Consider the following 72,089-nt stretch of genomic DNA (forward strand, 5'->3'; position numbering starts at 1 on the left):
CTAATTTGCGCCGATTTTCAATAACGTCATGTGGAAGCTGTTCGAAAACACAGTGCACAGTACCATCCAGCTCTTTCCAGCGCTTTCAAACACTCTCTGTCCTTTAAAACTCTTATTGTTAGCGATAAAAATATTTAAACAACAACAAAAAAACAACAGCAGAACACAATACATAAGCGAATTCGAAGGACATTGTTCGCGTTTGAACGATATTGAATTTTGACCATATATTGACTGAACGTATTTGTTCCGTTATGATACATTGAATTTTCATAAACAGGCTGCAGGACCACGTGACTTTGTTGGGTTCCCAATTAAACGTTAATGGAAGTAAACACCGGTAATTGATGCTTTTTTCCAAATAACTTTTTAAAACAATTTTTATTAAGAACTTTTACAAGTGCATATCAGACAGATTTTTAAGCTGCTTATGGTAATGTGAAATACATCAGAATTACTTTATTTAATAAGCACGTGATCTTGTTAAAAAATTCCATGATTAAAATTGATGATGATCAGAGAGATCACTAATAAGAATTTAACGATCTCTCATATTAGATAAGAAGTCAGGCGAAACCAAGAACAAATCAAGCCTCTCCTGTTGTAAAGGATTTTCTTTACGCCTGGAGAAATCATTTCAAACCCCATGTTTTTTTCTCAATCGATCATGTTCTTTATATCATCAATAACGTTTGTTAAAGTGTTTTTTGCTTTTACGTTATTATTATTGATTTGCAATAACAGGAATAGACACTTGCATTAAACACTTAATTTAAATCAACACACCAAATAAACAATTTGTTGCAAATATGTTCAATAAGATTGCATAGCTGGTGATAAAAAGCAAGAATATCATTATTTGATCCATTAATAGTTTAATACGAGTTAACTGTTTGCCACGTTAAGTAAGATGAAAGATCATATCGTTACTTTTCTCATTTGTCAAAGCTTGTTTGACCTTCACATCTAATCCTTGTGAAATTAACACTTTCGTCCCTAAGGCGTTTTATTTTGCAAAACCAAAAATGGCCTCTGCATTCCAAAATGAATTGTTTGTCCATGTATGGTGCCAAGTGCAAATCTGACAAATATATGAAAAGCAAAGCGATCGGAGAGAATATCTTGAGCTTTATTTTTCATTTTAAACTAACTGTCCAATATATCCCTTGAAATCGTATCTCCTATTAGATATTCGTACTGATCAAAGCTACAATACATTTACTACGCAAAGAAATCACGCAGTATGGCTAGTTACACCTTAAAGCTTTTTATGAATTATTTTATTTTAGTATTGTGTTCAAATTTCGAGTCATTTGTCTTCAGTGTAACTGCACCCGTCATTTATTTTCTTTACTTACGTATCCTCTAGTGAAAGTACATTGATCTATCAGTCTGAAACGTCGCCATTAATTAACATGAATACATTTTATATTTCAGAAACATAACCAGAAGCTAGACAAATGCCATTACTTAAGTGGTTGCAACATCTTACCTTATTATGAAGATTAATAATTGTGAGACAAACCATTAGCATTTCAAAATAAACTAATAATTTGAAATAATTTTAAGCAATCATCTGTCTTATAGTGCTCTGAATTAAAACCGACTCGGTTGCAAAACTTTGCACTTTATAATCAAAGTACTTTAGAGTTATACATTTTCCGTTGTGATTATTCTATTTATAAATTGTTAATGGGTGTAACAGGAAAACACATTTGAAGAGAACACCTTTGAAGAGAACATTTTTTTCATCTGTCTGTTTAGTTTTTGTTCTTATGAAAACTATGAATATATGAATATTGGTATAATTGAGCAAGTCCTTATGTAAAATCATCCAAACAAAACAAAACAAGACCAACTCGTTATAAACATGACATCATTTTATCATTACGGTTGATTCTGTTTTGCTGATGGTTCAGCTGTGTATGATGTTTTATTTGTTAGACAATGATGATGATTATCATGATGACCGCGAATTCGGATATGAACTCTCTGGTAAACATATCTCTGCCGAAGGCACGTTTTTAAAACAAACAGATCAATGAGACTCTACACAAGTACATGTGTTACAATTCTCGTATTGTACACATGCATTAATTGATTATAATGGAAAAACAATGCATATTTTATTTATAAGGCTATTAAAGCCGTATAAAAATCATTTAAGTTCAATGTTAACTTTTTATCATACAAGCTCATTGTAGTATTGCTGTGTATACTTTCGCAAATAAGCTATTTGATTAAAGTATTAATACATGCAACACTACTGTTTTATTGTTCAATGATAATACTATTCAAATTTAAGGGACATATCGTTTTTGTATAATTTGACATTTTATTATTGGTGTAAAATGATATATGTCCTGCTCTGTACTGAACAGGATAAAAAAATGTTACCCTGTATGTGATTTAACAGAATCTAAAACACTATGAATTAGTTTATACAATACTATACAGTTTATCATTTTTCAAGTTACTAGCTTCTTCATATGCAAATGAATTTTTTTCTAAAATAGCATTATGTAATGTTTATTTGTTTCTTTTTATGATTAAATATGTTCATATGACCTGAACCTCTGTGAATTCAATGGCTACACTTAGGCAGGGTATTTTTGGTCACTTTGACATGCAACAATGTCATTAAAATTTAAACCATAACATGTAATTAAACCTTTTTTCAATAAATGATTTTAGAATTTGTATACAATTTAAGAGTGATAAAAAATTGTTGTGTTATACAGTTTAAAAAATGTTGTTTGAAAATCATTTACACATTCACAAAGACTATCCACGCGAGAACCTTAAAGTACACAAACAACTGTGCCCAGATTACCAACGTCAACTGAAAGAACATCCAGACAGCAATTTGAGCATAGCAAACCCAGCTTTAATGATCATACATGGACTCGTGGAATCATGCAAGGCAGCCATGTTACGAGTAGAATACTTGCGTCTACCGACGCAAAGTCTGCACCAGCTAGATATATACTCCAGCCATATAAACAGCCAGAAATGAGTTTGTCTTACACAAATAGATATATCAAACAGAGCACTGAATTACCTTATCTTGAGTGCAAGAAACCGCGCGTGAATCATCGCTCTCCTGCACACAGCAGTTAACTTTCCGATCGTCGGCCAGAATAGACCCAACAGCTAGCATCGTCGCAGCCGCTGCCGATACAGCGTTCCTGTGACATGTAACCTGGGTAACGATTAATATGCCTCCGAGGGAAGACCTTGTGTCTGAAACCTAAAATAGTAACTGCAATTTAAGTTGGTTTAATTTAAGTTGCACGAAAAAGGTTGTTTATGCATGATTTTTAATATTATTTTCCTTTAATTATATGTCTCGCTTAGGGAACGGACATTCTTGACACCCTATATAACACATTTAATATAAAACCTATCTTTTGAATAAAAGAGAAAATCAGGGGACGTTGGCGGTTATAAGCGAGAAATTTTTTCCCCGTATGTTAATGCTTCCAAAAAGTTTACTTTAGTCCACATACAAAGTTTTAGAGCTAAATTTGATAACCAAATAAATGGTCTTGATAAAGGCCTTATAATTTGATCGAATTAGTGTACCTCATTTACACGCACGCGTGAACTCAGTCCTTAGACTTAGCATTCTTAACAACGAAATGTCCTATATGGTTACAACAATACATATGCTTACATAGCCGAAGATGCGAATACTAAGTAGAGAAACTAAAATGCTTCATTCTTCCTGAAGCCGACATTACCGATTCTCTTGAAATAGTAAAATGGTTTATTCAATATTTATTAGAAATAATGCCCATGCGTATACATGATAACAACAGTTATTTAATTTATAGACGATAGTTATTTGTACAATACACTCTTTCAAGAAAATAACTGTCATGTACAGTACATGCTTACAATTATAATACCAGTTCTATTATAATAAGTAAAATTGAATGCTTGTCAAATTATTATGCAAACGTTAATGATAACTGAATTATTATCTGTAAGTATTCATTTTCCTTTAAATAAAACTAGTGATATTTGTTTACATTTGATATTATTAAAAAAAGTAAAGCAAAATCTAATGAGAGAAAAACAAGAAATATAAGCCAAAGTAATAGTTATACATAATCTGTATGAACACACACAACTACCGTAATAACTCTATGTTTTCGGATACGAAAAATATTCTCAAAATACAGGTGTCCGAAAACTTATAGTCGAAAATTGAAGTGTCCGAAAATAGCGTCCATTGTTTCAACGACTACCGGTCATAGCACGCGCTTGTAAAATACCATATAGAATAAATTACAGTTATGTTTGCGTTGCTTTTTAAATAATTTTAAATGCTTAATTTATTTGACAGAAAGTTACTTCAAGGTTGTACTTTGGCCAACGAGTTCAAAGAGGAGCATTTGATGTACCGATACTCGCTAGCATGAACCTGTAATTAACGCAATAAAAAAGCAAACTATGAATTCTTTGTTTGTTAGTTTCCGATTGTTGTTGTCTTACACCTTCTATTGGTCGTAAAACTTGCAATAGAGTGCATCACACTTTGAAGCGTGCATTATTTGTCACAGCTATTTTACTGAGAATCGGCAATACCATTGCGGTAGATAATTGAACTTGTTAATTGGCACTACCCCTGATAATTGTCATAACGCTTATGCTATCGGGCGAAACTAATGTTTAATACCGGTTTACAAGGTTATTTACCCAATAATGCAAATGTAATGGTCCGTTGCCCTCAGGCATGCACCTGCCACGTTTTATGATGTTAATCCGGTTGTAAAACCCCATGATCGAAGTGTGTTTAGATATCAAAAACAGGACCGAAATTTGGTAAAATAGCGCTGTAAAATATACTGTCCGAAAACTTAGAGATATTAATTATGGACGAAAACTCGTGTGTCCGAAAATTAAGAGTCACGAAAAATAATTATTTTTGCTCAAAAAAGGGGTGTCCGAAAACTTAGAGTGTCCGAAAACATAGAGTAATTACGGTATGTTTCTGTTAACAATTGCTTGGTCAGATTGCTTTAATTCTGTTAGATTTTTTATTTTGGCACAGTAATTATTTTCAAATAACACTGTTTTATATACAATGTTTTAATATCAATATATTGTGAACTATGAATGTATAACACGTGTAGGTTCCAACTAGTGAATATGTGTAAGATACATTTTTGTCATTAATGTCAAATTATTTAATAATGAAATAACAGGCATATTTAAATTTGGGGGAATAGTTGAAGATTATTTAAAAATTGAAGAGATGTCGAAATAAACTGTGTTGACAAACGTCTACCATAAAGGAGTCTGCTGACATGTTTTGACAGTTTTAAAATCAGTTTCAACATTTCATTTGGATTCACTTGAGTATTTGTTTCAATGCGGATACATAGACTCATAAGGTCATTTTAATTTTGATTAATATGTTCTAGTTTTGAATATTCTTATTTAATGTACTACCATTATTTATGTGGATTACTAACTCTGTTACTTCTTACAATATAACTGCAACCAATTAATCTTATATTGCATGCGCATTAAAATTTTCCAATGTTTTACAACTGCTCTGAAACACTTACTTTGCCTTCAATCAGTGATATTTCATTCAAATATCAAAACAGATGATTCAGAAAAATATCCATTCAGTGTTGTAATTTGTTAGCTTGTAATGTTAGTACAACACATTGAATTTAAATAGATATTTTGCCATAACTGTAAAACAAACAAGTTCAACTTAAATGAAATGTTATATTTTCAATAATGCAAGTCCGCTCTTTGTGATATATTATATATAATTTTCATTTACTAAAATACGTCTTAACTCTTGAAATATATTCACAGTTATTGGAACTTGTTATGAACTAACATTTTATTGTAAAAGAGGTTTGGTATAGATTACCTTATATGCGTATTGCGATCCTCAAGTAACCTTTTGGGCATTCTTAAAGATTTGTTAAAAAAGTATAAAACTACAAAACGCATCATCAATCATAAACTTTAAGTTTATGAAACAATAGCATGAAATAATTATCGTTAACTCTCAACGGATTCTTAACTAATTTTTGAAATTGATATTTGTCTCAACTTATCATATTCATATTTAATGTATTTCTTTGCTCCTGTTATGTTTGGAATGCATTTATTCATTTTACACTTGTATTAGAAGAGCTTTATAAACAAAATAACATTACTTAAGGCTCTAGCAGACGTAATGGAATATCCAAGTAGAAGGGTTGTCATGTTAATTAAAGAAAAAGTTTGTTGTGGTAACATTTCGACAATTATTGTTTCAGACATCTGACATTCTCAGAATGAATGTTTTATGTTTTCCTCACTTTGTTTGCAAAAAGAACATAATGGATCATCAATTATTTTCATTTTATTAAAAATACTATTTGTTCCAAGAATCATGTTATTTAATCTATTTTTGAACCACTGAACCTTTACATCCTTTGTCAGTTCAGTTCTTTGTCATTAATTATGGTTTTTAGTTTCTGTGTTCACCTTTTGCTTTACCTGATGGTTGTTCTTTAGGTTTAATTATCATGGTTTAGAGTCTTTTATGCATCTGATTCTTTTTTAAGTAAAATGTGTACATGTGGGAAGAAAATGGTTTGGTGATTTGTTTAGTAAATCAAGATATACAATATTTACACACAAACTATCTATTGCTCTTGTCACCCCTGTATAATGAATACAATTTAATTCGTCAAGAGATTTAAGCGACTTTATACCATATTTCTTTAAATAAATATAAACATATACAAAATCGATGAATTACAAACTCGTGGTTAAGTTCAGAAGAAATGGTATTAATTGTTTTTTACGACGTTAGTGCTTTAGATATTCAGAATAATGTATTTCACAGTCGGATTCTAATTATGGATTAAAAGCATGTCCACAGCTAGAAAATACTTACTTTTCCGTGCAGAGTTGTTGATAGACACGTAGACAAAATTTGAATCTCAACAAATATCTGTATCTGCCTAGCGCGCAAAGTAACCTAGTCGTGTTTGCTTTTAATTCCATGAAATGGGAAACCTTTTTTACGGTACCATAAATATTACCTTTATTTGACTTGTAGGAAAATATGTACGAAATATCTTCGTCACAATCGGCTCAGGGCGCTTATTTGTCCTTGCTGCATTTTATCACATTCGTCTTCTATGTATAAGTTTTTCTTGTCTATTTTGTGTTATTGTAACATATTCTTATCAATATATTACAATTTAACACATATCAAAATCGTGCATACCCACTTTAAAGAACACGTTTACATGTTGATCCTATACCCACTTTAAATACAAAAAACAACATCAATTAGGTTAAAAAAATTGTTGCGCTCATTAAAAGCACTTAATGTAATATTCATTTGCGATTAAATGAATTATACCGAAGGTATTCAAAAATTTTTTATACCGAAGGTATTCATAAAGCAACTATTGACAAGACGCCAATCACAAACAAGGTATCTTTGGCTTTGTATTCATAAGATTCGAAGATACGGCGCTGTAATCAAGTTGTCGTTATCATATCCGCGACACATTTGTAGGAATGGTCATATCTCCAAATATAGAAATAAAAATGTTATGCAGAGCTCAACAGATGAACAGTTTATGAAAGGATACGAGACTTTTCGTAATTAGCTCGCATGGGAATACATTTAAATGCGCGCATCAAGACAAAGTAATGGTGTACGACTACTTTGCAATCCAAATGAGGCAAGACTTTTTTCTTCTGTGCTCAGGTTTAGAACTTCGTTTCGTGTTTTAATGAAGTTTTATGCAACGTTAATATTGTGCTTGTTAACTGGCATGTGCATCATGTCCGAATATTAAATTAATGAGATATTGGCGTCGTGTTAAAAATTGTTGGGCAGTCGCAATCATATAGAACTGTCTGCCGTTTCTCTGCTAATGGAGCATCTAGCAATCCCGTCCCTCTCGACATATATGTTAAATTAATAGTTATTGTTTTACGTATTGCATACCAGCGTCTCGCATAACAGATCGTGTTGTTTAATCGACACTGAACCATACCACGTTGACACATAATATTCAATCTTTGTCAGTACGCTGTCAACTACCAACGGCTTATAATCCTATTGATCAAATGCCTCACACTCATGAAGAAAATACATTAAATTAACTGTATGCAGTTTATTACAAAATGTGCATATAGATTGCACATACGACTTTAGACTTTTCCAAAGTATGTAAGGTTCAATATATTTTTATTACATATTTAACCATTATTATATTCCAAAATGTTTAATATCTAAACATGACTATTCAGTAACATCAACTGTTTTGTTAATATGAAAATAAACATGTTTTTAACGAAAACATTTTAGTACCACTTAAAATTAAATAAAAATAACGCGAAAAAGGCATTACTACGTAAATAAACACATTATAACGCAAACAAACGCATTATAACGCTAATAAAGGCGTAATAACGCTAAAAAAGCGTAATAACGCCAAACTTAAAGGCGTATACACGCTAAAAAGGCGTACTAACGCTAAAAATGGCATTTTTACGCTAAAAAAGCGAAAATATTTCAAACTAAAAGACGTAAAAACGCTAAAAAAAGGTGTTATAGCGCCAAACTAAATGGCGTACACACGGCATTTAAGGCGTTCTAACGCAGACACAAAGGAGTACACACGCCATTAAAGGCGTTATAACACAGACTTAAAGACGTACAAACGCTAAAAAAGGCGTAATTACGCCTTTTGTACTACATAAAGTGATGCCTTCTTTGAAGACATAAATTAAAACCCAAATATTATGAATACGGTTTAGTTTATTGGAGTTGAAAAGGCAATTTCAGTCTTTCTTGAAATTGTCCTTGAAAACCAGAATAGGCCACCGGCATGTGTATGGAATCCGGTTAGTGCAATACCCTATGAATGTGTTGATTTTAATCGTATTACTCGACAGTAAGACGATTAAGTGTAACCATCCACATTGGAAGGCGACAGTACGTCAAATGAAGTCAAATGATCACGTGTACACGTTTGAATCATTTTTTTTATCAATGACTGAGATATTCAAGATTGAAAAGTGCTGCGTTAGAAAAGTCTCCAAGTGTATGTGTACGACTACTAATTTGTTTAGGATTAATGATATGTGAAACTAAATATTGTGATGTGAAAAAACACACTTTATTTTCTATGACGAATCTTTCTTTTTTGCCCACTGTTAATTAATTAAATGTTTGTAATAATATGATACCTTTGCAATGTATTAATATGTTATAGTATAGCTATGTTCCTGGATAAGTGATTTAGAAATACAAATAGTGTTTCTTTAACTGGGCGTAGCTGTTTCACGTCGCGTTAATGACTTGCGCTAATTAATGCAGCAGAAGCATTGGACACTTATCGAATTTGGAAAATGTTTGCACAAAATACAGGGTGATTTATATTAATTTAAGACTCGTATAATCGAGCTAGAAGTTAAACATTTAGTATTTTATAAGCGACAAAAGTCCTTAATGCTATTGTTTTTTTCCCCAAAAGTGTCCATAATAATAATTTTGTTAACTGCATCAAAATACTAAAGAGCATACATTTACATGTTGAAAATGTGTTTGTTAAGTATCATCCCTCTAGCAAAACTACTTTTCGAGGTACGTGTTACACAGTTTTACATTCCTTTTTTTGCTAAATATTTGCCATAAATGTGCATACTTACAAATGAACCAAAATTTCCAGACGAGCAAGTGTACATGCTGGTTAATATATGTTAATGCAGTTTCATTGCTCTAGCAGCATTACGTATCGTATTTCGAACGACATAAGTTCAAAATGTATTTTAACTGAAAATGGGTCATCTCTGGTTATGTTGAACAAGAAATGCCTTTGAAAAAATATAGTTTGCGTACATGATTTCAAAAATTTGAGTTTAGACTGTACGTTGCTAAATAATTAAATTAATTACAAAGATTTAATTGTTGTTAAACTGCAAATGAACAAATGTACGCAATCCTGATATGGATATTGCCTATTAATGGGTTGATCTTTAACGCAATACTCGAAATTACTACGATGCAAACGCGCAATCACAATAATGGTAGCTCGATTGACAAAACGAAAATGAGAAACTACCACGGGACGATAACGATAATGCGATATAACTTCGTGTTGCCACCATCGTACTGTCCCATTTTGACCATCATAATGTCGTATCGCGTTTTCATTATCGTACTGTCGTGTGATCATCATCGTATTGCCGTGATATTGCGTTTTCATTATCGTACTTTCGCGTTATCATCATCATTCGGACGTGTAATCAACATCTTACTGTCGCCTTCCGGTGTGGATGGTTACGATAACAACATCGCCACACTATCGAGTATGTCGTATAAAACTCATCCATTCATAAGGGATGACAATAAGAGGATTCCGTACGAATGTCGGTTTCCTATTCTTGCTTTCAGAGACAATTTCCAGAAAGATAGAAAGATTGAAATTGTCTTTTCAAATTCAATAAACTCCAATGAACTAATAACGCTTTAGTTAGAATGTCTTCAAAGTAGCTTCATATAGTACACACGGCGTTATTACGCCTTTTTTTTAGCGTTTGTACGCCTTTTTTCAGCGTAATTTAGCCTTTTTAGCGTGTTTACGCCTTTAAGATTGGCGTTATTACGTTTTTTTAGCGTTTGTACTAATCTTAGTCTACGTTATAACTCCTTTAATGGCGTTTGTACGCTTTTAATTGTGCGTTATAACTCCTTTTTAAGGGTTTGCACGCCTTTTAGTTTGGCGTTATTAGGCCTTTTTTAAGCGTAAGAAAGCCATTTTTGACATTATTACGCCATTTTTTAGCGTTTGTACGCCTTTAAATTTTGCGTTATTACGCCTTTTTTAGCGTTATTACGCCTTTATTGACATTATAATGCGTCTGTTTGCGTAATTACGTGTTTATTTGCGTAGTAATGCTTTTTTTCGCGTTATTACGAAGTATTTGTATTTTATTTTAAGTGGTATTAATCGACTTTCGTAGTTTTCTCAATGTTACAAACCAGCAATATTTTAACATGTCAACACGTTTGGTCAAGTCCTTGAACGTTGTTTAGCATACATATCCTACTTATGTCTATGTGTTGTTATTGCTTTTTAGCTGTTTCGATTTATAGTAAATATACGATAATAGCGTACATTAACTGATTTGCTGAAAACCTATCGTCGGTCTCTATCAAAATGAACGTATAAGGGATTGTCACATGGTGAAGATGCGTCATTTTTATTGAGACCGACGACATTAGGTTATCGACTCTCAACTGTCATCTTATATTATATGGATTTTGGATTTTAATTCTTTCATTTGGCCTTGTCGTGAATTTAATTATATGATAATAATGTGCATTACCATGTCGACTGTGCGCTTCGGATCATGTTGTGCCGTTGATACTACCTCTTCCTCAAAGGAAACATCCAGCCACTCCGTGACTCTGTATGAACAAAAAAAACTTTTCTTTATTTCGCCTTCGAGAGATAACCAATACGCCTTCTGTGAGAAACGCATACACGCTAAAGCGTTGTCGTAGCGAGGCTTATACGTATACTGTCAGAGACATGATCATGCCTAATAATAATATTTAGCCTTTATTTCTGATAACTGAGCCACCCTACACATTTTTAAACACACCAGTGGCTTAACAATACATAGATTAATATGGAAATTGTAAAATTGTGTCAATTAAACACAGTTGTAAACCTTAATTGCATTTTTAAAAGTGAAACTTGACTTCGCTTTGATAAATCAGCGGTATATTTCATGTTTAACCGCATAAACCAGACACATCTTGGATTATAATTTGATGTAACAAACCTATGAAATGTCATTATGCTTAAATTTAGAGTTTTGTTAATAGAAAAGCATGATCTTACATGTTTTAAACACAATTTTCGACTAATCCGTTCTCGATGTCATATGTATTTAACAAATGTTTTCGAAGTAAAACATATACCCGACGTCGTAGCGAAACGGACTATGCTTTGACCTCGTCAGCCCCAGTGATATCATTGATAACAATGCATTATGTCGCTATAAGGTATATCTGTTATCTTGTTCAATATACTTTTGCCATGTCTGAATTTTCAGAAAGCATATTCTATAGCCTCGACATGCCATTAGCAGTAGTCACAAAGTCACAAAGTTTCGTATTGTTTACTTTGCACTTGTAAATGTATTTGTTAGTTGCCGTGTTTCTATGTATGCAATTTAATTTATAAAGGACGCATCTTATACAAATTGCTTTCCAATTACGCTTTGTATTGCTGACTTGTCTGCCCTGTTTTATTTGCTCCATATTGTTCGTGTGCTTTTGGACACATATTTATTCAGATTTGATATTGGTTTGATACCTGGTATCAACGGCTAATTATAAATGAAGTTTATGATCGAAAAGTCATATAGATTATAGGTATTCAAGTACTTTGTTCTGTCGTAGTGTAATTAATTCACATATTGGATACCTCCACCAAACATTTGTAGGAGAAGGTTATGCTACTTGTTTGAATATCTTTATCGTTGTTATCGTTTCATGATACTTTACATGTTGTTGATATTCATTAGTTTGTTTGTCGTGTTCATACACGCTTCTCCTATATCAAGATTTATATGTTTTGTAGCATATATGTGTAGCATGTTTTCACAGCTGGAATCGATTCACTTAATATTTCAAGACAATTGATATAAGCTGTTTAATTTAGGTGTTTTATTGGTCAGTATCTGTTAACGTCATATAACTGACGCAACACGAATTCTAATGATATTGCAGTTATGCCATTATATCTACTTTTTAAATTGTTTATGAATGCGTCGTGCGAAAATGGGTCTTATGCCATATGCGACCAGCATAGCTCCAGATCAACTTGCGCATCCGCGCATAATAGTAAGTAGCTTCCATGTCCGCTAATGTAACCGCGAGACCTTGTGTGACAGCGCAGTTCATGACCATGTTTCGTGGTAGCACAAGGGTTGAAAGCACATGACATAATACCGATTTTTGCATGACACGGGTCATATGTTCTTACATGTATTTTAATGAGTATGGTTATATAGATAGAAGCTTATTTGATTATAAAATTCACTAATTGATTGTTTTATTCATTAATTACTAAAATTACCAAACCTTCTGAGTTCATTAGAGCTAGAGATCGGTATGTGAGTAATTGGTAGTTTCAGCTATTCACACCATAGCATGAAAAACCTGTGTCCCTATGACAACTATCAATTTAAAATATTTTGTATTGACCATTCAATATACAACGATTAATTTTAATATAAGTGTTTACACCATGTTTTTTTACACAAAGTATGCCTATATATTTTTATATGTTTTTTTCATTTATATTAGAATGTTATAAGGTCAAATGAATTATATGATGAATACATATTTATACATAAGATTGATTTATACAAAGAGTATTTTTGTCCGTTCATATAATCGTATTTTTAATGTAAAGAAACGGCTGCATAACAATGTCAAACAATTGATTGAATGGATTGTCAATAAATAAACACCGATGATACGAACATTCCTCAATTTTTATTGAATAATAGTTTCGTACATCACACAAAATGATATATTGATCCTTTAACTATGCACACACAGACGAATTGTTACTATCATAACATAAATGTTTTAGTTCTGCGTGTTTTAAATGTCACCAAGCGATGAAGTGCAGTCGTTATTCGCCCACACGTCAGTCTACATCGTTTAAAACATACGTGACCTTTTAACGCCTTCACAAAAAAGCACTATAACTTGCGATCTTGCGAAAAGGGGATTTAAAGCAAATGCGAATACCAAATTTGAAATAAGTTACCCCCATCTTTACGTCAAACAAAAAATTCAATGACATTTAAGAAAAAAAAAATAAAAGCTTATCTTTCTACCACCTTTTATGAAATAAACTTAAAATGAATCATGTTGTGTTTTTTTAGTAAATAACCGTAGTTTAAATGTTTAAATACTGTTCTTGCAAAGATGTTAATTGCAGTTTTATGTCTGTCATTTTGTACTTGCGTGCGTGCGTATTTGTTTAAGAGTGTTTTTTTAATTATGATATATTTCATTATTAGTGTGCATGCATATATGATTATTTATGTTTTGTTCTTATTGCTCAAGATGAAATATGATGTATTTGTTGTAAATTGTATTACATGTATGTTAGAAGACCTTGTTGAAAATAAGAGAAATGTATTATATAAATTGCATATGATGTAATTTCATCTGATGTTTTTTTCATTACCAAGTCTATTTTCTTTATATAAATAGAATTATTATTATTCCTGAGCCGTCATCAGAACTTATAATTGATGACTCTACCGCAATATTCGCACCACCGTTTTGGTTACAATGTATTGATCAAATGAAATTCAACTACTAGGAGTTTGAAAATAATTATAAACTTTAAGCTACAATACACTTAGATTATGTGTTATAGTAGTTTATATAAAAACATAGTGTCATTGTTTTCCGCCTATTATAGATTTAACAACGTTGTTAATGAAGGAAAAAAGTAAACAATCAGAACATAGATCTACATTTTTATAATAGTTTGTAAAATAAATATTTTACGCCGTTTCTGCGCAGTCTATGTCTTGCAACTAATGCAATATAAAACATTTTTTTTGTGTAATCAAAGTTAACCTCCAGAACTGTTTAGTGGATAAGGAAATCGTTCCATCCACCAATTGATGCAACAATCAAAAGATACAGTTCACACACAAAACCGAGAACGAAATAAATACTAATTCTACATGACATTACTTATTGTTTGTTAATAGCAGACCAAATATCATTATTTTAGCCATAAACTCTAACGAAGTTGACATTCATCGTCTTTACAAAATTACGTCAGCGTGCATTGCGTAAATGTTTGCTATATATGAAATAGAGGATATTTGTTCATGTCAGTGTAAGATCGTTTGTTATTTCACGAGTGATCATAGAGAATATATTTTCACGAGTGGCGTAGCCACGAGTGAAAATATTATATTTTCACGAGTGGCGTAGCCACGAGTGAAAATATTATATTTCTATGATAACGAGCGAAATAACAAACGATCTTACACTGAGATGAACAAATTTTCAGTTTCTTTTATGCCCCTTTTTCAAGAAAATAATTCACAGCTGTTTCCCTATTGCTGAAAAGTTACCCTTTCTCGGAGTTTCTCCCGTGGCGTGCCTCAATACATTGATATGACGTCATTTTGTTAACAAAATGACGTTGTTGACCTAATTACGTCATTATTCCAAGGACATTCTTCAATTAAACTCTTTTACAATGTAAATAAACGGTAAAAAAGCATTAAACTAAAAGAAAACGCATTGGATTCAGTGGAATATCGATTTTGTTTCACTCGTGATCATAGAAAAAATATAAACAAGGATATAAACAAGGGAAGTACATCTTGATATGATAATCTATAAATAGAAAAAGGAATTTCGAAAATTTGTTTTTTTCATCGGTGAAAAGAACTTTTGTGTTATTTTCACTGCTGTTATTTCACTGCAGAAATGTCTTATTTTATCATTAGGTATAAAAGAAAACAATATTCTCGGCTAATAACGTCATATTTAATGTGTGAAGGCCGTTGGAAATTACAACGTACTTCCTCTGGAGACTTCGGATATTAATGAACAGCTGAATAAATAACAGTTTTATAATCATTATGAAATTATGCTATAAATTGAATATAAAATCCTATTTTCCATCATGCTGATAAGTACGTTAGGGAAGAACTAAATTGCTTTTAAACTCATCTATTAATTGCCTTGTTTAATGTAGGAATTATGAAGCATCTTTGCGTGTTCACCATGCTATTGGTCTGAACAAAATTTTTCGAATAACAAACCTTTGCTAAACTTGTTCTTAGTTTGCAGATGTCCTTTATAACTTTGGTGAGCGTGGAATCAAACCTTGAAGACTATTATGTACGAAAGCGTTTTTTATATAACAAAATTAACATTTACCATGGAAGTTCTGATTAAAAGTACTTGTCAAGATAGTTTTAATTATTTGATATTTAAAAACATTTCAAATCTGTAGTATATTTATTAACAATATGTGCATTTTTACGACAAGTGCTTAATAGATCATTCAAAGCTCAATTCTCTTGAGGGAATTTACGGTTTAAATATTATAAATTTATCAGGAGTGATGTTCATAATCACAATTTGTCTTCCAACCTATATGATTAGAATTTTGGGCACAACGAATACTCCTTTGGAAACGACACTTCTTTTAATATCTTCTTTTGTGTAACCCTGTCGGTTAGTAAACACTGTATTATAAAACTAAAATGAAATTCGAATACTTAAAAGCACATGTGTATACTATTACTTTTCACATCTCTATCATAATACAGCGTTACAGATGTGCGTTAGCATTCTTTTTATAAACATATACGCATGTCTTGAATGTAACAGACGATGATAAGTATCACAGCAATTTTGTTGATTGCATTTAAATATAGCTGTTAACAAAAGAGGTCACTTGACACAATTTCTTTTTTGAGTGTTTCCGTATCATTGATCATCACAGCTTCGTATGCTGGACTTGGTTTGTCATTACGTTAGTAGTTGAAGTGGTGTACATTGAATCCGCACGGGATATTGCGGCATACATCTGTCTTTCATGGTATCCAAATAACGTCCGGAACCCTGAAAATAGGATGCTATAAGCAAGCTATAACTTAACAAAAGTGTTTTAGTTAAAATGAAATGACGTGTTTTTACTTCGCTTACAAATAATCGATCGATCATAATTTTTCAGAATGATTTTGATAAGAGTAAAATGCGTTTGATTAGCCACGTAAAAAATGCGTATTTTTATTTCAAGTACCTCTTCTAAAGTTCTCGTTAAAACCCGCATAGATAAGCGGATTTAGAGCGCTGTTGGCAAATGCAAGCGTGTAGGATATGAACTCAAGAAAGCTGTACCATTGCGGCAACTGAAACATAAAAAAGAGTATATCGCAAGAACATTCAATACATAACGTTACCCTTTTGTACGAGTTTAATGTTTTATGTAAATGGAGTGCCATTAGAATTTTCAACAAAACGTAACATAATTTTGCAGCTTGACTTTATTATAAACATCAAAAGGAATTCCGAGTTAGTTTTTTTCAATTAACTAAACATTTTACAACTATTGACTTGTAAATGAATACTTTATGTAGAACCGTACCTGTTCCGTCGTGTTTGGTCGATATTCAGAGTATAGTATTACGATTTCCAGAGGTAACCAGCAAAGTCCGAATGTGGCCAAGATTATAACCAGCATAACAACAACCTTGAACACAAACAAAACACATCAGCACAGCAATAACATATTTCTTAAAAACAGAGTGTTATAAATTCTGGTAGCTTGTTTGACCGAAACGAAATGAATGATTTGTTTGTTATTAATGTCAGTTTACTGTTATAAACAAATCAACTAGTTGAATTAAATCATTATTTTTCACTTTTAACTACACTGTATTTAGAAACGGGGTACACATTTCCTTTTTTGTAATTTAATTTCCAGTCCTAAAGTGTTTGCAAAATATAAACGACATCTCTGGCTATGCTGGAAACTGTTTTATAAGACTAATGCTAAATCGATAACATAGCCAGATAGGGCATGCACATGCATCCATGCCAGTATAGTATACGGAAATGATTGAATACAATCGGTAGCAAAGGACCAGCTGCATGAAGCGTACCTTTCGTTTCACCTTTCTTTGAGCCTTTATTTCTTTGACTGAAATCCTTTCTCCGGGCGCCTGAGTAAACCATACAGTGAGTATAATTAGGAAGTAAATTACTGTCATTACCACCATGGGTACAAAATACAAAACCACTGTAACAAAAGTGTAATAAACTTTTCTTCCTGGAAATGAGAACGTGATAAAACCAGTCGCCGGGTCCACATCGGAAGTCATTGGCCAAGTGTCATCACACCAAATCTCAACGTGATTTTTCCAGACTCTCGACTCCTCTTTGCGAACGAACAGGAGAGGTGATGCCACGGCTATGGCGCATACCCATGTAATGACTATAGCGTAGCTGGCTCTCCTCTCGATGATGTGGGCTTTCATGGCAAACACGATGCCGAAGAATCGGTCACAGGCAATCAGGACGAGAGAAAATATCCCGGCTACCATTGATGTTACTGTAAGAGAGATAAGTTCCGATAAATATTCATTCTCTTTAATTAAAACATGTCTGTTCTAGCCCATACATTCAAGAATCCTTCTCCTTAATTTAGGTCAATACCACCTCTTTGATTTTAAGGACTGAATTGCCTGTGAAATTGTCAACTTTAAAGTTTTATTGTAATGAAAGTCTTAAAGCAATAAATTATGCAAAATTTCCATTAAAAACAAAAAATATATGGTACAAATTATTAAGTACTAGGTTGGACCATGTCTGGTTTGATATGTTAAACAAACTTATAAAACTAAATGTTTCCTAGCACTCATATTGGCCATTGATATCTTAAGCAAGTTTCTAGTTGGCTTTTATTACTCACAAAACTTAAGCAGACATATATTCCACGTACATATATTATAAACACGGAAAAGTAACCTTTCGAAACAACAGTTCAGTCTCCAGCTATTTATAATTGATCATACAACGAAAGGATATATCATTATATATATGAAATGTACTGATGGTGAATGCTGCTTTATTTTAAAGATATGCTATTTATTCATTAAAATTTGTATATACACATAACATAAACATATAAAACTGTGGCGTTGAGTAACATTCGTTTTATAAGCTAGTGCTCATTATTTGCAATTAGCACATGGAATCTTATTAATTGCCGTAATAAAACTGCATGAACCATAATATATTTTGATTTAATCAACTTGCTTGGGATAAGTGCTGTTCAGTTTAAGTTATGATACTTCATCTCGCAAGAGCGATGTATTTTATGTAAATACATAATTAAAGACACTTCATCGCAAACTCAAATGAAATGGCAATTACTAAACAAAGGCAACAAAACCTCGATACATTTTGTTTGAAAACGCAAGCGTTTTAAAGAACAATTATTTCTACAATTGTAAATATGAATACTATATACCTGAACAATATTTTATCATGCATACTAAATATGAACATATAAACAAAATCATTTTTCTATATTAAAAAATGTTCAAGAGGTGTTTAACATTCGAACATACAAATTTAACTTTGAGCGTTTTTTACACTTTAAACAATTTAAACAGATATTAAACGATGTAACGTAAATTCGAATGGCGGGCCCGTTATCTTAGATGCGAAAAAGTTACGGCGCATTTTCCATTCGTCTAAAGTATAGTTTTGCGTGTAACCCGCTATGTGGTTAATAATGCAACACTTATCGTCTTCGTGGGTGCCGCTTGGGCAGTTTCACTGTTGGAAAAAAAATCACATTTACATGTGTACGCATGATTTTACGTCTTCTTTTCATGAGAATTTAAACATTATCGCGTAAAGTATTACATCCAGAGAAAAATCAGAACGTGTGCATGTAATTTGATTGCGTGTTCAAGAAAACTATTATGTAAACAAGAAACATAAAATCGTTCAAATTTTCAAACCTAAGCCACTATATCTTTTGTTAATGGCTCCTTTCAAAAGTATGTTGTTCATGATACAGAGTGACCTTTTGAATTAATACCAGAACCATGAGAGAAGATTCCAGCGGTTGGAGGGTTATAGACACACCAACACTTGGAATAATTAACTCAATAAGGAATAGGTGATATATATTATTCGCTGATAATATTTAATGTAACCCACTCAATGGCCTATTCATTGGCATTCGATTATTTGTAAAGAGCTGTTAACATCAGTTCCAATAAATACTACTTTGACTTCGAATTGACATTGACTAAACAAACTAATTAATATTCGGGGAAAATATAATTCTTATTATTCCATGATACGAATCTTCTTCCTCTATACGTATAACACAAGTTGATCACATATACAGTTTAGATAAAAAACTGCAGTTCAACGATTATCTCACAAATAGTATTAATGTTAAAATATTTTTTAATGCGTTATCTTTATTTTTCGGTCGATAAACAACGTGTCGCAGTTATGTTGAAAAAACAAATCATGATTACCTACCGTGTTTTAAATAATCACAACTCCATACAGTTTGTTACTGACTAATAGACAACGATGCAAGAAAACATATTTATTTACTACATTCTTATTTCAATGAACGGTCAAATTCGAGTATAAAGATATTCAAATTACGCCAAGTTCGAAATATATATTTTTAATCTTATCTGTTGAGTAGTTTTGGAAGATACAACAAATTCTAATTTTTGTGCAAAATATACAACATTTAACATTTGGCGCGTTCAATCATTGTTAAATATGTTTTTGTAATTTAATCCGTTTATCTGAAAACTGCGGAATCACCGTTAGTTATAAATCTGTTAAAATGATTTGGTCTTGTTTTCACAAAAGGCTAGACCTACACAATTGAGTTATGACAATGTTTTTTAAATCTCGTAAGATTTAATTGCTTTATACATAGATATATCGGTCAAAATGTCACGTGAATAGTATTCGTGAGTATGTATCTTACCCACTTCAAATCTCGCGAACACAACCAAAATGCAACGTCGGCAGTATTTATGGTTCCGATACATAATAAATTAATAATGTTTCAATGTCAACCTTTAATTTTGTTAACTGACTAAAATTTTTGTTGAAACAATTATGTCTTAAGCATCTAATTTACAATTTCAGACCAATTATAAGGATATTTGATTTTTTTTAACTAAACGTTTGAATGTTCTTCTTTGTTATGACAATTTCAACAAAAAGCAATATCTTGTACACGTGTTCTACAGTTTTTATATTATTCAAATATTGCGAACATTGTTATTACAATCATACTTTTACCTTGAGCAAATGAGTTGAGTTTACAAAATACTTTTCCCAGTACCCATCCCTCGGTAAGATCGTCCACAAGTCGAACCCAAGAACAACACGCGGTCACTAGAAGGTCCGATACCGCTAGGTTCACCAGGAAATAGTTTGTAGTGGTCTGCATGCGCTTGTTCCGAGCGACCACAACCATTATTAAGATATTTCCGATGATGGCGATAAGTAAAAGTAGCGAGTAAATTGTTATTTTTAAAATCATCTCCCAGAGCGGTACTTGTTTGAAAGGTACTGGGTAGTTATAATTTATTTCATTATCGTAATCCAGCCTGCTTGTATTTTCAGTAACATTAAAAATTTCACCCATGGCATATTCCATCTTTTACATTTAATTGTAAAAACAAAACACACAATTAGTTGCAATCAAAACATGATTGAATATATATAAAGATTTATTAAGTCCATCAAATTCAATGCACGTTTATTCATTAACAATTTCCTACATATAAGTTCCAGTAAACAGACAATTCAAGAGTCGGTACAGTCTATGTCAGAACGACAAACTGCGTAAAGTCAGATATATCCTTGCTGCGCGCCGTTTTTCAATAGTTTATCAGCGCTGTCGTAGCGCCTGCTAATTTACTGACCAATCGCTGTGTGAGTTGTATCGGTTTAGATCAGACATCGGTTGACATGATGAAATACGATGCCATCATCATTAATTTACCGCGAGATTATTCAACTACAGCGGAAACGGCATGTCCAAATGAAGCGATAAGCTAACGTTATTTTTCATGACAATTAATAGCAACCCGTTATGTGTGATCGAAAATATTAAGTATTTAATGGTTTGATCAGCATAGGTGATCGTGAAGCCAATACCATTACATGAACACGTAAATTTGTATCGATGTATTTTTCGAGACTCTATTGTTAACAAATAATACCTACAGACAATAACAATTCAACGACAGTTAACGCGACAAAACGACAATTTCATATTGTTAATACATATATTGTATTTATTTCCATTCCAAAATCATCAAACATCGACGTCTTTACCTATTTTCCATTACTACAAATAAAACAGGGAGTTAAACATAAATCGGTCCGCTTGATATAAAGTGGACTCTTATTAATTCACGCACGCAAGTACGCGCACGCACGCACGCACGCACGCACGCACGCACACACCCACACTGTTCATGAGAGCTTTAATTGTCTTAAGTGTTCTAAAGCATTAGTTAAGACGCACAGTAACAGAGCAGACATTACCAGGCACATCAAAATTTGACATTAACATTGCGAATTTTGTTTTTGGCTGATTCATTTGCAATTAATAGAGATTGATAGTTCAAACCAAAGTTAGTTACACAGTGAAAATTATATAAGGTCGTATACTCTAAAAGTAAAGGTGCAATGCATTTTTTTGTTATAACTTCTTATGTTTATCACTTAACATGCCGCACGGGCATGCTAATATGCCAAATATAAACGACATACATTTGACATTTTCATATTTCGATGTAACCATTTTTGTCCATAGCAGCTAACGGATCATCGGTTTCCCAATATATATATAACTATAGTCTATTATAGCCAAAATATATTATACTATACGTCTATTATAACCAAAACATATTATACTATATGTCTAATATAGCGAAAAGATATTAAACTATATGTCTATTATAGCCAGCTACAACACTGTTTTGTTTGTTATCGCATATTTTCGACATAAATCTTGTAATAAAACATGTCTTAAAAATTAAATACAGCTCGCCATAATTCAGCCTGCACTAATTAACTCCATAAGGATCAATTGTAAGAATAGGTTGTTATCTGTATTTGCATTCGTGTTTGTTCGCATACACACAATTGTAATTTTAGAATTTCATGACACCGTCTTGCATACTCTGAAATTCACTCACATCAAATCCTTGTCCGAGAAATTGTTAAATCGGTCGATACAAACACTATAAGATTGACAATGTTGATCATTCAATGTTGAACTGGTGTTAACATATGTTTGCCTACAAAACGAGTAACAGAAATAATAAAACGGGCCCTGAAAGTCGAATGAAAATTAGGAGCATGGTTTTGGGTTGCTTAATAGGCAAACATCAGCTCAAAAAAGGCTACATTCAAGAAATAACGATAGCGTAAACACTATTTTGATTTTAAGATGGTTTGATACATATATGCGTAATTTACATTTTGTACTTTTGCCTATAATTTGTTCAGTTGTGGAAGTCATCCAGCATTGTTAACGAGCTGTTATAAGTCAATAAGTAATGTAGCTTATGGTAACATAGTTCGCCTATTTTTGGGGCGATTGCCTTCTTCAATTCGCCTAATATGTAACATAATATACGTATACCGAAAAATGTAGTCCGTTACTGCATTTAACCACTTTGCATCCAGATTCTGCATTCGCAAACAAAATAGCTCCGATGAGCGCGTTCGCTTCATGACAACGTATTTTCACTGTGGCATTAGCACCCGAGTAACACGCAGTCCTCATGGGAGGTCACACAGCGACGAAATATTGGTTAAATACTGTACTATCTACACGTAACCGATACAGCGCATTTATGTGCTTTCGTTTTAAATAATCAACTGCGTTCGCGATATGGGCGACATAATTTAATTACCACGCGCTACATTGTTTACTGTCAAAGTTAACATCTCAATGTTCTCTTCTCTACAAAGTTGTTATATGACAATTCGCCCCTGCTTTTCATGCCAGTTTTAAACTTTTTCCTTACACACGAAGAATATGTTGTGGTTGTCACTTTCACAGCAGCTAATTAATTTTCGTTAATGTTTTCCAAGTAATCAAAACAATCTCGTATACTAGTATGTCCGTCCTAACAGTAGAACATTATCAACATTTATTGTTTGTTCCCATAAAGTCGCTATATGACCTACACTGTGTCGGTGTGTTTTAAAATCCAGCAAATAAATTAACTGAATATATAAATAGTAATTTAATTTATATAAATATATGAGTAGTAATTGAATCTACTTGATGTATAGAAACCTTATGACAACGTTTGTCTTAACGAAATCTCAGATACATATAACAATAAGTCAGAGTAAAAACCTAGGCTCACCGGTTCAAATGATAATAATCAAAATTGTATTCACAAACGTTTCTCAGTTATGAATTGGCACGTACGACAATGAATTGTTTTAAAATTTAGCATTTACTTGTAACTCGAATTGCTAAATCATATATTATGTTGACAGCCTGTCACCCTTCCTTAATTCCATATGTTTTATTCAACAAAGGTGATTGGTTGACATCACGGTGTATGGTGTTTTTACGACCACAAAATGTGAGCAAAATCGACCCAACAGTACTTTCAGTACTTTGATTTTAAGAAAGCTGCGTGAAAATACAACCCTAAAGTTGACATGCATACACGCTCACCTTTTACGTGTTACATACCATGTTTAACTTACACAATTTACTCTAAAAATACACTATATGCGAGATTTGTGTTTATAACATGACCTACGCTACAGGAGTGAAATAACATAATGCCCAATTTTGTTTATTACATGGGTGTTATAACACAAGTTATATAACTGTGAAATGACGTCATTTTTTGACGAAATGACGTCATTATTCCAGCGAATTTCTTCAGTTAAACTCTTTTACAATGGGAATAAACTGTGAAAAGATGTGTTACAGTCAAAACTAAGAACAGCGGCCAATCAAGGAAAATGGCCAAAGTGACCGTTGTCGATGAGTGACCGCTATTCTCGGGTCACCACTTTTTATATGGTAGGTCAGTTGGTGGTATTGCCACGTCGTTATTCCACCTTGTTGTTCGCACACAGTGTAAAATAAAGGTTTATTGCGATAATTAGTTAACTTGGCCTACTTACTCATGCATCTCGTTCATGCAGTAAATCCAAGAGTTGGTATTGCATGTTTTGGGGTGCATTTTTAAGTAAAGATTGCAACGTGTCATCGACGTCTGGTCCGAACAAATATAAAAGCAGATTCGCGGTCATAAACCGAAAGTACGGTTTAACTGTATCGTTCTATTTCAAAGGAAAAGACGCCAAAATCTTGTTAAAATATTTAGTTTGTTATACAAGTTGAGAAAAGCAATGCAATATATATATTTTTCCTGAACAAACGAACACTTATCCTTTTATAGCCTTCTTTTAAAAACAGTCGCCAGCTTTTTTCACACCTTATCAGCGATAAAGATCTATTGTCTTTGTCACGCTCTCATGCTAAGTCGTTATAAATGCAGCCGATAATTGCTTCTAATACATATTCTTATTGTTACGCGCACCTGTCTCGTTTGTGTTCTTAGTTTTCGCCATCGAAACGACAGACGCGTGTTTGTGGAAATTTATTATGGCACTCAACATACTTCCGAGATATTTATAGGTGGATTTCAATGTAGTTATATTATTATTATGCTATGTGAAGCAGATCTAAATCATAAATGTTAAATTGACCGTATTGTGCAATAGAATTTCAAATAAAGTATTAAAAAACGCATCCGCAGTTTAACATTTGCAATTATCGGGAACGTTAAACGTGTCATGTTTGAAGTCGGAATGAAAATCTCACGCAGAAGCAGTTGTTGTACTATTTATAATGCATGATATACATAGGCCTTAATTTTCGTGAATAATGTTTTATAGGAACTGGCTATGGAAGTCTTAAATTAACTTATGTCGTGAGTTTGAGTGAATGTTGGTTAAATTTCTAAACAGTTTGAACTCCAGGAACTCGTTCAAACAACTGATGAACGGCCATCATTTCAGATTATAAATGTCCTACTGTGTTTTGTCCGTAAGGGACAAGTGGTGCATTTTTTTCTTCTGATTAATATCCATTTTCCAAATAAGCAGATACATTTCTGTTGTCATGCACGTGATACTCAATATGCTTTCTCCACTAGTTTTCGTAATATGGGACGCAACAAAATTTTCCTCTTAGGCATATTACGATATGTTATCATGTTAAGTATACTAGTTTGCGGATAAATAGTAGTAACATATCACTTAACTTTACGATCTCGAATGTGTGCCATTTAATTTATAAAAGTTCTGACTTGACGTATGCAACTCTTTCCCGGCGACGAGAAATCGTATTGAAAGATAATGGATGGTATTTAAATAAACTTACAATACAAACAATGATACAAGTTTAAATTTACAAAATGGCTTGTTCCAATTTATAAGATGAACATAAACGCTAAGTATTGCTGACATAAAAGCATAAATTTTCGGATTCCTGTTTACAATACGTTTTATGATTGTGTCAAAGTGATTGATTGATGGGGCTTTCCATGTTTTTTGCTCATCGTTAATAGAATTGTTTGTTTCACGCACTCATCACGAACGGTGTGGTAATTGTTAAACTGCGTGTAGGGGTCATATCCCGTAAATAGTCTTTTAATTAGTTATCAACAATTGCTTTTTTGTTATTTATTTATCAGATAAATATCTGACCTGCAAAGGTCATTCTGATGATAAAGTGTGTTTACATTTAAAACGGTGTATGGGAATATAACAACTGCATTCACATCGATGTTAAACGTGTAACTTATATTCTTATTATTATTATGATTATTTCCAAACCCTTAGGGCTCCGCAGATACCCTCACTTCGTGTGCCTCTCTGTCGTTAGAAAACCATCGGCATTTCGTGTTAGAGTCTGATGTTGAACCCGCTTAAACGAACAAAACCGAGTTATTTTGTAAGTTTTATATAAAATAACTTAAGAAATTTAAATATGAACCAAACGCAATTATCAGATATAAGTTTCTAGCAAGCATTTGGATGAATGTAACATGGCATTTAAATTGACTACATTCACACATTGGCTGCATAATTGTCCGCACTAAGATGTGTGTTAAAAAAAGTCATTTTCAATAATCGAAATGTCATTAACAAAATGTTGACTTCAACGTAAGCGTTGTAACATAAAGATTGCCCTTGACAGTTGTACAAAACACTTGTCGGTAGTTCAAATACAGGTAGAAATATGTCTGTAATAGATGTGTAATCATCATGAACGGATTTGTAATTGGAAACGATATACCATGTATACGCAAGGGTAAAACATTGATTCATAAGAAACAGACTTTAACAATTATCTAACATTTACTTGCAACACCTTACACATAGCTACACTTTGTAGAGTGTGCAATGTTAAACATATAAAATGGTCATGTTAAAATGTAGTCATGCATTAATGCACAGTAAAATAAAAAAAACACAATAATTTCTAATACGCATTCTAAAACATTCACCTTACATCTCTGTGTACACGATACATTAAAATGAAATACAATTACCACTCGTGCTAAACATACATTTAACAGCGTCATAATAAGGACAATTCATAAACACAAAGACAGGGATGAAAAGGGAAAAGGCACAAGAAAAATACAAACTTTGATCCCAACTATCAATGCTTGATAGTTATACACCAGACGGTGTTGTTTAATCAATATAGCTTATGAACTAATTGTTAATTATCTTCAGACGATATGTTTATTGCAATCCTTTATTCTGGTTCAACAGTGTTTTCAGCGGCTCTCTCAACTGTTGTTGTCGTCGATCACGGAATGTGTTAGATGATTGAGCACTCTTAATAACTATCATTAATGCATTTAGGCTTGCTGGACTCTTCACCGCACGTTTAATTTGTTCGTTATATTAATTAATCATCTAACGTTTATCAACACATATCAGGCAATTTGTATTTTGTCATCTTGTACTGTTATATGTAAATCATAGACATTGCAGGTACCTATAAATAATGTATTAATTATCTATAAATGCATGATTATTTTGAGAATGACTTCAACTAATATTATAAAAAATGGCTTAACTAGTTGTGGAACCTAAATTCTGAAATGATGAGCAATCATTGTTGAAAACATTGCGCGCGCGCATGACATATGCTTTAACCGCGTTACTAGCGTTCTTACAAAAACAAAGACACAATTCTTAAAAGCTACATTCGAAACTCGTAAAAATATCATGTTGGTGGTGTGAAAACAATATATGGTACACGGCACAATATTTGTGCGCACTTTTAATATCAGACAGACAGACAGACAGACAGACAGAATGTTTTATAGACGTAAACTTTACAGTTTTTTGTCATTTACAAATATTTAAGTCATATATCAATATATACTTATGTCAACGTTAACATAATTGCATTAAACTAAATATAATCTCGATCGCGTAAGGTTTATCACATACATAATAATACATTTTGAGTGATTTTACACAAATAACAGAATATGCAACTGTTATAAAGAGTTTTGTTCGACTAATAAATGAATAGTCAATTTCTGAATATATATAATAAATTTAACAAACACGTCTTTGCAAATAACAAAATATGCAACTGCAATATTAAGATTTTGCGCGACAAATAAACACATGTATAAATGCTGGAAGTAATGAATTTAATTATTAAATTGTACATAAAATTTAGAGGACGAAACCATAAACATAGTACAAGATTAAAAATGAGTTATACAGCGTTTTGTCAGACAAACAAGTACAGTAAAGAATAAATTGAATTTAAATATTAGGTAGCACAAAAAATTGCGTTGATTTTTATGCGAATATACTATTCGATTAGTTTCACAAAAATGTCGGAGGATGAAAACCATAAACAAATACAGTTATAAGAACGTTAGACAAGAGGAGTTGGTAAGAAAAAACACCAACAACAACACAACACTTACAGATGAAAAGGAATAGATAGATAAATATTTGGACAACAATGTCCAGGATGAGTTATGTTGGATCACGTGTTAGGGCTCTACAGATATACTTGCTCGTTTTTTTTTTGCTTTTTGTTTGACGAACCCATTAATTCAACAGATTTAAACATACTTGGTTTTCTATAGTAGTATGCTTTGATACACTCTTTTCGCAGTGAATTGAAGGCTAGGCATATCATAATGAAATGGTACTCGTCTTCAATATCTCTGACATGACATTTTGTACATAAGCGCTGAGATCTTTCTATATTGTTATGTCTACCTGTTTCAATGGCTAATTTATGGGACGAAAGTCGTAATTTTGAGAGGCAAATTCGCAATTTCCTCGGCAAATAATCAAGAAAAGGCTCGAATTCCAACGTGCATTTAAATAATTTGTAGGTCATTAATGAGCTGCTATTATTAATTGATTTGTACCAAGATTGTTTAAAAACATCTACAACAGTGGACTCAAAAACGATATGGAAGGTATCGAGATTGACAGAAGAGGGATTGAGCCAAACGTATGAAAACCCATATGAGTCCAGAAGTTTCTTCACATTTAAGGCCCAATTACTTTAAAAAGTTTTCATACTTTTGAATCGTTCATACAATTAAGATATAATTATGTTATTTGATTTGATGAGTTTACACCAGAACTTTATTATGCGAACGTTTCTGTTTATGTAGAGTGGATACCTTCCTAGTTCCCCATATACTCCCATATTGCTGCTAGAAGATTTGATACCTAGGAGCATTTTCCAAAATTTTAGTTGTATTCGTTCTAAATCAATAAACTTATCGAAACCCCAATTTCGCACCCATAATTCAAAGTTGCACCAACGAATGCGTCAATAAGTTGGCAAGCAATTCTTGGTCTAATATCTAGATTTTTTAGATTATGCATTAAAACATTTAGGGCTTTGAGACCTTTTCCAGCGAGAGACTCAGCGTTAAGAGAAAACGGACCCGTGTAATTAAATACTGTTCCTAAATAGTTGAAGTCATCTACTATTTCTATATTTTTATCTTTAAATGACCACTTTTTATTATGAAAAGACGGTCCTCTAAAAACCATTACCTTAGTCTTACTCATATTTACTTCAAGATCACAGAGATCACAATATTCACTTAAGTGATTAATACTTTGTTGTAGGTCAGTTACAGACTTGCTGAATATTACCATATCATCCGCAAAAAGCATAAGCATGAATATCAAGTCGTCATATGACAGTCCAGAATTGATGTCTTTTTCTAAAAATAGTTCAAGGTCATCTAAAAATAAAGAAAATAGTATGGGCGATAATACTTCTCCCTGCTTCAGTCCTATCGCACAATTAAAGATGTCTGAGTAGGAATTACACTGTTTTACGCAGCATTTAACTTGGGAGTAATGTCTTTCATGATTGTTAATCATTTACCGTTAATACCTGCGTTGTAAAGCTTATACCAAAGTCCATTTAAATAGACGGAATCGAATGCACGTTTCATATCGACAAAACAACAATGCAATCGTCCGTAAGTATTCACGATATTTTGAACAATAGCATTAAGTACAAATATTGCGTCACTAGTTGAGCGGCCTTTTCGGAAGCAGAATTGTGCGTCACTTAAAATGCCATTATTTTCAATCCAAGTATTTAATCGACTATTAGGAATGCTCGTAAAAAGTTTATACAGACAGCTGACCAGAGTTATGCCCCTATAATTACGCACGTCGTCCGGGTCATTCTTCTTAAAAACAGGCACAATGAAACCTTTGGACCAATCTGTAGGGAAATGACCTGAATTCAATATAGCATTAAATATCTTTAACAGATGTTGTGATAGTATATCAAAACTTTCGATAAAATATTCGTTTATCAAATAATCAGCGCCACACGATTTATTGCGTTTGAGCCGATGAACTGCCTTCTCTACTTCTTCTATAGTAATTGGACAATCTAGTTCTTCGAATCTGCCGTTATCAGTGTTAAAATTATGCAAATTGCAAACTTGTTCCGCTTGGGTATTATTTACGCTTTTTAAATCGTTCTGGAGGGAGGAAAAATACTCATGAAAATCATCAACGGACAATGAATCACTAATGCCGTTTTTATTTTTGCTAAAAAGCTTCCAAACATCTCTAGGCTTCGAGTGTCTAAGACTTACGATTTCTTTTAATCTTTTGTTTTTATATTTTTGACGCTTCAATTTAACAGTACGTTTGTAAATTGTTTTCTTATTTATCATAATCAGTCTATCGCTATCTGATCTGCTTTTATTGTATTCTGCTAGAGCTTTGAAATAGGCGGAATTTGCTAGGCGACACTCGTTGTCAAACCCGTCTACTCTTTTAAAGGACGTATTTTTAGAAAAAGATTGCCCACTGTTAACAGTCTTAGCAAATAAAGCCTCACCAGATTCGCTGAGTACTTTTGAGAATCTCGCCACGCAATAATCACGGTTATCCCGCTTTCTACATGACAACGCTAGCACAAATATAATGAGATTTATAATATGGTTGTAACGTCTTTGAATCATGTGTTTGAGTAGATGTGTAATAGTCTGATAAACATATTGTTGTGTTGTGTTGTGTTCAAAGTTTGTTCGTTTCTGCTTCCATCACTTTAGTCCAGTGATGCACATGACTTGATGTTTAACAAAATCCACATTTTAAGTTTGAACTATAACTTTAATAATTAAATATGTAATCAGTGCGAAATCCGACTATTCAAAGACATATATTCCTGAAGTCTACTCTAACTAATATGGAACAATGCAATGCTTGTATAGTATCTTCATTACTAGTAATTTAAGGAAAACGTCGTGTTAAAATATGAGCCTTGTTTTGAGAAAACTGGGCTCAATGCATGCGAGTAAAGTGTCATCCCAGATCAGCCTGTGCAGTCCTTACAGGCTAATCAGTGACGACACTTTCCGCCTTAACTTGATTTTCGGTAAGGAGGGACTAACTTGGAACTTAAAATTACAATAAAAGCGGAAAGTGTCGTCCCTGATTAGCCTGTGCGGACTGCACAAGCTAACCTGGGACGACACATTATGCACATGCATTAAGCCCAGTTTTCTCAGAACGCGGCTCATATGCATATCGTACGATCTCTCCAAACCTATCTTGAGTGTGCGTCTTCCTTACCAGTGTGTTAACCTTTCCTGCTAATATTGATCAAATGTGTTATATTGCACCAATACATATTCTACCATCTAGCACTACTAATGATAAAACCATCTCAGAATAAATTTGTATACATGTTTAATTATAAATAGTCAGCTTCAGCTTTACAAATATTAAGTTCAACTAAAGCCTCGAATGAGCATGTTTCAACAATTCATACGCAAACAACATAGGTACGTGATAATGCATATTCTAAATTTCTCAGTCAATGGATGGTAAATACTGGATTTTAAGAAGATGTAAAACATAACGTTTATTTGAATGCATTTCCCAAACCGTGTACAGATAGCTTGTCACGCATATAATTACAACTTCTGTCACATTCATATGAATGCTGCATTCTGATTGGATTTATTGTTCACGTGACCGGTTTTTCATTTTCCGATGAACCCACTTCGTATGCAAATTTAAACACGAATATTCATATAGATACTATCTGGTCATAATAAAGATGCAAAAATGACGTAATGTTTTACGCGAAACTCAATGGCGTTATTTTGTTATTGGTAAATAACGGATGACTTTATATTTTTTGCGCGAACTTCAACGATATACCCGTTTGACGGAGATGAAACCGAAACTGAAAATAGATTCATACGCTAGATTAAAAAGGACTTTTATGTCCCTTACCACGATAGAATTTCAGTTTTAAGATCATTTTGTGTTGTAATTATAAGAATCGAATAGCATTTTTCTGCATTTCATCGGTGTATGAACTGTCGGGAAAAATACACCTAATTTATAAAAACCTAATTATAATTAAATTAGGTGTAATTTTCCCGACAGTTCATACACCGATGAAATGCAGAAAAATGCTATTCAATTCTTAAATGAGGAAATAAATGTAAAAAATACATAACGTATTAAATGTCTTTGAAACATGTTTGTCAACTTGATGATGGAATTGTTTGCCAGCTTTCAAACTATTGGAAGTGATAATGTTTTTAATTTACTTGACATATCGCAAACCGCAACCAAAAATCTGACAAATAAAAAATAAAATTGTTATTGTTTTAAATAACAAAATTATAGTGTTCTGCCTCAGGAATTGGCAGCTCGGACTATTTTATAAATCTGGTCGTACAGACTTGTATAGTATCACTTATTTATTGAAAATAACTGAGCCAAAAACTCTCGAACAAATTTAGGATTTAATATGCAAATGAATAAACCAAGTTAGAGTTATACATAAACTGTAAGATAATGAATTTTTGAAAGTGTATCGATTTGAAGAAACTGTTACACAATTCTGCTGAATACACTCTCCTTTAAATATATATATATATATATATATATATATATATATATATATATATATATATATATATATATATATATATATATAAACTTGGAAAATTAAAACAATGATGTATAATCGAACCGTTATTTGGTATGTTTCAATAATGATATTACACAAACCAAAAACGTTAATGATGTGCAAAAGGTGCACGTTTGACTTTCCGGCTTATTGTGCTCGTCGTTAAACAAAGAAAAGAGCATGCATAGAACTTCATTATGTAAGAAATACTTACGTTGAATAACGATAACTCACGTCAGGCCATAAACAAAAACATTTGGAAAATAATATTCATACAGTTGGCTTTATTGTACTATTGTGTCTCAGCTGCATGGAATTTCACTTGTGATAAACTATATGATGTTTTCAAAAATGAAAATGCAAAGTTATGGTAGCTAATTCAATCAAGTATGTGTATATACTTTCCTACTGTCAATCTTTCGTTAACAAACTTCATGTTATTAGTATCATTTTAATTATTCATGATTGGAAACCTTGCAGCACTCATATCGTATTAACGAGTTTCCCTTGGTAATATTTGCATTTTTTTTACCTGCTACAGTTTACCAATACTTGACCTAACTGCCCTTAAATCCGTTTATTACCATGCCCCGGTAAATTGGACGCATAGTTTATTATTTATATTGTTATTCATATTGTTCAGTTGTGCTTAACTCGGATTATGTGATACGTTCCGATGACGCTATACGTTAAACATATTAAACGTTACATTTGTCGAGCAAATGTGCCTATATGTATATGGTTCTGAACAAGAAGCAACTCTAGATAGTCTTTCGTCACACTAATATAGTGTGTGCGGGTAATATAGTGGCCATACGTTTTTCTAAGATTTGACACGGTTACCTAGTTTTTTAACACAAGTCATATAATACAATCTTATCTAGCCAAGTTTCATTTAAGTTGCGTAAAACATATTAAATCATACGTGATCGACTTGTTTGTGATCCCACTTGACGGAGATGCAGTCTCGGCATTTACCATGTGAAGAAAACACTATAACCCAGTGTCATCAACATTAAACAAGGAATTGCAGGATTGACGAACATAATTGTAAGAGGTTCTCAATTCACCACAAAAAAGAATGTGAAACGTTAAATTGGATAAGTAAGATGATTCCGACGTTTAAGTGATGTTTTTATTTTTAATTGGTCAGATTTAAAAAAAAGAAAAAAAAAGAAACATAAAACAATTTATTAAAAGACATAAGACCACCATAGATCCAGAAAAAAAAGCGGTTTAGAAAAGACGAGCCATTGTTGTGGAAAAAAATATAAAGAAAAAACAAATATGCCGAAAGCAGCTTCATTTAGAACCAATTGCAACTTTGGGAATAATTCCGTAATATTCGATGTCACAAATGCGTGTTTGTTTAGTATTTTGAGGCCTGATTTAATGTTGTTGATTATTGCTCAGGCTGTTTCAGCAATAAATGCCGGTTTGAATAACGGTTTCTCAATAAGTATTGCATGCAAAATACTCATGAATTACAAAGGTATCTTGAAACAAATTGTTATTCGATTCTATGTGTTATATTTAGCTTGTGTCAGATGATACGTATACCAAGAGGCAAAACATTTTTAGAGCTGTCATCAAAACAAAAATGGACATAGTTTGTCGACGCCTAATTATACTCCATTATATTTTGTTTAATAGGTTATGAATATAATTTCAGTTGGTTTTTAATTATCTTAAAGGCTGTAGGTATCCTCTGATCGCGACGGCATTTTGTAAACATCCCACGTCAGTTTATAGCTTTACGCACCCAATGGTCATACCGGCCATTCTGGATAATAAAACTTCAATGAGAAAAACACATAATTTAACGAATTTCAAATTAAAGTGTAACTTAAGTTTAGCTCCAAGTCTTTTCTTCACTATTTTCACAAATTATATCCAGCATAACACATGCACTAATCAAATTGATTTATACTGCAGCATGCTTTTATTTACTCCGTAGCGTGCTGATCAGAAGTACGATTTGTTTAAAAAATCTTTTGGACTAGCAAAAAGTTATCTTTAAATGTGTACTTGTAATTCAAACATGGGCACATCCGATTACAGATAGGGCTATCAAAAATAATTTTGAAGCTGCAAATATAATTGGTTTCGGGATTGCTCAACAACAAACTTATACGACTCAGTGACAATCCTAATAAATCTAGCATAACGTTACCAGTAAAGTGCACAATCATGAGAAATGTGTCGCATTATTACTGATTATTTTGTGCATACTAAGCTGCATAAATATAGAATGCACTATATATTAACAATATTGATAAAATTTAGCTATTACACGTAAAGCCGGTACTAACACGTTTAATCGTGATAATTACAAAAATTATATCCCATAGAAGGTGAACCAATGTACTTTTAACGATCGAAATGACGACGCATCGGTAACATTAAAATTCTACGGTTGAAAATAAGTTGTATCGCGCATTATGAGGTGGGAGATTTAATGTCAAATGTATCTTGCCACATATTCAATACATACTGGGATAGCATATATCATATGATTTCGGAGTATATTGGAACGACGGAAAAAAAGGAAATATCCTTTCAAAAGGTTAAACTGTTGTATCGGTACGTGCATAACCATACAACATCACAGTACATTGTAAAAATTCATTGTATTTGCAAGACGCTTATCTAGACTACTTAAATAAATTAAGGTAGTGCAACTAGTACTTAATGCGACTTGATGATAAAAAAATGCAAAGTAAAGTTACACACTTGTCTGTTCTGTAAACGGACGTCGAATATCCTTTGGATGAAGTAAACTATTCAAAATTAACAAATCAAAACAATGTTATATTCGTCACATCCAACCTCTACTATTTTATATTCAAAAATTCAATGGATTTACCAAATGAATTTGTAAATAATCAACAAGATGACACAAATAAAGAAAGATATAAACCGTAGGCCAAAGGTTCTTTAGTTATAGCAGTTTTACATGTATAACCACTATACATTATATATCGTATCAATAGAATATGAAAAATGTTACTTATATAGTTAGAACGTTTGCATGAACTCTGTTTGCTTGAAAGAAGCAGTTATGAATGCAAGGTAACATATGCATCTTCCTGTTGAGAAGTTAATGCAATCGGTTATTGTGAAAGTAAAAAAGGTCGAAAAAGTCAAGAATGCGACTTCATCAATTTCTTATGTTAAACCTTAGGTTTATCAATATGTTAACTATAAACATGTCTTCTGATGATGCAATTCGGATATCGACTTATAAAAGTTTACTTTTTCAAAGAACATTGAACGGTATTATTATATAGGCCTCCCCCATCTCACGCGCTCAGACATGGTGCTCGGCCTTGCGGGAATGACTTCCATCGAAGCGCTTATCGACCTGCAAAAAATAGCATTCCTTGGCTCACTATGCCATGCTCCTACAGGCGAACCGTGCCATACGCTTTTCATTTTAAGACTGTGTCAGTTTGACTTGTGCGAAAACCGGAAAATTGGCTTTATTCCAGATATTATGAAAATTCTGCAAAAATACAACATTGAAGACTACTTAACGACCTTTAAGACCAACAGCTTATTCCCGTCAAAAGAGAAATGGAAATCTGTCTGCAAAAAGCAGTGCGCCAACACGAAACCAGTCACTGGCGTATGAGGCTCGAACAACATAAAGATTTTTCGCTTTTCAAAGAAGTACACAAGAGCCTGGAACCGGCTACCACATGGAGAGTCGCGAAGATCCGCCCAGACAGCTTATCGCTCATGAAGTTCCTGTCTCGGTTATGCTGCAAAAAACCTCCTGAACAACCCGTCCTATGCTCAAAGTGCACACACCAGCATATGCACATCGAAGTGGTACACGCACTTTTTGAGTGCCCCTTTACCGACTCGCCGGCTCGTCTACAAACGTTCATAGAAACCGTTCGGCCACTAAGCGCACCACTGCACGAACACTTGAAAAACGTAGAGCCTGCAACACTGGTGTTGTACCTTATGGGTATGATCGATGACGTCATAGCAGACTTGATGCCTATAGAACTCTACCCAGAGTTTTTGATTAACTGCGCGAATTTTCTACAATCGGTACTCTCGGGTTAGTCATCAAGAGAACTCCACTATATTTCGTCGAACCCTAAACCTGGCACTTCCAAATTTCGCTTTCTTTATTAGTGAAGTACATTGGACGCTGATTAGGGTATAAATATGACGCGTTCAAAGAACTGAGAAATAAAGTACACCCTTAATCTCTAATTATTTACATTGAGTGTCTTTTGTATTTGTGCTATGTTTGTATCGTTTGTTTGTATCATGTACATCTTCAGAAAATGGAAACAATAAAGATATATATATATATACTATGCAAAAAGTATGTATGCAAACAAAATAAAACAGTGTTCTGCACAATTATGTGTAATGCCTATCTTAATCACATTATAAACAACATGAGTCTTCTCTCGAAGTTAATGGGAGATAAACTAATTAACGAACACTTGAAACCGTTATTCATATGTAGAGCACAAGCGTTATAACACAAATACATCAAATTAAAATACAGCTTTCCTTACGGTATTGTAGCGTTAATGTTTCATTGTCTTTAAATATATATCAAATCGCAATGCGAATATACTGAGTTTCGGTGAGATGATTTCGTGTAGTGAAGGCAATACATGTTGTCAAGTTGCGTAATATTGTTTCATGATAATAGATTAAAAGCACGTTTTAAACATTAAGCAATGCACGACTATACATGTATGTATTTCATATAATGTGTTTATGTGCAACTGACCTACGAAGTGATGATGTTTGAAGATCTTTCCCTTCTTACAATTAACAAAACACATGGAGGCAATTAGAAGTTCCGATGCCGCTATGTTCATAATAAAAAACTTCTGATGATGCCATACGGTTATCGACTGGTAAGACTTTACTTTTTAACGACCATTAAACGGTATTATTACATTTACGTTCAATTTTATCTGAACCATTTTTGCTACGCATTTGTTACCTTGGAATATTCTCGCAAATTCACTAATAGTTGTAGAACCCTTATCAAATTTTCTTTGAGATTAAATAAATACATGGCATGTTTTATGCATCAGAGCAATTTTGATAATATGCAAACATTCTGTATGCGAACAAAATGAAGCACTGTTCTGTAAAATTGTGTATATGCGTATCTTAATTACTAAATAACAAACACGAGTCTTCCCTCTTAGCTAATGGGAGAGAAAATAATTAATGAACACTTGAACCCGTTATTTGGGTCGGACAGAGATGTTTATTGACTCTCGAAGCTCTTTTGATCATGCACTATGTTGAATGTTAAAAGTAAATGTATCTACCTCAGTGTTAATATCCCAATGTGCACAGTAGCAAAAAAGCAAGGTACCCATTAGATAATACATTTATTTACACGTTTTTATCCTGTAAATGAAATACATTTAGCTTGGTATAAACTATAATTAATTTAATTGATTGTTTCTGTAATGTGTGACATTGCTATCTTACAATAATAATGAATCAGTCATTTAAAATCAATTGAGCTGTAACTAGAACGTCCTTATGGTTCAGATAACTGCCTATCAGATTGCACCAATACAAAGCACAGACATTACACGAACGCATCAATCACAATAAAACACAGGTTTCCTTACGGTATTATAGCGTTTATATTGTATTTTCTTTAAATATATATCAAATCGCAATGTAAATATAATTGAGTTTTGGTGAGATGATGGTTTCGTGTAGTGAAGACAATACATGTTGTCAAGTTGCGTCATAGTTTTTCATGATAATAAATTAAAACTAAGCATGTTTTTAACATTAAGCCATGCACGGCCATACATGAATGCATTGTATATAACGTGTTTTTGTGCAGAATATATTTCCCTTCTTACAATCTACAAAACACATGGAGGTCATTAAAAGTTCGGATGCCGCTAGGTGCACGATAAAATACTTCTGTTGATGCCATACGGATATCGACTGTTAAATATCAAAGTATAAAGCGCGCTCTGACCGTATATAATATAAAACATTTAAGAATACGCGCTCAAAAGAACATAAATAAAACACTAGTATGCGTCAAGAAATACCATGCAAAAGTTACATCTAAAACATCCAATTGGTAGCGCTGAGTGATACATGTGAATTCAAGTAATGATCTATTACAAAGCGAAGGTACGCACATTGAATGATAATAAAAATGCAATTATACCAAGCTCGTTATGTTCCACATAACATAACTCAACAATGGAAAAAAAGCACTGTATTAACAAACATTGTTTGACTATTGACCTTCCCCATACACATACATTGTTTGACTATAATACCCCGTAGTAGAAATGCTCGAGCACATCATAATTAAACTAGGGAGGGTGGGAGGGAGAGACGTGTAAGCACTTTGAGCTGCGCGCACTGACTGCCTGAATGGGATGCATGCTGGACAGAGCGCGGCTACTGAGACGCGGTCTCAAAGGTGGTGCTGGCGGGACATTAGCCGGCTTGTCATCATAAAGCATACGTGGCAGGACAAACATATGGGCAACAGCGCGTTTGGTCTCTCGTCTAAATACAATTAAGAATCTTAATTCAACTTAAACTTAAGACCAAACAAAGTATTAAAGGGGGAAAGAGAGCTTTATTTGTACATTCTAACTAGAGCTCAAAGTACAAAATGCGCGCGCAAGTACATAAAATATCAATAATAAAGCGCGCGCTGACCGTACATAATATACAACAGTTAAGAATGCGCGCTCAAAAGAACATAAATCAAATACTAGTATGCGTCAAAAAATACAATGCGAAAGTTACATCTATAACATTTAATTTGTAGCGCTGAGTGATACATGTGAATTCAAGTAATGATCTATGACAAAGCGAAGGTACGCACATTGAATGATACTAAAATACAATTATATCAAGCTCGTAATGTTCCACATAACATAAATCAAAAATTAGATAAAAGCACTGTATTAACAAACATTGTTTGACTATTGACCTTCCCAAACCCAATTGTAGGTGTTGGTTAGTAGAAGTAGACGTAGAGGTATAACAACACGCTGTCTTTTATTGCGCGTTGCATTTATTGAATTGTTTGATAACGCTGTCGAAAATCGTCTGAGATGATTCACATACGCAGGCGGGGCCAAGGAGGTCAGCTCCGGCAGTCTGCCGGGCAGCGTGAAAAATGACCGGCACCGGGCATAGACGATGTTGTTGAAGGCGTGGTAATTGAATGTCCAATGATTTAGACTGAAACTGGTTAGTCTTACTCTATCTTACTCTATCGAACGTGCAAACGAAACACTCCAATTATGATACGTTATGTCACACAATCGTAATTGTTTGTCAGGATCGAAGGCCTTGCCAAGACTCGGTAAACATCGCTTTTCCGTTATAGTCCAGTAATCATCGTAAGTGCGACTTCCCATACGGTTGAACCAAGCGAGTTTGTAAAATCCAAGGCTGATTTGATAGCGAGGAGCATAGCAGGGGTAATCGGTCGTTTGCGCACCACATTATCACCAAGTTGTCGGCGTATGCATTGCAGCATTGTGGTAAGGCGGAAGTCATTTGAAAGCGAGTTCGGAAGGCGAATTATGTTCAGATACTGTTTGAAAGAGTTAAATGTCAGGGATTGCACGATCTAACTTCCTCTCGTTCACTTTTAATACATGTAAGTGGAAAAACCGACATGAGTCACCTGAGACATTGTTTCCATAAGTCGCCTCAGGATCATGAAGCCTGGATACATTATCTGCTAGAGTATTAAATGCCCTGGGTAGTAAACAGTGCGCATACGGAAGTTAAACACTGCGCTTAACCAGAAAACACGGCGTAACGAGTCTATTTTGGTGTCTGCTCGAACCTTTGTTAATAATGGCACAGGCTGCAATGTTATCGCAGTGAACATAAACCATCTGATTAGACCATATATGTGACCAACGTATTGCAGCAATTTCCAGTGATGACACTTCTAAATAGTTAATAGGCAATTGAGAAGTAGTTTGTGTCCACTAGCGCGTAGAGTATTTGCTCGGTCTATTAAACGGCGCATACGAAAACGACCACCAAAGATGCATTGATTTATCCAGTTAAGTTTTCCAACAACTTGCTGTATATAATGTTTTGTAACCTTATCAGTGTTAAGCGTTTTGTGCAGAAGACAGTGGATTTCATGTAGTTTGTTATCCGGTACACATAAAGTCCTTTCAACGGAGTTAAAAACTAGGCCGAGAAAGCTGATTTCCTGGGAAGGGCCGTCAAGTTTGCTGTAATTTATTTGAAACCCAAGCTCACGAACTCGTTTCATGAGTGCGTAAAGTGATCGTTGGCATCCTTCATAGGTTTTATCAATCACTAAAACATCGTCCAGATACACAACAATAGAATTATGCCCCTGCCTTTTAATTATCACTCGCACGTCTTGCGTAAGTTTTTTTAATATCTCCGAAGATCGAGCAGCACCAAATGGCAGTCAAGTGTCAACCATGTACGTGAATTTTGAAGAACCGTTGAATCGCCATTTTATTCTCGTAGCTTGGTAATTCGATGGGTGAATTTTAACACTACGATATGCGTTTTGCAGGTCCAGTTTTGCCATAAAACAATAGGGACTTATCATTCTGACTGCGTCCTGTATTGATTTGTACTTAAAATGATTCGTTCTTGCGAAATCTTTAGCGGCTTGGCCTATTCCTAATGGCAAGCTGAGAGCCTTAAAGTCGCTTTCCTCGACAAGAAGCAGCGCCTCTTTGGAAACGAGTTCCTCTTGCCGGAGTTGCTGAATAACTTAACGTGGTAGTTTAAAGTATACAGCCCATTTATCAAAGTGAAAGTCACTATTGTCTCTAACGACGTCTTCTTCCATGATGAATTCAATTGGTTACACGCATGTATGCAGACAAATAAAAGATAAACAAATTGTCTTAAGAACAAAAATCGATAGCAGGAAGAGAGACGTGTAAGCACTTTGAGCTGCGCGCACTGACTGCCTGAATGGGATGCATGCTGGACAGAGCGCGGCTACTGAGACGCGGTCTCAAAGGTGGTGCTGGCGGGACATTAGCCGGCTTGTCATCATAAAACATACGTGGCAGGACAAACATATGGGCAACAGCGCGTTTGATCTCTCGTCAAATTTCTATTAAGAATCTTAATTCAACATAAGATTTTATTTTCTTGAACGACCATTAAACGGTATTATTAGATTTATGTTCAATTTTATTTGAACCATTTTTGCTATGCATTTGTTACTTTGGGATGTTATCACAACTTCACTAATAGTTGTAGAAGCCTTATCCCATTTTTGTTGTGGTCACATATAGACATGAAATGTTATATGCATCAGAGCATTTTTTGATAAAATACAAACATTTTGTATGCGAACAAAATAAAGCAGTGTTCTGTGACATTATGTTAATGCGTATCTTAATTACTTATTAACAAATACGAGTCTTCTATCTTAGCTAATGAGAGACAACATAATTAACGAACATTTGAAACCGTTATTCGGGTCGAAAAGAGATGTTGATTGACTTTCCAAGCTCTTTTGATAATAAACTATGTTTAATGTTTGAAGTCAATATTTTAACCTCAGTGTTATTTTCCAAGTGTGCACAGTGGCAAAAACAAGATTCCAATTTAATAATAGATTTATTTACACTTTGTATTCCTTACAATGAAATTAGCTAGGTATAAACTACAACTAATTTCAGCGTTCTTTGTTGGAATGTGTGACATTGATATCTTACAATGGCGAATCAGTCATTTAAAATAAATCGAGTTGTAACTACGTCTTTATGGTTCAGATACAATCAGATTGTACTGATGTAGAGCACAGACATTACACGAACGCATCAATCAGAATTAAATACTGGTTTCCTTACGGTATTATAGCGTTAATATTTCATTTTCTTTAAATATATATCTAATCGCAATGCGAATATAATTGAGTTTCGGTGAGATTATGGTTTCGTGAGTGAATACAAAACATGTTGTCATTTAACGATATATTTTCTCATGATAATAGATTAAAGGTATCTTTTCACGTTTTGGTAAATTGACAAAATTGAAAAAAAGTTGTTTCAGATTCGCAAATTTTCGTTTAAGTTATGATATTTATGAGGTAACAGTAATACTGAACATTTACTATGGTCTAATATAGCCATTATATGCATCTTTTGACGATTTAAAAACCTGAAAATTATAAAGCGTTGCAACGCGAAACGATTGAATTATTTGGAGAATTCTGTTGTTGTCGTTTAATTTTGTGAAACTACGAAGATTGCTTATATAAAGTATAAAATACGTCTCTTATACATAATTGGCAGGATGGTCGAGCGGTCTAATTGGTTTTTACTCCAGGACTCCGGGGGTCACTGGTTCGAGCCCTTCTGCAGGCTACCTTTTTCCCTTTTTTTTAATTTTATTCTTGATGTTTTACTGTCGCTTTTTAGATCATATGTTTACATTTATCAATATAATGCATTTAATGACAAACTTCAAAACATGCCAAAATCTGTGAAAAGGCCCCTTTAAAACAAAGCATGTTTTAAACATTAAGTCATGCACGTCCATATCAGTATGAATTTATATTATGTGTTTATGTGCAACTGACCAAATTAGTGATGACTTTTTAAGGAGATATGTCCCTTCGTACAATCTACAAAACACATGGAGGTCATTAGAAGTTCCGATGCAGATAGGTGCATGATAAAGTACTTCTGATGATGTCATAAGGATATTGACTGATATGATTTACTGCTTTTAACGCCCATTAAACGATATTATTACATTTACGATCAATTTTATCTGAACCGTTTTTTCTACGCATTTGTTACCTTGGAATGTTCGCGCAATTGCACTTTTAGTTGTAGAACCCTTTTCCCATTGTCATTGTGATTAAATATATACATAGAATTTTGTATGCATCAGAACAATTTTGGTAATATGCAAACATCCTTTATGCGAACAAAACAAAGCAGTATTCTGTGATATTACGTTAATGCGTGTCTTAATTACTTAATCACAAACACGAGTCTTTTCTCTTAGCTAATGGGAAAGAGAATAATTAACGAACACTTGAAACCGTTATTCGGGTCGAAAAGTAATGTTTATATACTTTCCAATCTCTTTTGATATTAAACTATGTTGAATATTTTAAATACATATATCTACCACATTGTTATTTTCCAAATGTGCACAATGACAAAATAGGAAGTTACCCATTAAATAATACTTGTATTTACATGTTGTTATCCTGACAATGAAATACATATAACTTGTTATAAACTACAATTTATTTCAGTGTTCTTTTTTTAAATGTGTGACATTGATATCTTACAATTGCGAATCAGTCATGTAAAATGAATCGAGCTGTAACAAGAACGTCCTTATGGTTCAGATAACTGCCTATCAATCAGATTGTTCAAAGCAGAGATATTACACGAACGCATCACTCACAATAAAACACAGGTTTCCTGACGGTTTGATAGCCTTAATGTTTTATTTTCTTTAAATATATATCACATTGCAATGCGAGTATAGTTGTGTTTCGGTGAGATTATGGTTTCGTGTACTTAAGACAAAACATGTTGTCAAGTTACGTAATTTTTGTTCGTGATAATAGATTTAAACAATGCATGTTTTAAACATTAAGCCATGTACGTCCATACCGGTATGTATTTTATATATGCGTTTATGTGCAACTGAAATAAGTAGTAATGATGTTTGCAGAAGAGATTCCCCTTCTTACAATCCACGCAACACATGGCGGAGATAAATAGTTCCGATGCCGCTAGCTTCTTTATAAAATAGTTCGTAGCGGACTTCGTTAGTTTAGTCCGCGCAGCGACAACAATTATTCATATTCTTATGACTAATTATAGTTTAGTTTAGTTTATTAGATAATACAGTAGGCAATATGCCCATGAGTATACATGAAATATCTAATACAATAATCAAAAACACAGAGTCACATGTCAATCGAATCATAGACATCAAAAATACATCGGTACAATGTAAAGCAAAGTATTGGATATTTTATAAGACAATATACAGCAAGAGGCTGTGCATAAATATATACAAAAGTCCTACCCTTATCATAATACGTATTATAAGTATTTCTTATTTCCCATGCTTTAAAAATAAACATAGCTAAATTTTAACTATATTGCTATTTTGAGAGGTCAATAAATCTATAAACTTTAACATATTTGGTCTTACGTAATAACATGGTTTTAAATAAGCTTTTCTTACATCAGTATATAATGTACACTCCATAACAAAGTGGTATTCGTCTTCTAAGACATTGCATAAAGTACATTTTCTTTCTTCATAAGGAATAGCTATTGGTTTTTGCCATCTACCCGTTTCAACTTTAAGCTTATGTGCAGAGACTCTTAATCTAGAGAGAGCCATTCTGTACTTTGGGATATTTACATCACTTAAATAGGATTTAAATTTAAAATCGGATATTAATATGTATGTTTTTGCTCTAGTTGATTCACTCAATTCGGTTGTCCAATTGTGTATAAACATATCTGTAACTCTTACTCTAAAAATTTTCAAAAATATTTCTACATCCCCTACCCCTTGGTTCAGCCACACATCGTTAAAACCACAATTATCTAATAGACTTTTTACCATGTAGGCCCAAGATCTGATATTATGGTACGTTTCTAATTCTCGGAACATAATATCATAAACAAGTTTTACATATTTAATATCATGTGTGTTTACTATCTTTAACCAATATCTAATAACATTAATGCTATGTCTGACGGATAAAGACGTTCTTCCAATTTCTCCATATATAAAGTTATTCTGTGTTTGCCTTCGTACTCCTAATAATAATTTGCAATAATTTAAATGTATTCGTTCTATCTTTATATTGCTCTGTAAACCCCATATTTCGGGCCCATAACTTAAAACCGGATAAATTAATTTATCAAATATTTCTATTCTGCGTTGTATTGTAATGTTATAAAATTTCGACATATATTGTCTTAATTTAAAAATAGCTTTCAAAGATTGTCCACACCGACTATCAAACGTTTAAGAAAAAGAGCCCCCTGAGGAAAAGACAAAACCCAAGTATGTAAAGTTATCAACAATTTCTAATACATTGTTATTATACAAAAATCTCATATTTTGTCTAAGTCTTCCTCCTTTTTAAAAAACCACGACTTTAGTTTTTTGTGTATTAACCGTTAACTTCCATCGATCACAGTATTGTTTTAACAAATCTAATCCTATCTGTAAGCCAGTTTCACTTTCTGAAAACAAAACAATATCGTCAGCATATAACATTATTAATAATTTTAAGGTGTCTAGATATATTCCATCATAATTATTTGTCAGCAAATATTCCTCAATGTCATTCAAATACATTGCAAATAAAAATGGAGACAATGATTCACCCTGACGTACCCCTAACAGGCATGTAAAACTATCGCTAACCTCATTGTCATATTTTACCATTGACTTAACAATAATATACATTGAACGAATAATGTTTAATATTTTCCCTCTTATACCAAGCTTTATCAGTTTATACCACAGAATATCTCTTACTACGTAATCAAATGCTTTTGTAAAATCTATAAATGCTACAAATAGTTTCTTTTTTTCTTATATAATAAATGCTGTATTACGTTTTGCAATACAAAAATATTATCTATTGTGCCCATGTTTTGTCTAAATCCTGCCTGAGCCTCAATGTAAACATTATACTTTTCCGCCCAGATTGTTAGCCGGTCATTTAAAACTTTTGTAAATAATTTGCCTAGTGCACTCAATAAAGTAATACCCCTGTAGTTATTCAATTAAACAAATTCAAATGCTGAATGGTGTGTCTATTTAAAAATTACACGAGTGCTATTACCCACTTGTGACATTCGATCACACTACATGAAAACCATATTATTACGTTTTCAATCTTATAATCTGATGCTCAGCACTGTAAACTACGGTATACCGTTAGAGCCGTCGTGGTTACACGTTAAATTCCAGAGGACAACAGGCGATAGTGCGATAATGCGATAGTACGATGGCGACAATGCGATAGAACGATAGTTCTACTATCGTGTTGTCGCATTGTCGCCATCGTACTATAGCACTGTGGCCATCGTATTGTCGCACTGTCGCATTGTCGTCATCGTACTATCGCGTTGACGCATTTTCGCTATCGTACTATCGCATTGTTGCCATCGTACTATCGCATTGTCGCCATCGTACTATCGCACTATCGCATTGTCGCCTTCTGGATTTTAATGTGTAACCACGATGGCCCTAACGGTATTCCGTAGAAAACAAAACACTAAGTACTCTTATATACAGTTTGTTCGGATATTTCGTAAGTGTCGGTTACAGTCCGGATAATAAACTGGGGTGACTAAAAACTCGTTAATTGCATTCGTTGCAATCATGCACTTTGGCCTTGCAAAAATCGAAAAATACAGTGTAGACCAAACACGAAAACGACTTTTCTAAATTTCTGTGCACATCATAAACAGCACAAAATCGCTGTCAAACGTCGCAATCAATATGTTTGCAATTTTATATCGCATGTAAATGGCGTTTTTTTAATGTTTACAGTATGTTATACTTCAGTATCTCATTTGAGTATTTTCAAAGTGTTGCAAATATAATATGTGCACTAAGTGAATTTAAATTCATATATGAAGCATACATGTGAGGTGTATATTGTCCTATTCAATAAGTTTTACCTACGACTGGTTAATTTATAAAAGAATATTAACTTTTAAGTTGTTCCTTTTTTTATGCATATGTACATTTAAATGAGATCGTTTTAATAATTCGTATACATTTATTTCTATGGTACATACGACCTTGTTAAAAGCATGTAATGTTCGAGCGAACAGAACTCAATCATGACCACTTACAAAGTGTCAACTCTAATACACCAGGTTGCTGATGAGTATGTCATCTAACTGTTTCACATAGACAAAAATGTAAATAACAATTATGAAATTATGAACAATGCACAAGAGAGGTTCTCTTTGTATGGTAATACTGACCATATGGCAGCCTTTATGTGGTACTTGCACAAAGTCATACGATCGCGTAAGGTAATTTACGGTTAAATGGTCAGCGTTATTAAATAATTCAGTAATAAAAGATGCAAGTTGTTATCTGATTTTATATCTACTAATTATATAAGTTATGTCAGTTGTTGTCTGCTATATGTCAGCTATTGTCTGTCTTATTGTTAAAACGATATTTAAACTGCAAAACACGATCTGTTTCTATGAAACCCAACAGTAAACATGAGTAAACAAGTTTGTTTTGGCGTAAAAATGGGCGTTTTGAATTTCATTTCAATAAAAATAAATGGTTCTGTTACAAGATAGTTTATGTATTTCTGGTATATTCCACGTTCATATTCAAGTATTGGCACATATTCAAGGAACATTAACTTTGGCATTGATAATATGTTTATGATACAATCCATTATGAACAAGCATAACGGAAAATAATAATGAACAACTAAGTATTTAACTATGCTATATTCGGGATTTTTGGTTGCTTGTATATCTTCATCCGTTGTTGTTGTGAAAATCTACACAAGAACATATAAACTCAAGCAACGATTTCCAAGTTTACGTTTTAACGTTACGAAAGTGCATTGCGCAAACCATAAACTAGACAATCTATGACCCGAAACCTTCCAAAAACGCTGATTCCGGTTGAATTGCCAGGCAGTAAATTGATGGTCAACCGTTTAATGCAGGCATTAACGTTTCAAAGTCTTAACGAACAAAAAACCAGCATGATCTATCGACTTGGTACTGCAGCAAATTGATCGTTACACCACTGACAATTAAATAGAGGATTATTTTGTTTCAAGTGAAACTTCCTTCGTGCATTCATTTCATATAGTAATCTAAATAAATACATGCAGATTGGTCGGGCTTCAGTAGTTATCCGTCGCATGAAACCAAAATCGGACCCTGCTCAGACTTTGGACCTGGACGCAGATGATTAGGGACTCACTACGTTTTAAATGCAATTAAGAGATTATAGCACACGGGATAAAACACTTATAAATCTTCAATGCTGTCGGAACACATGCAGATTGATAGGGCTGCAAAAGTTTTTGCAAAAGAATCTTCTTAGATTGTTTAGACGTAAATAAGGTGTTCATATCGCATTAATGGAATAAAGCCCGTATAAGCATTAGTTTAATAATATCTTTTAATATAGCATAGAGACCGTATAATAATACGGGAATGTCAACTGGGTGCAGATTATAGGGCTTCATTTGTTATCAATTGCAATTTAAAAACATATTGAAACATCTGAAGATTGTACGGATGTATATAAATATAGTTTATTTAATAAACATCATACCATAAGCAGACAAATATTGTTTATTAAATGTTAATTAAAATAAATTCATACAATTAATAGTTGTAGTCGGCATCTATATAGATCTGTTCCGGAGAATACACCTGCATACAAAATGAAAATACTCAATTTCTGATGACGCATACACACTGGGATATACACTCAATGACAGTCTGCTCTATACGATCTGTTATGCACGTCTGCACATAACATCAACCGTAAATAAAGCGTTTGCGGTCAGAATTTAGCACTATCAACCGAGGCAGTGAAAACAAATGATACCATGGATTACTCGAAACCTGCGATTACTCGAGCATCGATCTCGGTCCCGTGCTTCCTCGAGTTATCGCAGTTTTACTGTACATGTATAGAAAGTAATCTGTTTAGGCATTTCGAAACATGTTCGCTTTTGCAAGAATACATCAAATGTATATGATGATATTTCAATAATATTATTATATAATGATGTAGAATAGTTCGCATGAGTAAAGAAAAGCAATTCTTTGTTTACAATATCTTAGTCTTTACTGTCACATTGTTTGAATGTTTGTGGCTACACCGCGATTTTTTTTCAAGTATTTGACATTTTGAGTTTAACAATAAATGCGTTTGGAACAGCGGCTGTCGTGCTAATATTGCAAGCAAATAACTTGACAGACGTGAATAGCGGTGAGAAATTTTACGGATTTTGAGTAAACAAAAATGCGTACTGGCGCCGAATATATTGTTACAATTTCTAAACTGTATGCAATGTTATTGTATATTGTAATATTGATCTTAACATTGTTTTTAAACTCAATCACACTTTCAAGGCAACACGTTTTCTTATCATATTTTCTTAGTTAACACCAGTACGTACCGTATCCATGTCATTTACGAGTCTCAAATCACACGGTAGGCATAATTGATAAAGTAATAAAAAGCTTTCGAGCCGCATTGTATTACAAAAAAATGTGTTACGATTTTCGAAAAGTCGACTCGAACTGCAACCACATGTACAATATGGAAACTTTAACGGATCCGTTTTAGGGAAGTGACGAACATTCCAATGCCTTCCATCAGATTATGGCTTCACGATGAAATAAATGTGTCAACTTGTCTTCAAATCAATGGGTTTATGTACGTGATTCTGAGATCCCAGATACGAATATTGTTAAATGTAAATCCAAATTTGATGAATATAATTTAGCCTATCAATCGAGGACTATTATCTTCACTAGTAAAACAATTGCGTATCCTTTACAATTAATACCATCTGCGCTAAATATTTACTTTAAAATTAAAGTTTAATTAATTGAACAGTCGGATCCAGTTCGATATTTAAGATACGTGTTAATGTGCGCATACATTGCGCAAATAAGTTAACTTAACGGAATATTTTCATAATATCCATCTTTAAAAACATCCACAATTCGAGCCCAGGAACAACTCTCGTCACCAAAGAATCGAAATCACCAAATTGACGATGAAATAGTTTGCTGTGGTCTGCATTCGTTTGTTCCGCGAAACAATAACGAATCACAATAGTTTAAATGACAGGATATACCAGGTACTGTAAGCTGCTATTGAGATAGCCATCTCTCAAATATGGACATTTTTAAGATAACCGAGATATTAACGTGATGACATATTATATTCAGAATCAATAGGAATCACTGTCACAATCCGCACTATTAGCTGGTTGTCGGTTAATTCCAATTCCATTGCATACACTTATCAAAACACGTTCAATTGTCTAGATGATAATATGCGTAATGAGTTAGTTAACATGGTCACAGGTCACATTGACCTCACATGCCTTCAAATCACACTACATTAAAACCATATTGAAGCTAAGGTAATATAGGTTTCAATCCGATTAAACTAGCGGTTCTAAGCCATATGAACAACATGTGAACCATTTCAAATCTGACGTCCTTATGTTGATCTTGGCAGTGGGGGCAATAAGCCAGATACTAACAGGGAACCTTGTCTGTTTAGACAAAGGATTTTCAAAATAATTCGCTACTAATGCAACCAATGTAAGTTCATGGACAATTCTTAACTCATTAATAATATGTGAAAGCAATGTAGTGAATACATTAAATAAATGTAAGTAATTCAAAGTATATAAAACTTTCGTAAATCGATGTGTGTGTACATAGTCACATTCGTGGGAATACATTATATCAAGCGTCACGCATTCAAAACATTTTGTTAATATTTACGATGATTGTATCAAACGATGAAGAAAATGTGTCAACCTCTAATAAAAGCATTGGGTTTAAAAACATAATCTGAAAGACCAGATACAAAAACGTTATAGTATAAATCCCATTTGATGATTTAAAGTGGTAAAAAATAGTATAAGATGTACCATGATTGACTTTAATTATTTAAGACTGCTATTGCCTCTGTAATAGCGTCCGCTACACACTATTACTCGACGAAGAAGCTGCTTCGAACAAAATAATGTAGTCAGAAATAAAGAGAGATATCTTTCCAATTTGGCCAAATACTATCAATTACCGCATACAAGACAAATTCAGGAAGTTTCTGGAACATTTACTTGATAACAGGTCAATAAATTAATAACAAAGACAAAAACACTGACATTACAGTTCTCAAGTAGTATCGATACATCTCCATTTCACAGTATGAAATCATGTCAGTTTTGACTCTTCGAAAACATGTGCTTGTTAGTTTGGAATATTTTGTAATTTATTCGTGGTCTGGTAATATCTCAATAGCTTCATAGTTTAATTAGTTTGTTTACTTGCCGAACCTCACTTACATATTTCGTTGCATTAATCTTAAATTCCGTTACGATGGTCATCGAGGGCAGTTACAAGTGTACTCGTTTAGAAAATATAGAAACAACTTAACTGGCAAACTGATAACGAATTATTGTTGTCACTACAATACATGAAGCGGGTTATCGCGTTATGAAACATGGTTTATAATGTGGTATATAATTGCATCAGAGACATTCTTGTTAAGATTATTCGTGAAAGTAAGAAATACTCCCTTAACTGCATCTGCTTAAATAAAGATCATTCTGTCTATGCCATTATAAAATGTGTTGATAAAGGAATCATTCCGATTTAATTTCTAGGAGAAATAAAACAGCTGGACGAAATACTTTCGTTAAAAATTAATAAATTATAAAAAACTTAAGTAATTCGTGATTTTGAGTGTAGGTTGTCAGAGTTAAATGTAAACATATGCCTGTGGATGATCTTTAAAATCAATATTTTGAACAATACTGAGATCGAAATGCTTGCGTTAAGTTTTGTTATCAACAAAACCGGATATACATATGGTTGTGGCAAAAACAATAAACATGATAAACTTTTTGTTTGAGCATATTAATACTATGTCCATTTCAAGGTAATTTGCAAATCATTTTTAAACCGATTCATAACACATGTCCATGCACTCAAATGCATAACAAGTCTATTTATTTGCGATTGAATGTTGAACGGGGCGCTTTTCTTACATACATATCTTATTGAATCTATAAATGTCATTTACAATTGAAAGTGGTTGGGAAACCTAACTATAACACGTTAGCACAACAAGGAGGAATATTCATTGAAACGAAAGTGTACTCAAACATGGTTCGAAAATTGATAAAAGTTCGGTCGAAAACAAACATGCGATGTGTTAATAATATTGTTTTATGAATTCCGTTAATTTCATTATCCTAAATAAAATATAAACTTATTCCTGATACGTTTTTGTAACAAACACATAAAACTGTTTAAAGGCCTTTTAGAAAAAGGTTCGTTAAACCTACCGCTTTTATCTCTTAAAATTGTCAGATCTTTTATTTTAAATGTTGATATTTCATAACAAACGATTGATGCTGCATTGAAGATATGTTGACAATACCCAAAACAATGACATTCGATACACATAGTTTTCATTCATATACAATTAAAATACAACTAAAATCTATCAAAAACGTAATATAAGAAGAGTCAGCTGGTAAAATATCAAAGTGAAAATACATATTAAAACAAGACTATTGCCAAGCAATATATATCCCCTATCGGCTCCACCATTGTCAGAAATTCCACCATTGTCATATTTTTTATATATTTGTTGCCATAGCAACCATAATGTTTAACATAGGAACAAAATGAAATGACGATTATACTGTCCATATTTCCATCTATCCATGTTGCACATTTCATAAAAACATATGAAGAACTTTTAAAGTTATTGCAGGATCCAGAAAGTGTGACTGACAGACTCACAGACGCACAGCGCGCAAACCATAGGTCCCCTTGGTGAAACCGGTAGGGGACAAAAACATGTTAAATGACTAAATATAGAAACCTTTTAACACCCACCAAAACGTTCAGAGATATTAAGAACATGTCTACATTTAATCATCCCAACTTCTTAATTTCTTCGGATTAACTACCTCAGTCAACAAAAGCACGCGTTTTTCAATGGGTCTTTGTTTCGATTAAAGAGCAAAGTGAATGTAGTTTTGTGTGCTAAAAATAACATACAACTCATCAAACTTCCTACTTAATTTAAAACGAAACAATGATTTACGCATACATCTCATAAATAATTTATAGTTTTTTCAAAATATAACGAAATACACTTCTTTATTATATAAAGTATTGCATACACGTCAGTTTCTGTTGTGTATTATTGAAATGCAAATAAATAAAATAAGCTTCTCAACTCTGCTTGTATTGTGTAAGCCTATATTTATAGCATGTAACACCTGCACATTTATGATGCTGCATGGTTTGTGGATTTGATTTATTCGAAATATTTATGTTTTGTTTTTAGTTATGAGGTAATTGTTATGAGCTTTTTGTCAAAATGTTTACTTCTCGAAATGCTTGCAATATGAAATACCCTTATACTTTACAATTTTCGATCTTTTCTGTTATTGCTGCTCAAATTGTTATTTTAATGAACGGCAGTTGTCAGTTGCTGCCCGAGATACATGTGCCCTAAGCACACCTTAACCGTTCAGGTCAGCTAAGAAGGTACAGGCAAAGTGTTTGTAGGTACACTGATGCCGTTATATGTCTCATTACAATTCTCAACTTGATTCAAAAGTTTTTTTATGTAAATGTTTATTTACCAAAGTTTACAGATCATCTTATCATATACAAGTTAATTATGACTATGCAGTGCATTCTATCAAGTCGAATGGCCTATAATGGGATCAGGCAACCTAAATTATACCCATAAAGGACAGGGCAACATTCGAAATGATTTCCAAATTCTTAATGTCTTTGATCTAATACAGTGATACATGGGGAGACGGAAAACTACAACGGGCGAGGCATGGTCAGGGGTGATACCCCCAAAAAAGGGTTAGGGTAAGGGTTAGGGTTAGGGGTCGGGTTAGGGTTAGGGTTGGGTTTAGGCGACCCTCTAACCCCCCCTCGCGCAATACCATACCATGCCTCGCCCGTTGTAGTTTTCCGTCTCCCTGATACATGACACAAATAATCTGTAAAATCTGCTAAACATCAATCATCAATGGTAATGATCACCGCTCCGGGATATGATATTTATATAATATACCCCACGCTTAAGTAGTGAACACCTGTAAAAGAATCCGTATCAGATAATCATCGGCAGACGCTAATATAATATACTATAGAATATGTATTATGAATCAATTATGATGAGCACTTGATTTTCCGATACAATCTGCACACACGACGGAGTTATTGTTTAGAAATTTAAACTCAATCAAGTGAAGCATAAAATAAAGTATACTGGACATGTGACTGGGTATAGAACATTGAATATGTCACCGCGAGTAGTAGTGCCACTCTGCTCGGGTTGCAGTATGTCCTAAACTTTTTATAGCATATTACTATAACACAAAACTTAGCTCAATTTGTGATATGTATAAATATTGGAAGCTAAATATAAGTTCACGATTGTAAGCAACACGTTTACAGGCCGCGAAAATAACTATAAGAGTACACTTTTCAAACAATGTGTTACAAGAAAATGTGATTATACATTAACAGTATTAAGACATATATTTTAACATCCACTTGCTTAAATGTAGATTAAGAAAGGAACGATCGATGCGATATTATCAAGCGTCTTTCTAAGTTGCTAATTTATATGAGCCGTGCTCTGTTAAAAGGGAGTTTTATGCTTGTGCGTTAAGTGTCGTCCCATATTAGCATGTGAAGTCTGAATAGGCTAATCAGGGAATACACGTTCCGTCTAAACTGGTTTTTTGCTAAGAAGAGACTTTCTGTAAACGGACAATACCATACAAGCGAATAGAGCCGTCCCTGATTAGTGCGCAATGCACAGGCTAATCTCGGCCGACACTTTATGCACATGCACGAAGCCCTCTTTTCACAGAGCGCGGCTCATATATTGTCCCGATAAATCTACCTATGATCAAACACAAATCTTTAGGATTCTAAATACAGCCTAACGATCAAATTGAAAACAAATTATCTACCTTACGAAAGGAATGAAGAAAGATTTACAATTATTGATAAATATTCTCTTCCAGAGTGACATTTATTTTTTACAAATAGCGGGAGAAGAAAATAATTCAATTTTATGCGATTATTGCTATTTGCATTTCAATGCATTTTCCACATACTGGCAAATATATATGGTCATTAATGAGGTGATTCGACTATTAAATAGTAGTTATATTTGGTCACTGTTTTGATTCCAACATTTGAGGAATTATCTGTATAACGATTGTTTGATATTTTATACATGTTTAAGGGACATATACCTTGAGCAAACGAGTTGAGTTTGCAGAAGATGTTTCCTAATACCCATCCCTCTGTTAGTTCATCCACTAGTCGAACCCAGGAACAGCAGGCGGTCACCAACAGGTCCGAAATCGCCAAATTGACGATGAAGTAGTTAGTAGTAGTCTGCATTCGTTTGGATCGCACAACAACAATGATTATTAAAATATTTCCAAGTAAGGAACACATCATTAAGATAATGTAGAATGTTATTTTGATGGCCATCTCCCAAATGGGGACATTTGTCAGATTACCGGGATAGGCCAGTGATGATAAATCGTATTGTGAATCATTAGGAATCACTGCCACGTTCCGTACTAATACATGGCTGTCGATTAGCTCCATATCATACAATTATCAAAACACTTGAACTGTGTAGATGTGAACATGCGTATTGTGTTCGTAAACATAATAACGAGTACACTATAAACGCTTCATTACTAGATTAACACCGTAATGTTGGTAGGCAGTAACGTTTGCACTCCGATAAACTTTGTCGATGTTCTGTGAACAACATATGTATTATATCCGATCTAAAGTTGTGTTTATTGAATAATCATAGCGGTGAGAGCAATTTTCAAGATACCATCTTGGGACTTTTACGGTCTTTGATTGCACTCACAGATTGCTTCATGTGTATCTAAATGAATCTGCGCAATTATCTGTTTAATTTACAATGGGGCTTAGAGAAATGACGTTCAAAGTACTAGCTACTTACGCATGCAAGTCTAATTTATGGAAATGTGTTTACTGTTTGTATTATATGTTTAAGCCAATATGATCTTTATATGAATGTAAGTTTGTCAATTCCAAATATTAAGTGTTTGTGGATACACACTCACATGCGCGGACATGCATTTGTATCACCATACATTAAATCAAATGTAACGCATTCAACATTGTTTGTTAATGAGTATAATCTATGAAATAGTGTGCATCGCATTTATTTGTTTTTGTGCTGTAATATTTATGTTGTAAAATAACATTGTGCCAGTAAGATATATTTTAATTCTGATGTGTGACAAAACAAAAGTTAAGTTAAACATTGTACCATATAGAATAAGATCAGTTAAAATTTATGCAAATTTTCAAAAGGTCATGCAATTCAAGTTTGTAACTATTCACTACTCAATTTTTGGATGCAACTAAGAGTAATATAAATGTAACCTTTTACGCACGATTAATATGATAAAACTATAATATTATCAACTTTTAATCGCCCCAAATTATACAGATACAAAAAATAATAATTCCCGGGAAACATCCAGACGTCTCGCTTCAAACATCAGAAATATCAGAAATTCACCACAGATGAACTGTATAATGTGTCACTTCCAAAGAATAATTTATTCCAATATAAAGTAATCCAATATTGTGCTACATAAATAAATCCTTTACGTCGATGCTCGACATAACACATTTGTCACTTGATATATCAAGAATAGGCTACGCGATTTGTTTACGGCACATTGAGGTCAAAGTAAATTATCCAAACCTGTTACACGTAATTAGATTTCATATTACTTCACACATTTGGTTCGAACTACTTTTGCTTGTTTTATTGCCAAACCTCGCATTGTGATCCCATAAAAATAAACCACTCCGAAAGAACAATCCATCTCAACAGATGCGTTCATTTACATTTAGTTAACGAACGGTATGAAATTAAGATTGGCCTCAGGCAATATTTCACTGTCGAATGACACAATAGTTTTATGATATCTTAATGAAAAGATAGGGATCTACACGTGATGTATGAGTTTATAAATAAACACATAAGATATTTTGTTTGCAGTTTTTATCATTTCTTTTTGAGTAAAATAATAACATGTATCCCCCAAGTTTATTAAACGTTGGATTAACCATTTAGAAAGACTGCTTATGCTGATTGTGTAAGGTTAATTTGTGTGTGTGAAATTCGTACATAACTGACACACAATTTTTCAATTAATAAACGTTGCTTGACAAAAAAAAAACGATCTCATTGTGTTAATATAATAATTTGCTTACTTATTTTAATAAATGTTTGCATAAAGTACATTATATAAGTCAGCCTTAATTGATCGTGTGCACATTTTGGACAACATATATTCTAAAGAGTACACATTATTATCGATTATATTGCATTGTGTAATTGTATGTCATCTACGATATATGTATACAACTAATGTATACTGGCTACACTAGCATTACCGATCTGGATTATACCAATGAAAAGCGTGCACCTATTTTTTGAAAGCACACGTGTGCTAAAGATACCAATGTACACAAAACGCTACCACATTGAATACAATGAAAACGGCAATCAATTTGATTTTGGAATAAAGTAAGAGCTAATTCAGAATATATAATTAAATGATACATTTCATATATGGCTTAAACGGCTGCATCCATTTAACGAGTATTAACATGTATCAAAGGCACAATGCCAACTAAAAATGCAAACACATGCACACATTTAGACAGAAAAAATGTTTTTGTATATTTATGTTAATCATTTAATCAAAATTTATGTCTACAAAATGCCAAACAACAGATGTTTGATAGATTAACGTTGTAATGGACTCTTATCAGGATTTTTTTTATATTTTGATCTCAGGAATTATCATTGACATAATAAAGAATTCTTACATATTTATCACAGCGTTAACGTTTACTTACCTATTCGAAATATTGTTTCTTATGTATAGAAACTGGTTTATAAATTACTAGCAGACAGTTAATACCTCAGTCACAAATAGAGACTGATCACCGCCCGATCAGCGGACGACGTATTTTATCGCTCATCGGGCTGGCGCCCGCTCGATTACCGCACGGTCACCGGGTCATTTTGTAGCATCTGGCGGCGTCCGGATTAATTTTAAGTTTCAATGAAAATTTTACCCAACTTCGGGCTCGGGAAGGAATCGAGTAGAGATCGAAAAGGATCGGACGATCAACCTATCGCCCGATTATCGCCCGACATCGGATTCATTGAACGTTGATCGTCTAAAGTAAAGGTATTTCCCAACGGGAATATACATCGGCCGGCGACCGTCTGATTGCCGGAGCACCTCCCACAATGACCGACAGACTCCGGACGGCGCTCGTGATGATACACGTACATTTAATCCGATGTCGAGTGCAAGCCGGTAGACAACCGTGCGTTGATCGTTCCATATTTTTTCGATCTCAACTCGATACCTTACCAGTCCCAATGTCGGGTAAAAAATTGTGTTATTAAACATTAGTCGGGACGCTTCCCGATGCTACAAAATGACCCGGTGTCCGTGCGATCATCGGCCGGGCGCCAGCCCGATGAGCGGTAAAATACGTCGTCCACTGATTGGACAGTGATCGGTGTCTATTTGTGCCTGAGGTATTAAACCTCGTCACTCATCGGTTGGCTCCGACATGTTCAGTGTTTCCGATGCCTGGAGATCAGACGCATCGGCAAGCGACCGGATTATTTGTGACTGAGGCATAATCTGACATATGCATGCATTTTAATTGTACGCGATACGAATGCCGAACATGTCATAATTATCAATAACGACTGATGCAAGTAGAAAAGCTCTATAAAATGCAAAGTAAAATGATCAGTAACTTATGAAAATAACGTTGAAGGTAATTTCTCAGTGTCTCTTTATATTTTCTTGAAAAATGTACTTCTGTTTCTTCGGTGATACGTAAACACTTATCGTAAAATTACGAGTTCAGTTCTCAGTAATGTCATCACAGTTCGGACAAATAGTATCATATAGTAAAGCTACCTTTAACTTTATAACAATTAGCACATGTATAGGAGACCTTCCGCACAGATAATTCGTCATAATTAAAATAGCAATATAACGAACCTATAGGAAGTGTCTATAATATAATCCAGTCATTTACTGCAAGTGTACTCATTGCTTCTTCTCTTATAATTAAACACACGCATTACATTAACGTTGATTGAATAGTGGCTTTTGTGCTTAATAGATTGCTGCCGTCTTAATAACAGGTAATTAAGCTAAAACTATAACTATTGTTTTTATTGCTTGCATTCGTCCGGAAAACTGAGATGTGAAGATGTGGCAATTATTTGTACATATGAATTAATGAAGTATGTAAAACGATTCCGCAATATGTTTACCAGTAAAGTAGTTTTTTTCTAGTTTTTTTTTTCACAAATCATGAATTCACGTATACTATTATGTTAGCATGCATCGTTGACATCTTGTTCGGTTGGAGTGAAATAATCGATGTAATGCATCACACTCATTATAAAGATTAATAAGGATAGTCAAAGAATTATTATTTTAGAAGAAACACATAGCCCATACCAATTTTTACCGTACATGGTTTCAAACGAGGTCGCAAAGGCCCGTATGTGAAATAGCGCAGTGGCGTAGCCACCTGTCGCATAGATTATTTGAGAACGTTGTTTAATTGCGAGATGTGTTTACTAGTATATACAATATTTAGCATATTTATATTGATGTTTGTTGCAATAGCTTTTCAAATGAGTGTACTTTGAAACACAGTGCCCTCTCTGCACTATTGGTTGACGCGCGTGCGCAAAATTAAACACATGGTAATTGTTATGAGAGCAACCTTCACTATAACACTTTTTAAATATGTTCTTGATTAATGATCGCGAAAATCATTCATTATCCTGATGCTTTTTGTCACATGAAATTGCGCCATTATTATAAAATTATAATTATGATTATAATGATTATGATGATGATAATGACGTTGATTTTGATTCTTCTTCTTCTTCTTCTTCTTATTATTATTACCATTGCCGTTGTTGTTACTATTATTACATGTCTTACTATTATTACAAACGTTCTCTCTGTAAACATATGCTTATTTAATCTTTTAAAACTATAAAATAGCAAAGCATCTATTAAAGCTGCTAATTGATTCACATTGTTTATATGACTTCCCCCCTTACACCAAAATGTACCACACTTGAACCGGAAACATGATATGTATTTTGTAACTTGTATATTATATGTACCCAATGTGGTATCTTTGTATACCTGGGAGAAATAAAGTATTGTTATGTTCGTTTCTGTTAATTGCATAGTAAATTGAAACATTGCGTACGTGCATGTACAACTATAAATCAAATACACGTGCATGATCTTTAAAATCGCTTTCGCCCTATGTAAAGCCAAGTACGTTCAGTTAGACGGCAATTTGGTTTCTTAACGATTGCGCTTGCGATTCTCAGTTTAAACGCAAGGGAAAAACTTACAAGCAACTAGAAAATGTAATAATTCAATTTGAAGCAAATATATAAATCTTATCGAATGAAATAAGATTAAACCGCTATTCAAACAGAGTATTAAACATACGCCCTCACTTGAATGTCAATAATATTCCATGAAATTATTATAGCAAACTGTGATATTATAAGATGAATAAACGTGTGATTGCAATTAATAATCATTTAAACAACTTTCGATGGCATATGTTTTGGACCAAATCATAAGCTGGTGTTATCACAGATAAAAGCAAATGACAGTATTGTTGTATACCCTACCGTTGTTTCTGTTTTCCTTTTGGTTTCAATACAATCGACACGCATTCTCTTGTATTGCTATTTTATTCAAACCGTGATTCTATAAGATTAATGCTTATTTACACGTTTATGCGTTAGAAATAATAATAATCCAAAGCAGAGTTTGAGATTTTATACCCCGATTCTCTGCAATTATTTGTGAAGGCGTTCACCCTGTTTTCTTCGTTTTCGTGTTTTGCGTACGAGCGCGTCTACTTTATTTGTTTGTACCTTGTTGTGCGACAATGCGTTACTTGACATTAATCAAGAAATGTATTGTGTAAAAAAAATTCTCCCAAGCTGAAGCAGCTGATTGTAAACTTTGTGCATATCTGATCCTACAGTTATTCATAATCAGTAGATATTTGTATTAAAAATGTATGTAATTACTTTGGGTTTAAACTCTTATGAAGTCACCATGACATGATCGCAATCTTCGTCGACCGGTTATTTTGCTATACTTTGTGTGTTCGTCGGTAAACACACAAAAATAAGTCGCATGGGAATCACTAAGCTGGTTGAAAAATATTTGTAATTACCATATAAGTACTTTGTTTCAAAGGGAACATATACACATATAACAAAACCAATCCCGGTCAAAGAACATCTTGTACTATAATAAATAAACACGTAACCGAATAAGCTCAGTGTGTAATTCATAAAAAATACAGTTTTTCTGATTTCATCTGATATTCAAACACAATAAAACGAGTCTTTCTATTTGATACAAGGTCAATCGTCATTGAAATTGCAAAATTCTTTCCATCTTCTTTTATTTGACATGACCACACATTAACCGATCGTAGCTCAATAATGTCATTCTTACAAAGCAGATTTCTGTTATCGCAAGCAACAATCCACTTAGAATTTCAATCAGTGTGCAAGTAATGCGTCTCCTGTATGATAGTTAATCACAACATTTGTAAAACTGTGAAGATTGTAAACAAATATGATATTTCCTCAGAAAAAAATAAATACATGCAATACACACGAGACGTTATATTACGTACTAAATATAATTGAGTGAATGATTTCGTTAACTCAATTTTCAAACGTAATTACGGAGGTTTGGTTGGCAACCGTGTCATGAAAAAAATGTTTCTCAATTTGTATGTGTTCAACGTAGAATCACGTAATACTATACCATACCAAACTCAAATATTAGGTTAGTATGGAGTACAAATAAGTTAATTGCACGACGCCAAGAACCTCAAAACTGGGGAGTGGGTCCGGTTTTCAAACGAATCTGCATTAAACATATTTATAATTTGACTAACATTTGCTAAAGGTGTATGCTATCGTCCTGACGTTTAGCTCACTAACGTACACAATACACAATAAACACCAACAGATGCCATTAAACGAAGCAAACATGGCATAACGATTCTGCGCGCGACAGCTTATTCTGTGTATGCTTCGATTACGCCAAGTTTAATCTATAGGAGTTATTTCTACGATATTAACCTGCTGTTAACAGATAACTGTCACCAAACGCATTATTGAAAAAAAAAAAAAATATTAGAGATACATTTGTTTATGAATACGGATAAGCGATCTGCTAATTTTGAGGAAAACCTTTCCTTTTCCTTTTCAAGCATCAAATGCCTTCCGTTATCGGTGATCGATTACTTTACTGCAAAAACAGAACATATTTGTATTGCGTACAGTGTAGAACCTAAATAAAAGTCTAAATCGTAGCGATGGTTTCTTATTTTTCCCACTGCATTCGTTATAAAAAAACACTGATCTTATTATTGAATTATTTCAATAATTGTGCGAAAGTTTGAAATATCACCCTGCTGAAACGGTTTATTTTTTACATTCGTTTATGTGTTATTCTTTACTTATTACTGCTCTAAATACAATTGAAATTTTGTGATTAATTTTCTTGTTATAAACCCTTACATTTGAATGAGTTTGTTTTTAGAGAGCTTTGAAAATTGTGAACACGAAACAAATCTATCATACCAATTTGACATTCGAACACCAAACACCTAGTACATTTACTCGACACAAATGAACTGTCTTTACCTAAAAGGCCATTACATCGCCTTTGAAATGAGTAAAAACTCACTCAAAAACCGTGACGTTTCCGGTTCCGGTATAAACAGTAGAAAACAAAATGTAAAAGTTAATTTCAAAATAGCGTGTGTAATCAGTGTGATGTAAAGTGAAAACAGTGCACAATAAGTGAATATAAAGGACTGAACTTCAATAAAATGTATGTATGATTGAAAATATATAAAACAAAATAAGAAATTTGATCGAACTCTAATTTTGTCAAAGCAAATGTGTTGGGTGGGGAATAGATTTTCGTTTATAATGTTATGTCTTTGAGCGGTTGTCAAGTACCGTTCATTCGTCACGCTCTGCTTACGCGGATCATCGTCACGCTTGAAGGGGCAATAATTGTGAATTCAATAGTGTACTTGTATTGGTGTATTGGTATATTGGCATTGGCATAAGCTGCGCATTTACCGTATAATCAATTTTCACGCATAAAAAGACGCTCATGCCGGCGAAAATGAATGCAGGCAAGCGGACACTGTCGTCTACCGCAAGTGAAACCTCTACCAACAACAGTATACTAGAAACGTCCGTGTTTGAAAACAGCGACCATAAACAGAGCAAAACCAAATTAAAACAAAATAAACCTGACCCCAAAAAACAGAAAACTATGACAACTTTTGTTACTAGCACGCCAAACGAAAATTGTGACATAAGTGGATTATCGATCGAAAAACGATTAGATGAAATATGCAATAAATTATCACACGTACTAACAAAGGATGATTCAGCGTTTATTAAAGATATTATAAAAGAAACTGTAGAACAATTAAAAGATAAGCTGCTGGGAAATGTAATCCGACGAATTGAAATTCTAGAAAGTGATGTGTTTGAACACAAACGTGAAATTGACCTACTGAAACAGGAAAGTGCCGCCAAAAACAAACAAATCGAAGTGCTCAAAACAGAAAATGAAACCCTACAACGCGCGAAAAACGGTGATTCAATAAGCCACGACGAGTTCGCTAACAACACCGAACAATATAGTAGACGGAATAACCTCAGAATAGCCGGTGTTCCGGAGGATCAGGACCGACAATCCTCGGTGTCTGTGACAAACAAAATCGTCTCGCTCGTCAACACACACCTGGGAATCTCGATTGAGCCTCACGATATTGACATTGCTCACAGGCTAGGAAAATTCAGTCCTAACAAAAATCGGCCTGTAATAGTGCGATTCGTAAGACGCCAGATAAAAATTGACATCCTTCGCAAAGCAAAGTTATTTAAAGGATCCGGTATCTTCGTGAACGAGGACCTCACGAAACTAAATGCCGAGGTGCTAGCGTCCGTGCGCCTGAAGCAGCCCAGTGCCGTTGATAAGACATGGTCCTTTGAAGGGAAAATTTTCGCTTTGTTCAAAGGGAACGAACATGCTATCCAAATAAAATTCGCTGATTTCAAGGACTGGCTTGAAAAGCCTTGGCCCAAAAAATCATACTCAGAGTGTGTTGAAACCCCAGCTTGTGCAACAAACCGAAAATCATCAAACAAGTCATGAAATGTTTTTCTTTGACAACCTTTTAGTTTACTGTTATGAATAGCTAAAATACGTCACCTGTGTTTTCAATAATAGCACTCCGTCAGGCTACGCAAATGCATTATAGTTGTTCTTTAGGCATAGTTATCTCCCTGTTAAGAAATATTTAATTAATGAGCATTTAAGCGCACGTGTGTATTTAGACGCACGTGTAAATTGTTTAATACCTTTATTTTTCATGGGGAATATAAAACACATATAAACATGGCGTCATGTATAATTAAATTAACTTTCTTAGCGGAACGTTTGTTTGTTCTTTTCAACAAAATGGTCTATTTATTTCAGTAAAGATATATTTGATCTTGTAAAACCCGGTTCAAAACATGTCTCAATTTAATTAAATTGATTTCGCATAATAACATTTTCGTGTATTATTAAAAGTGTTTTTAATAATAATACATTATGCTACCAGTCCACTGTTGGAAAAATTGTGTCAGAAAACAAAACATTAATCCTGGATATATCTTATTTAAGCTTGTATAAATTAAATATCTGTTTGGAACAGCTATTGTGCGTGTTAATCTTCTTTGCATTTCTAAACCTATTTGACTTGCTAATGTTTCATGTACATAAATGTGTTGTGTTTATATTTTATTTTTGCTTATAAAGATTGGCTGTCGGTTTGTTTATAAATTTTTTGTGCTTGTATAGACTGTCTGTTTGCATGTTAAATGTATTGGTCTTACTACCCTATTAGTCATCCCTGTCACTCGACAAAAATACTTACTAATATTCATATACATGAATTTTGAATTCGATTTTCTTGTCAGCAGCTTTAAGATAGTTTCATATATTTTATAATGTTCATAATGAGACATAAGCTTTAATACTTAAATAAAATAGTGTAAATTTTAAACCTTATTTCAATACTGATCTTGCAGTATTACCACTTACTTAATCAGGTTTGCATGTAGGCACCTTCAATGCCAATTATAACATTTAAATTTGATCTGTGAAAATTAAAAATGGTTTTGAAAGAACTAGGATACTAATCTTTCAGTATTACAACTTACTTAATAATTTATGCACTTATGTACCTTCAATGCGGATTAATACATTACGTTTTTAACTGTGAACATTAAAAATGTTTTGAAGGTACAAGATGTGATGAACATAAGATCATCTGCTTGTTTTCATTTAACACTTATAGTTTAGCCTTTCATGCTATATAGTTGTAAACCTTGCTTCATTTTCGCTTTCAGATGAAGCTTTTTTAAGTGTTAAGTGAACTTTAGATGTTGAATGAAATAAGTATCTGATTTAATATAATTGCCTCCTTAATAATTATACTTTTTTGTCTTGTTTTAATTTGTTACAACATAACATACTAGACACACTTTAGTTTGTGTTTTTTTTTCTGATGCTTATTAGCAACCGCATTACATGCTTGACACTTTTTGGTCTTTATACCTGTAGTTGTAGTTTTTGTTTAGTTGTTTATAACAACACTTATAACCAAAATCAACGTGTCTGTTCATGTTGTCATAATTCTGTTTCTTGTTGGTTATTCATTTCTTAATAACATTGTATGAGCTTATAACTGCATTAAAAATGGGGGGGGGGGGAAATGAGACAACAAAAATATAAATGTTGTTAGTAAAAATTAAATCAAGTTAATAAATTTTTAATAACATTATATTGATTGATATAACAAATATTACGAAAAATACTTTATTTAAACATAACTGTTCGAAAAATAATTCTGAAATTAACTATTTACTGATTGTAAATGACTGTTAATCTATTTTTAATTGAATACACGGTCATTCAGTGTTACACATCGCTAAATAATGTATCCACTAAGATACCTTCATTACATGATTTTTCTTTCTAATCTGTGAATGTTAAACAAGCTATAAATACATTTGAATAAATTATATTGATGAAGGTATTAGACGCACTGAACTTACGATTATTTTTTTGTCTTCATTAACATTCTGACGCTGTATTGTTTTTTGTTCTTTTATGAAGGTGTAAAATAGTAGAGGACTAAAATCATCCTTTTATTTTTCACTTTACACTTTATAAGTAACAACTCTTCAATAATATATTAACTCTTACTTCATTTTCGCTTTCATATGAAGTTTTTTTAAGTGTTGAGTGAAATTTGGAAGTAAAATATAACTAGACTGTCTTATTCAATATCACTGTCTTTGTATTCTCTTTCTCATATAGATCAGTTACAATATTATTAAAAAATGTGCTTGTCAAATATATACCTCCCCTACATGCCGATTAAAATAAACTGATACTACAAATAAAAAAGGATTGAAGGTGATTATTTAAATATACTTTTTTATTCCAAAATTAACATGCTTGTTAAAAATCTAGTTTTCACTAGTATGAATAAATGATAATATAACAATATTTATTCTACAAATTACTAATTTATGTTTGAGCAATTGATTATATAACTGTATTTATTCTACAAAACACTATCTTATGTGCTATCATTATGGCATTTAGACAAACATGAATATTTACATTTACTAATCCAAATTAAATTGTGTCAAGTATTAGGTTTGATGTGAACATGCAAAATAAATACAAATTGTTACTTCTGCATTTTTAGTTATTGATTAAAAAACTATTTATAACACTGTTTATTACAGCAACTGGCATATCTTACTTATACCTCAACTATGTGTATGTTATGAGTTTATGAAACATAAGCAAAACTGTTTTAGTATTCTCCTGATAAAGCATCTGTAATTCAATTATAGATATTAATCCTTAAAAGAAGGTGTCATTAATATGTTAAGGCTTTGATCCATGAAACGTATGTTTATTTTTCCATGTTTAATCTGAAAATATCTGGATTTTTTTTTATATTTGTTACCGCTTCAGATCGACATCTCTTGTTGCCTGCTTACTTGTACATAACTTGAACCATTGACATCGCTTGTTGCCTACTTATTTGTACATTACTTAAACCATTGACATCTCTTGTTGCCGACTTAATTGTACATAACTTAAACCATTGACATCTCCTGTTGCCTACCTTTTTGTACATAACTTAAACCAACAGTCGCATAACCACTGTTATCGATTTTTGTTTAATGCTACTATTACATGTATAATTTGTAAATAGTCATTTGTTAATGGCAATTATACGTTAATTTTATTGATCGTATGATAACATGAAATTAACAATAATCTTCCATAAGAATTCAAAAAGTGTTTCATTACGTGTGTTATTTGTTTGTTATATATAAAAACACAGTTATTCATATCTTATTAACTTTATATTGTTTCATTTCTGCATTTAAAAAAATGCGTCCAATGAAATAGCATAATTTTAATACATTTTTGTTATTTTAAAAATAAATCAACTTAATAAATTTAAATAACATTATATTGATTATATCTGCACTTAAAAATATAACAAAATTCTTAATTTCAACATAACTGTTTGAAAGATAATGAAAAAATATACTATCCACTGATTGCATATGCTCTTTTATTCTCTTTATCTTTGTAATGTTTAGCCAAGCTACCATTACACTCATTGTCATTTTCAATTTTATGTTTTTCTCTGTCTATTATGTTTGTTTCCTAGTTGGGACCAGTGGTTCATTGTGTTTTTTTCTCACTTTTGTGATTACTTCTTTTCACTTCTTCATATCTAAGGAATATTCATCTTTCTGTATCCATAATTTTTGTTTTCTATTTTTGTTTGTATGTATGGACATCCTATGTCTTATAATAGAAACAAACTGGACATGTTTTAAGATAGAAACTAACTGGACAAGCACATACAAATTACCATTCACATCACCCTCCACCCACTTAAATGATTAAATTATGTACTTTAAATGTTAAAGGATTAAACAATAAAGACAAACGAATAAAAATCTTCAAATGGTTAGACGAAAAGAAATATAGTATATGCCTTTTACAAGAATGTCATTGGACACCTACTTTAGCACAAACCTTAAAAGATGAATGGGACGGAGAAATCTATCTCAGTGGAGAACATACTAATAAACAAGGCATTGCCTTTCTGATAAAAAATAATAAAGGGGTCACAGTCGATAACTTTAAGGAAATAATAATTGGTAGACAAGTAAGTATAGATATCAAAATACACGAAACACAAATAACACTCATCAACGTCTACGGCCCTAACATAGACGATTCCACATTTTACGAAACATTACAATCCTTTATAATTAATAACCAAGATAAAAATATTATAATCGGTGGTGATTTCAATACTGTCCTGAACCCATTATTGGATAAAAAGAATGGAAACCTTTATACTCATACTAAAAATAGAAACATTTTAAATAACATAATTGTAACCTACAATATGATAGATATCTGGCGTACAGTATACCCAAACGAAAGCAAATTCACCTGGCACTCAAACACAAAACCAACAATATTTTGTAGATTAGACTATTTTTTAATATCTGAATCTCTTTGCAACATTATTGACACATGTAACATAAAACCAGGATTTATGACTGACCACTCTCTAGTTGAACTTAAACTCCACAATATACAACCTGAAAGAGGCCCAGGATACTTTAAAATTAACAACAGCATTTTATTAGATACACAATATCAAACACAAATAAAACAGGAAATATTAAATACAGTTCAAAATAATAAAGATGCAAACCCAAACACCTTATGGGAAGTAATTAAAGGAAATATACGTAACACAACAATTAGATACACATCATTTAAACAAAAAGAAACACACAAACTTGAAACTGACACCATCAAAACCATTGAAACACTTGAAAAACAATTACATCAAACAAACACAAATGATACCACCGACATTGAAAATGAAATAACATTAAAAAAACAAATATTAGATGGAATCTATCATACACATCTCAATGGAATAATACTAAGAGCGCGTGCACAGCATGTTGAACACAATGAAAAAAATACAAAATATTTCGCAAACATTGAAAAACGTAGAAGTGAACAAAAAACTGTACACAAATTAGTAGTCAATGGCAAAGATATAACAAACAGAACTCAAATACTAGAAGAACAACGTTTATTTTTCGAAACCCTCTATAAAAGAAAAAATGTTGAAAATAACACCCTTTTTAAAAATACACATCACGCTTTAAACCAGGAGGAAAAACAACTGTGCGACGGATTGCTTAATGAATATGAATGTGGATTAGCCCTAAAAGAAATGCAAAATAACAAAAGCCCAGGATCTGATGGCATCACAATCGAATTTTATAAAATATTCTGGAATGATATAAAAACACATCTAATTAATTCACTTAACTATTCATTTAACAACGAAAACTTAACTACGCTACAAAAACAAGGTATTATATCACTTATTCCAAAACCTGGAAAAAACTTAGAATCATTATCAAACTGGCGCCCGATAAGTTTACTTAACAATGATTATAAAATTGCAACTAAAAGTATAGCAAACAGAATAAAAAAAATATTACCATCAATCATTTCAAAATCTCAATCTGGTTTCATAAAAGGACGTTACATTGGTGAAAACGTTCGTCTTATCCAAGAATGCATAAACTATTTCAACAATTCAAATAATCCTGGTCTAATATTCTTTGCAGACTTTGAAAAGGCATTCGATTCGCTTGATCATTCATTTATGTTCTCTTGCTTAGAAAATATGAACTTTGGTGAAAGTCTCATTCAATGGGTCAAACTATTCTATACCGATATTAACAGTATAATCATTAACAATGGCTTCTTTTCAAACAGTTTTAACATCGAACGAGGGGTTCGACAAGGATGTCCACTCTCATCATCCCTATTTATTATTTGCATCGAGTATCTATCACATCACATCCAATCAAATAAACACATAAAAGGCATATCACTAGAACCTGACGAAGAAATCAAACAATCCCTATTTGCTGACGATGCAACTTATTTTTTAAATGACAATTACGATTCTTTCCATAACTTTATAGAGTCGCTAGCCCTTTACGGAATGACATCGGGTCTTAAACTAAACAAAAGTAAATGTACTGTGCTACGAGTAGGTAAATTAAAACAAAGTAATGTTCAATATAATAAAGAAATGAAATTTAATTGGACATCCGATGAAGCCACAACGTTAGGAATTACTTTCACAAATAATGAAAAGGATACAGTTCTAAAAAACATACTACCTAAATTACAGAATTTTAAAAACTGCTTAAAATCATGGCATCATCGTAAACTTACACTTATTGGAAAAAACACAGTATTGAAAACGTTTGCACTTCCTAAGTTAATATATGTATTTACAGTTCTCCCAAATCCACCAATTGATGTTATTAACGATATAAAATCAGCAATATTTAATTTTATATGGGACGGTAAGCCTGATAAAATAAAAAGAACTCAGCTAATTCAATCTGTAGAAAATGGAGGTATCCAATTAACGAACATTGACTCATTCTTGAATGCAATCAAATGCAGCTGGGTTAAAAGATACCTAGATAGTACCAATACGAGTAAATGGAAATTATTCTACCAGAAAATCCTAAAAAAATATGGTGACTCCTTACTCTTTGAATGTAACATCAGCAATACTATCTTACATGAAATTGCAAACGAAAACATATTTCTGTCTGATGTTCTATCAGCGTGGAGTGATGTCACTCATAATTTAGAAACCCAAACCAGCAGTAAAACAATAATATGGAATAATAAAGACATAACGTCAA

General features: G+C 33.0%; 1 protein-coding gene across 2 annotated transcripts; it reads right to left on the reverse strand.

Moving 5' to 3' along the window:
- Positions 1 to 15,587: 15,587 nt before the first annotated feature.
- Positions 15,588 to 57,110, reverse strand: LOC127857741 (cholecystokinin receptor-like). 2 transcript variants are annotated; one of them, XM_052394398.1, is made up of 5 exons: positions 56,260 to 57,110; positions 17,731 to 18,179; positions 17,214 to 17,318; positions 16,869 to 16,977; positions 15,588 to 16,687 (listed from the first exon to the last, which is right to left on the reverse strand). In XM_052394398.1, the coding sequence occupies exons 1-5, from the start codon at positions 56,621 to 56,623 to the stop codon at positions 16,563 to 16,565; spliced, it is 1,152 nt and encodes a 383-aa protein (XP_052250358.1). In that variant the 5' UTR covers positions 56,624 to 57,110; the 3' UTR covers positions 15,588 to 16,562. The 2 variants fall into 2 exon arrangements, with proteins under 2 accessions (XP_052250358.1, XP_052250367.1); XM_052394407.1 differs by lacking the exon at positions 56,260 to 57,110 and adding an exon at positions 20,924 to 21,453.
- Between the last annotated feature and the right edge of the window lie 14,979 nt (positions 57,111 to 72,089).

Source organism: Dreissena polymorpha, chromosome 1 (assembly GCF_020536995.1).
Source record: "Dreissena polymorpha isolate Duluth1 chromosome 1, UMN_Dpol_1.0, whole genome shotgun sequence".
In the NCBI taxonomy this organism is placed as follows: Eukaryota; Metazoa; Mollusca; class Bivalvia; order Myida; family Dreissenidae; genus Dreissena; species Dreissena polymorpha.

Bases quoted from the DNA above. Each gene is read 5' to 3' on its own strand.
- LOC127857741 (XM_052394398.1), bottom strand. From the start codon at position 56,623: ATGGAGCTAATCGACAGCCATGTATTAGTACGGAACGTGGCAGTGATT. The intron at 18,180-56,259 runs GTATATGTCCCT...TCTCTCTTACAG, and splicing joins ACTCAACTCGTTTGCTCAAG to TAACATCAATGGTAGCCGGG. The intron at 16,978-17,213 runs GTACGGTTCTAC...TTTATGTTTCAG, and splicing joins GACCAAACACGACGGAACAG to TTGCCGCAATGGTACAGCTT.